The sequence below is a fragment of the Halichoeres trimaculatus genome, unplaced genomic scaffold, assembly GCF_033239565.1.
Source record: "Halichoeres trimaculatus isolate MK-OKI-2021-1 unplaced genomic scaffold, fHalTri1.1 fHalTri1_scaffold_16, whole genome shotgun sequence".
Classification (NCBI taxonomy): Eukaryota; Metazoa; Chordata; class Actinopteri; order Labriformes; family Labridae; genus Halichoeres; species Halichoeres trimaculatus.
In genome coordinates this window covers 5,312,300-5,374,624 of record NW_027437194.1, presented here as the reverse complement: position 1 = coordinate 5,374,624, position 62,325 = coordinate 5,312,300, and the positions used below count along the sequence as shown (strand labels likewise).

At 38.9% G+C, this 62,325-nt stretch overlaps 2 protein-coding genes across 3 annotated transcripts; one reads left to right on the top strand and one right to left on the bottom strand.

Moving 5' to 3' along the window:
* The first annotated feature begins 10,999 nt into the window (after window positions 1-10,999).
* egfl7 (EGF-like-domain, multiple 7) lies at window positions 11,000-30,138 on the top strand. 2 transcript variants are annotated; one of them, XM_074690863.1, is made up of 9 exons: window positions 11,000-11,434; window positions 15,743-16,009; window positions 16,564-16,686; window positions 19,528-19,640; window positions 21,257-21,352; window positions 21,448-21,651; window positions 26,824-26,900; window positions 28,308-28,470; window positions 29,719-30,138. In XM_074690863.1, exons 2-9 carry the CDS (start codon window positions 15,930-15,932, stop codon window positions 29,736-29,738), a joined length of 876 nt encoding a protein of 291 aa, XP_074546964.1. In that variant the 5' UTR covers window positions 11,000-11,434; window positions 15,743-15,929; the 3' UTR covers window positions 29,739-30,138. The 2 variants fall into 2 exon arrangements, with proteins under 2 accessions (XP_074546964.1, XP_074546965.1); XM_074690864.1 differs by lacking the exon at window positions 11,000-11,434 and adding an exon at window positions 13,186-13,506.
* A 5,043-nt stretch (window positions 30,139-35,181) lies between these two features.
* Window positions 35,182-61,952, bottom strand: agpat2 (1-acylglycerol-3-phosphate O-acyltransferase 2 (lysophosphatidic acid acyltransferase, beta)). The gene is made up of 6 exons (XM_074691204.1): window positions 61,526-61,952; window positions 49,788-49,921; window positions 42,371-42,546; window positions 41,593-41,688; window positions 37,771-37,843; window positions 35,182-37,671 (listed from the first exon to the last, which is right to left on the bottom strand). The coding sequence occupies exons 1-6, from the start codon at window positions 61,699-61,701 to the stop codon at window positions 37,514-37,516; spliced, it is 813 nt and encodes a 270-aa protein (XP_074547305.1). The 5' UTR covers window positions 61,702-61,952; the 3' UTR covers window positions 35,182-37,513.
* Between the last annotated feature and the right edge of the window lie 373 nt (window positions 61,953-62,325).

The window sequence follows — 62,325 nt, the reverse complement described above, 5'->3', positions numbered from 1 at the left end:
TTTGTGTGGACTTTTTTTCAGGTAGCTGATTTGTAGAAATTCTTCAAATCACAGGGTTTCGACAAATGTGTGAATGCAGCTGGAAATGGGACCAAAATATTCCTGCTTTTCCCGCCATTCTGCTGAAAACATCACATAGTCCCATTTTTTTAATTCTTGATGTTAGTTTCTTTTGTTTATATGTTTTGAAATTTGTTTCTCTTTCACATTTAATTGTTGTAAAACAAAATTTCCAACAATGTGGAATCAATTAAAGAATATCCTATTCTATTTTATATTCTGTGTTATTTCCCATTCTCTGGTGTCATTCCTCTAAATTTTCTAGTCTCAAGAGAATCTTCTGATGGCATCTGAATTTGATTGAGTGTGCACACTTTGGAAGACGACTGTTGGGCCTCTGAGTTGAGTTTGTTCATGTCTTTTTTATTTTCATGCTCACCCTTGTTTCTTATTGCAGATCCCTTTACCCTCAGTCTTCTGTGATCGTTCCTCACTGACTGACCTGATGCGTCTCGACTGTGTTTTGTTTGCTGTATTTAATCCCTGTGTTACCTCCCTTCTGTGCCAGCTCGTCTTGTCCTTGTGTCAGCATTCCTGCGTCCAGTATATCATTTCCTGGTGTATGACCTGTTTCCAGTGTTTTTTGACTCAGCCTTTTGGACACCGCTGCCTGTATTTGTGGATCTCCTGTGAACCAACCTTAGATTTTGATTAAACGAGCTGGGAGAGTTTTGCATTTTGGGTTCATTCCTGTGGTTCAGTCTGACAGAGACGAATGATTGATTCACTGAAAAACTTTACATTGAGGTCATTTTCTGTAATGCCTACTCTTGTATGAGGATTATGTTGGTCATTTTGAAAATGAAGGAAACTTTTACTGCTGATATCACTTTCAGTCTTACCTCCTGACAAGAAGCTGTCACTGCTTTGGTGGTCTTGGTCTTAATGGACCAGCACTGTCTCCCTGAGGACAGCTCTGGAGCAGATGGCTCCCCAGCTGAACCTCCCCTCTGTCTGCTCCTCCCTGATGTCACTCAGTCTCTTTTGAAGTTGTATCCCTCTTTTCAACAGCGTGGACATCATACTTCAGCCCAGACTGGGACGATGCAGCAGCGATCCATAAAATCGACCGGTCAGGCTTCTTCGGTTGCACCTCAGTCGAGCCGTGGAGCTGAAGCACTTTAACAATAACACAGACGGTGCAGCAGAGACAGTGAAGAGGTCAGTTTTTGAAGAACGAGGCGATGAGTGAGTGGGTAAAAGGGTCATATGAGGATCTCTGAGCAGGGAATAGTTTGGTTAAGAGCTAAGAGGCGTCATCTTGTTGAAGGGAAATCATTTGGTGTAATTGTCTCCAGACTGTGTTCAAACACAGAGTGAAAAGAAGAAAACAGAACAAGAGTGGTTTAAAGAATCACTTCAATCAGCAGCGCGTATTATCCTCACAATAAGTCAATTTATTGAACACTTAAATACAAGAAAAAGTTTCTTCTGAAGAAAAATACTTGTTTAAAAGCCAACTCTTTCTTTAAATAACTGCTTTAAAGTTGCTGGAGACCAAAATAAGTTTCCAAATAATTAAATCAAAGCTCTGTTGGTGGCCTTTTCCAAACTACAGCAGCCTCCAAGGAGAAACACCGCGATCATTCTCAAGGTTAAAGGTAGAGTCTGCAGGATTTTCTTAAAAAATAAAATGTCAACTTTTGCAGGAATAATCCTGCTCCTTTGGGCCTCTTCACATGTGTATCAGTGTCTGTGTGTGCCTTAAACCCCCTCCTCAGCCTGTTTGTTGGTTGTTTTAGGAAGTTTCTGGGTGGAGAGTGAGCATGGTGCCCAGTGTGCAAGTGACATAGAGTGTTGACTTGCAAGTAGAAGAAGCTAACCCAAGCGGCTACAAAAGCTAACGCAGCGGAGAAAAAGAAAATCACAACCAAAGCAGAACGAAATGCCAAACTGATAAAGCTTTTTTCTTAACCAGGGTGAAGCTTGACTTGATTTTCACTTTCAGGAACTCATAGAGGAGTACGGGACGAAGAGCGACGCCAGGTATCAGTTAAATACCCGTGATTAGCTTGTGCTAACATGCCAAGTCCGGTGCATGGCTCTGGAGTCTGTTTCATGTAGAAACGCGATGTTACAGATGGTTGCTGACCCTACCTTTAAAGTATTGATGATGACATAGTTAAGGTTAGATATTAACGTCTTTTTCAAATTTCATACTATTTTGTCGCTTCCAGCACACCGTAGTTTAGCCATAGCTTTGGTTTTCAGTTTTCTACTGGACAGCTTATTAGACAAGTCAAAATGGTTATACACTTTGTGTCAAACTGAAGTAAAACATCATCAGTTTCTATTAATTTGAGCTAACAATCTGACCACTATTTTAAACTCTGTTCTATGTTATTGTTATAAATCATGAGCGTTTTTGATGGGTTTTTGAGCTCTTCAGCCTCATTTTTCTTTTCTAGGACAGTTCTGTGTTTGGGATCTAATTTTTCATTGATTGTTTGTAAACCAATGTTTTTAAATGTGTGCTTTAAATAAATTCATTATTGTTTGGAGTGTGTGAATCACTACAGCTCTCAGACTCAAAACCAAAGAAGTTAGCTACTGTTCTTGTAAGATGGAGAACCAGTGACTGCACTCAGTAAATGTTGAGAAACCCTTCAGATCCCTGAATCGAGAAGTTGTAGAGAATTGCACCCTTATTATGTTGAATTCATGTATTTAATTTTTTTTTCAATATTTTGATTTTTTTTAGCTTCCATGCTTTTAGTAATCTAGCCAGTTTTTATTTTTTTATTTTTTTATATTTTTTAAAATGTTTTAAATAATTTTTGGCTTCCATACTTTTAATCATTTAACTATCTTAATCTAACTAGCTTCTATTTATCTATATTTTAAAATATTTTTTGCCTTCCATGCTTTTATTAATTTAACTATCTTAATCTAGCTAGCTTTTATTTATCTATTTTTTTTACATATCTGTTTTTTTGTTTTTTTTTATAATAATAATATATAATCATTTTTGGCTTTCATGCTTTTATTAAAAGGGTCTGACAATTGTTAAGTAGGGAACTAGGAGAGAAAGCAGGGGAGTGACAAATTGGTACTATGCCAAACCAGGACACAATTTATTGATAATTATTTTAATGTGGAATTAAAGGCAGTTTTGAAATGTGAGATGATTGAAATTTGATTTGAAATTGATCAATTTCTATGATATATTAGAATTAAGTGTTAAATAAAAATATATAACAGCCTTAAACTAAACACACACCCTTAAAAGAGACTGACATTACACCTTGTGGCATAATTTTAAAACCTCAAACGAGCCTTTGTTTATTGTTTTCCAGACATTAGATGAGAAATATGAACTCCACCTTCATGCTTCCTAGATGAGACACTTTAATGACAAAGGTGGATTTCCTGTAACATTGCCTGATCTCTTTTAAACTCTTTCAACTTCATCCAGCATACCATTAACACATCAAAGATATCTGATTGCATGCTAGCACATTTGTTGTAGCTATAGTTATGAAATGTACATTTGTTTTGTGTCTTTCTAACTGTTTTTGAAAGGACTTGTGATCCCATGATAGTATCACTTCCTTGGTTAGTCTAGTCTTAGTCTTTCTGCAAAAATTTAGGTGATAAACCTCTGCAAAAATTTAAGACTAGCCCTCAAAACAGTAGAAAGTAAAATACCTCTGCTGACAAGCCATGCGCAAACTTGGCAACACAGTGACGAGTTTCACTGCCAAGAAATATAACTTTTCTCTACATGAAACAATATTCCTCGCGGTGACACATCGCCCCGTCTAGGGGAAGCCTATTTTTATTCAGAAACAGAACATTAAATCATTCTGGGACAGTCTGGGGAAAACATTCAAGGATTAGTGTGGCAGTGTGATGAGTGTCCACACTTAACACTCAGAGAACAAACGTCGGGGAGACGGCGAGCCACAGTCGACACGACCGCAGCTCCAAACATCAGCCTCAGAGCAAGGGGATTTGATTACTTTGGTAAATAAGCCAATCAGACTCACATGTGTTCAGAAACGTCCTAATCTCTCTGAAATGTTGATGACAGGCTGACGAGTGCTGGCAGGAGGGGGACGGATGGAAAACTGAATGACAGAACGGCGATTAGAGAGTGACGTTACGAAATATATTTGCCTCATAAATTTGACAAAGGAGAAAAATTAGTCGGGGATTTTTTTGGTTTTAAGGGTTATGAAGCATCAGGTTTGGATTATGGATTCTGAAACAAGCTGTGGCTGCTCAGTGGAGCCTGAGACCATCAGGATAAAGTCTTTTTATTTCCAGGAGGGTCAGAAGAGGAAGTGATGGCCTTGGTGGCTCGGCTTTGACAGCAGGATGTCCTGTATGAATGCTCAGCATGGAAATGACTGCACACAGTGCGTCTACACGTCTGTGATAAACCAAGTCACAGTTTCAGCATTCGTTGAGATGTTCGAACTGAAAAAGTGAGGGAAATGTATGGGAAAACCTGATATTTTGCTTTCCAACTGCAGTGACTTTCCATGACTCATGGAATGACTCTGGCGGCGGCGGCGCAGCAAACCACAAACACCAACATACAGCAATAGGTTTGGCTTCACTTCTAGAGAATTCAATGCAAGTTACAACCATACTGAAGTATCAAATCTCAAGGAGCTGTAAGTCTGTCACAAAAAACCCAGTTCATTCTGTTTCTGACAAACAGTCTTTGATCAGTCAAATGTAGAAAGATGGTTAAAATTAGTCACAGTGAAAATTTAAAAACAGCACATTTCTACATTTTTAAAAAAGTGTCATCTTTTTTTTTCTCAATTGTCAAAGCATTGTCAAAGAGTCAAGTCTGTGATGTATAATCTAAAAGCCCTTTTGTGGTCAGCGTTTAACACAGATCTGGATACAGACGGAGGGGAATCATGGGGGCAGTGTTGCTGTTACCAACTAATAGGTAGTTTAAGTGAGACACGAAGAAGAAACAACAATGGTGGAACTTTCGCGATGCATTTAACAGCCTTACCAACCACCGCCTCATAGAGCGCTACCTTTGTTTTTTGTCTTTTATATCAGTGGTACATTAGCCAAACTCCTCCACTGTCACTGTCACGGTGTTAGTTTTTGAGTTTGACTCTGGGCTGCCCCCCCCGGTGGATGAACTGGTTAACAGCAAAAAAAGTGAAGCCTAAAGGCCGCCAATACCAGCAGCCGACACTCAAATAAAAAAAATCTTACATCAATCAAGTCCTCCTGTCAGTAGTTGGCGCTACATTGCTGCTGTCTGACACCACGTTTAGACAATATCAATGAACCAGGGAGAGTTAACAATTAAACTGTTTTTTTTTTTATTATTAATTTTTTTAAGTAACTAAACTCTGACTGTTGTTGGTTTTTTAGCACTTTTTAAATAATAGATATAAAATAATATAATAAATAAAATAATAATAAAATACAATTTTAATAAATAAAAAATCATAAACCCAAAGAGAAATTTGTGTTTTATTTTGAACTTAATGTCAGCGTGACTGTGCTGTCTTGTTTAGACATTGTTTCTGTTAACTAAAACTTCATGTATTAAAAGTAATATTGGTATCAGTGAGTACTCAAGAAGGGGTACTCATATTGGTATTGGTCTGTAAAATGTGGTATCCAACATCCCTACATCATTTGAAAAGGATGTTTACATTTTTGTAGGAAAAGGGAGGAAAAATGGGCCTTAAAGGTCGATTCTGCAGGATTTTCCTAAAAAAAAAAAAAAAAAGTCATCTTTTACAGGGAACTTTTGCGGGCCTCTATATATGTGTGTCAGTGTCTGTGTCTGCCTCAAACCCCCTCCTCTGCCTGTATCTGTTCTGTGACTTTGCATAAAGTAAGCGTGGTTACATCAACCAATTACAGCATGCCCAGTGCACATGTGACTTTGTGTGTCCATGATTGTGAGTGGAAGAAGCCAATCAGAGATAGTGGAAGAAAGACACAACCAAAGTGAGCTGTAAAAGAGGGTGAGCTGACTGTTCTAGTTATTTTGGCCACCACATTATGTAAGCTAGCTAAAACGTTCGGTTAGTCCATACTACGGATGGACAATGATTTTCGAACTAAACAGTTCATGTGGCGATCGCTTTATCCTGTCTGCAGCAGATCGCAGTTTTATGCAGGATGCCAGAGCTGTTAGGCGTTTCAAAAAGCAGGTGGAGCGGGACAGGAAGTTGTGCACAGAAACCATTTAAAACGCCCAATGACTTTCAAAATAAAACAAACAGTGCCCAAACTAGACTGAATTTTACTTGACCGCGTCAACAAACTGGCATAATGACCAGATCCAGACCAGAAATGAAAAGGGTGGAGGATTTAGAACCAATACAAGAACGAGGAGACATTCTTCAAATGATCTTTGAACAGTTATGAGCAGATGTCGAAGAGCTCTTTTGCTTGAAATGCCTGTCGTATGTTGAAACTGACCTTCTTCTCTATCCCTAATATGAGCTGCATGTCCCTTTGAAGTTTCCTGAGGGAGTTCTTCCTTTTCTGAACAATGGCCTGATTGAAGTTTGTGTAAAATGTGGCGTAAACTCTGAAACCCTTTGCAGATTTGTGCAAAAGCGGTTAAATTTGTCTGACATTGTTCAACCCTACATGGTGCAGAGGGTAAACTGTAAATGACAGAACGAAAAAATGCAGGTCTTATCACCCAGTGGTTTAATGATAAAGACTTATATCAATGGTCTTTTTTGGTCAATAAATAAGAAAGATGTGAACCACAGCGCTCATCATTTTTTCTTTTTACGAGTCGTGGGGCACATTCAGCTGCCCTCTTGTTCATGCCACATTCAGGGTCACTGCGACTGCCCTTTAGCAGAATCTGTCAGGCCCTGGTTGACGCAGATCCGTTTCCTGTCAAAGTGAGATTTTTATTGTTCCAAGGGAGCGGGCTCCTGAATCTCTCTCCTCCAGCCTTTTCCTGTTTCCTCACAAAGAGGAAGTGCTGCTCTGCTTCAGTTTTTTTCCTCCCTCTGCATCTTCACCGGGACAAATCTGGAACATCAACTGCAAAACTTTGCTCGTGTGGGCCAAGTTTTGATTTCAAAGAATGAAAAGAGCCAACACTCCCACGTCGGGGAGCTTGTACACAAGCACAAACAGGTTCTCACTGATTTTGCATCCTATAGTCTAACAGATGTTGGTGTGTGCTCACCTGCGACCCCGAAGTGAAGTGTTCCCATGGTGCCTCAGCACGTAGTCTCTTTGTTATCGCAGAAAAAATAGGTCTTTGTATGCAGGGAGGGTCCGATTATTCATATGGAGAGTATCACCCCATAAATGAAGAATGACACGACAACAAACATGATTTCCGATTCAGCAGTTTCATTTCAGAAGAAACCTGAGCCTGAAAAAGAAACAAAGACAGATTAGTCCAAATCCACAACAACCCTCTGAACCATACATGTTTCAGCCTCTCCTTTAATCAACAGCAAACAAAGAAAGTTTCACTTTTTCAGGAAATATCAAAAACTGTCATTAAAGTTTTTGAAAACTTTCTTTTTTCTGGTTGAAATTGGGCAACATCAGGCCAATTCATGAGAAAAATACTCTTAAATTTCATATTGCAGCTATTTTTTGTGTACTCTAGTGTTGCATGATGTGGGAAATTGTGTGACTGGGATTACAGCAGAAAATATTGTGGTTTGCAAACTGCTACAAAATAAATATTACCATGAGTCTACTGGTTCGGTAATCCCCCCCCCCCCCAAAAAAAAAAAAAAAATTGCAGGGATTATTGAAAGTTTCTTGATTCAAATATATATTAACATTTGAGCTGTGCTGTTTCCAAAATAACTAAACAGTTTATAAATGAAACTGATTTTGATAACTAAATGCAAGGTGGGGTGTGGCACTAAACTTTCAGAGTTTCTGTTTGTACAGGAACTATTAAAAATCAAAGGCTTTTCTGCAAAGCGCTAAAAAAAATAGAAAGTGTTCGTCTGCAAACTTACCGAAGGCGTTTCTCCGGGCAGTGGAACTTCTCAAGTGGGAACAGAAATTAAGTTGTGTTGAAGACCGGACTCAAAATATCCGAGGAGAGGTTGTGAAGTTTACAGTTCCTCACATTCATGGACATTTGTTTCACTCGCATTTCAATCAACGTTTTCTGATGGTCGATTTGGCTAATTAGCCTTTAGCTTGTGCTGCATCACTCTATAACACAGGTGCTAAACTGTTTATGCTAATGTTCAGAAGACGTTAAAAGACGTTAGAAGACCCTATGATGACACGCCAGTCGATAAAGTTTACAAGTGAGAAGATAGATCTGTTTTTCTCTGCTGAAAATGATTTCTGTGATTAATTTTGTAGTGATGGTGGACACAGAAGCCTAACTGTCAGACAGAAAAAGGACAGAAGAGTAGAAGAAAGATAAACAGGAGAGTCATAGTGCACGAGCTAAAGGCTAAAAGGGCTAAACTGTTAGTGCTAATGTTCATTCTAACCCACAGTCAGTAGTTATTCTGCAGTGGTCTGTTCAAACTTGAGAGTCTATCAATAAAATGAAGAGTGAGGTTACGTTAGCTCTGATTGGTAGATGAGTGGCAGGACATAGTGAACCAGGATTCACTAACGTTACACATTACAGACATGTCTCACAGCACCGGGCTGCAGATAGCGCTACATATGGACGGCGACTAAACTACTTACAAACTGACAGTGTTTACTTGTTGTCACATTAGTTTACAGATATGTTGGAGCACCGGGCTGCCGATAGCACTACATATAGCTGGCTGCTACAACATTTGTTTGATGTCACTTTACAAACCGTAGCGCTACCTAACTGTCCTGATAAATACCTTAACTTGGCGCGTTGTATCCAGTAAAAAGTTGTCTTGAACAAAGAAAATTTGTCTTGATTCGATCACCATTTAACTCCAAAACAAACACGCATCGCTAAAAGTAATTTACGACAGTGTGTGTGAGACTCTGGGCCACAAGGCAGAGTCCTGCACTGGGTCGGGTACCCGCAAAAACAACTGATTTGCGGGTGGTTTTTAAAAACTTTTTCCCGGGTTTAGATCTGGGTGGAAAAAATAACATAAAATAATAATAAATACAATTAAATAAAAACATAAGTTGTAAGCTGGTTGTAAGGCTGTGACCATATAGCCACGCTATCCAGTTCTTATAATACATCCATGGTTGTGACATGACCACGGCTCGTACCTGTTGAGCGTCGCTTACGTCTGGACAGGAAGTAAGTCTACTATTACACATGTAAAGGTCCTTTTAGGGGATTAAAAGTTTAAAAGCATTAAACGTAAAAAACGAGAGATTTTACAGTTGTATGTGAGAAGATCACAGAGGGTTGATGATGGAGCTGAAGTCAGGCTTTTATTGGAAGAGTTGCTTCATTCAGGTGCGTTGTTTACTCACTGGCATCTGAACTTTGGCGATATACAGTTCAATTTTCAGACAATATGACCCAAAATGATTACTTTAAATAAGGTTAAGGGTCAGGCTGCGGGTCGTGTTTCAATGGGTCGGATCGGGTTGCGGTACTACTCAGGCTGATGCGCGGGTTTGCGGTTTGGACGTCCCTGGGTCGGGGCGGGGCAGATCTTGAAAATTGGACCCGTGCAGGACTCTGCCACAAGGTGGCAAGGGAGTGCAATCAAAACAGATCCTCCTCATAGCAGCTTTCAAATCATTTAACAAAAAATACCAATACTACAACAAAATGGCACTGGCAATCGTCTGTTGCACCACTTTGCATTGAAACTCACTGAAAATAACTTTTTGTTTAAATTAGTCAGCTACAAATGAATAAAACAGTTAAATATTAAAATTAGCATCAACTTACTCACGTCTTCAGTTGCTGAGCTAAGACAAGACTCGTCTGCTTTGCATCTTCTCGATCACCTTGTCAGTATTTTAATTTGCTTTGTCAACAGAATCTTGTTTTCCACATCTGACTCTAACATCTCCATTTCTTCCTCAAACTCAGCAAAATTAGCCGTTTGTTTTCATCCAGATCTCTCAGCACGCTTCATTTGACTCACTCAGAGATTTTTATGCATGTTCACAGTTTTTATCTATATTTTTAAAGGCCTAGCTTTTCTTATAATGACTGCACAGAGAAGCAGCCCGTGCTCTGTTTCATGTCAGTTTTGTTTTGGTTTAAAGCCCCAGAAGCTCTGCCATGAAACCCTCAAACACACACAAACACACACATGAATATTTGTTTTTCTGTGTGTTTGTGTGTGTTGCACTCGTGCATCCAGCCCTGCATGTACAGTATGCGGTTTTGCTTTCCACATGTTTGGATGAAAACTGATCAAAACATGAAAATGTCGAAATCCTGCACGAGGTCACGGCTTTCTGAGGAGGAAAATTGCCATGACCTCAAGTTTTAGGTTTTGTGAGTAAGGAAATGGTGTTTGAAAGCACAATCATCCTCCGAAGGCTCATTCAGCAGCTTTTCTGCTCTGTTAGGAAGCCCAACAACAAAACATAATTGTTTTGTTTTCCTTTATAGACTTGGATTTGATGCTTTTTTGGATTATCACGTTTTTGGTAAAGTCAATCAAACCGCAGCACAAAAAGGAAATGAATCATCCAGTTTCAGTTTTACCACCACAATCATTGCTGTGAGAGTGACAAAATGTGTATTAGAGTTAGTTTTTTCGGGGGGAAAGTGCACAGCAGTTATCATTCCTCCAACCAAGCTAAAGGGAAAAGGAGGGAAAAGAAATATCTTCCTTATCGTGCAACACTTTAGCAGAACAAGCTGTAATTTCACAGATTTAATCTCGCAGTGACCTTAAACGCTGTAAACATCTCCTATATGTGCTCTCTCTGTGCTGTAAGCTAAATGACTTAACTACCACTAAGTGTTGTTACTTTTTTAAGGTTTAGGAAATGCAAATAAACCACAAGTACTGATGAGTCCTGCGTTTTCTTCAGGACTGCAAAGGCAGCAGAGGGCCCTGAGGTGAAAAAGTCGAAGCCTCCTTTCAAGATGTCTGCACTCCGCGACACAATGAGGGGGGACAGAAAAATGCTTCAAAATCTGATTCGTGAAGCGGTTTGAGCAGGATGGAGAGTGTTTGTGCAGGAGAGGGGTTTTATCAGCGCCAAACACTCACAGGAAGTCCGGTTTGGGATTGTCCGTCCAATTCCTGCGTTCCTCAGGAAGCCCTGCATAAAAAGCAACTGAAAAACGCCCGCAGACATTTCATTTGTCGACGGTCCACTCACGGGGAGCACCTCAAATCAACCGCGAGGGTTTTTATTCAAGAGCATCAGACCCCGAGCTTTAAAAGAAACCAACCGCCATGGAGGAGTCCTCTTATCCACTGCGGCAGCGGCTCGTGCCCATGGCTGCCGCTCAGCCTGCGCGCGCACACGGAGCTGGTGACCCCATACAGCGAGGGTGAGACTTTTTTTTTTTTTTCAATCCAGAGGCCTGTGTTCACGATTATTACTGTAAGACGTTACGTTTTTATGATTTAACTGTGTTTTTACTAATTTAGCGTCATTTCTACGTGCTTGAAAATGAAAAATAGGCCTCGTTAACTCTACATTTACAGGATACAGATGCAGATAGTCCCACTTAAGCTAAAGTAAAACAAGCTAACGTACATTTACCACGTACTATTAGACCTATCCCAGTCATACAGTGGCTAGACCTGAAAAGCAAACTGTCTTTATAGTTTACTGTCTACATGTTGGAAGAAATATTGGCAACTAGATATATATGAATAGAAAGTTTTATGCAGTAACTACAATAGATCATGGTATTGTAACTTTTGTACTTTTTGTGTAGTTTTTAAAATAACTACTTTTACTTTATTAAAGTGTTTCTTTTTAGAAAGTATACCATTTAGCTATACCATGAGTAACATGCATAATTTAAAAAACAAAAACAAAAAAAACGTAACTTAGCTTAACATTAACTTTATTACAGCTAGCTGATAAGATGTCTATACTCTAAAAAAAAAAAAAAAAAAAAAGACAGTCATACCAGACTGTAATAGATGATGTCTACATTCAAAAAAAAAAAAAAAAAAAAAGATAAAAGAAAAATAAGACAGTCATACTAATTAAATACAGTAAAAATATTAAGTTTCATTCAAAATTAACAACATTGTTTTGATTGGTCCAATTATAAATCTAAGAATATAGATATAATATATTGAAAGCAAACAAACAAACAAAAAAAAAAACCTACAGTATCTTCCCAATACTTCAAATCTTATTGCTGCATTGGTACCTTTTTTGCTAGTTATAATCAAACATTTCCTCATATTTTAGCCTTTGATAACAAGCTTCTCTGCACCATCAGCTATAGTGTGAGTATGTTGGGACAATCTAAAAAAAGCCAATAATGACAAGAGATGTTGCAAAAATATTAAGTAACCTCACCCTGCATAGACATAGTGTTAAATTTACTTCATACATCAACAGTAGTGGGAATATTATGACATTTAGTTTGGTAAAATATGCTTTTATAGATATTACTATCCCATCCTCACTGTTATGGGTTAAAATTAAATTAAAGGATGCATTTGAACTTAAGTATTCTAGATTTACAGATCTACTAAAGTAAAATAATCTGCATTTTATTCTTGTATTCTTGTATTCTTGTTTTCGGACTCATCCACCCCTGGTTATAGGGATTACATGTTGTCAGACCAAGACTGGGTTAACTTAAACAGTGAGACTTTTATAATGTTCATACAAGAGTGTTACACAATAGCATAAAAAGATTTAACATTTTATTGTTGTAACTGATGCTGTATATGGTTGCTGCTAATGTAATTCATGATATGACATAACTATGGTATTATTATAATTATTTAATTAATTTGTTTTGGTCAGTTACTTAATATTGAGGGGGTAAAAAAAAAATCACATATATTTATAAAGAATTTTCTAGTTTTAAATAAATTTAAAGTTTATTTCTCAAATAAGAAAAACAAAAACCTTTTTTTTTTTTTTTTTTTAAATTTTTAACATGATAAGTTATCACTTGTTAATGTCCCTTATTATGTTTAATGTGGAGTTTTAGAGGACGGTCTTAAAAAATCTGTGAATCCTCCCTTTAACTCGTCTCCCGCCTTGAGACGAGCCTGCAGCCTTTTCTTTCCCGTGAGTCAGCGCGTCTCTGTCCGTTATGAATGAAAATCTCAAGTTTCTGTAGTCAGCGCAGCCGGTGAGGTGACGTCATCCGCGGTAACCACGCAGTGCAGGCAGTGTGAGCGCGTGGACCCCCAGCTGGAGGAGAGGGAGGAGGTCCTACATCACCCCCCACGCGCCGTGACAGTGTGAGCTGCAGGGGAACCTGACTGTTAGCGGAGTTTTATCACTCTTTGGACTTTGTACACGGAATATAACGGGACTACTCCACTTTCCTCCTACCGCAAGATTTTCTCTACGCCCTGTTGCGTGGGAGCGTTTCTTTGTGTGGGACTTATAACGGGAAAGCTGCGTGTTCAATCCACGGTTTGTGATTATTCGTATGCGTGCATGCGCCTTTGATATCGTCTTGTTATGGATTGTGCGTGCGTAACCCTGCGTGCATGCTACTCTTATTTCACGGCTTATCTTTAAACGGTTTTATTTCTTAACTCGTGAAGTCATTGTTTTCTCCTGCGTGTGTGTGTGTGTGTGTGTGTGTGTGTGTTACTGTCCGGGTGTATTTAGGAGATGCTGCTCTAACTAAGAGAAGGATGTTGCTTCTTAAACAGTGATCTTCACATTTGTGCAGAGCTGTAAAACAGCGCCCTCAAGCGGCACATGCTGGAAACTCCTCTGCTCATCTGCTCTGAATGTGTCAATAGGTCAAAACTGGCCGTGCATCATTTTCCCAGCATAAGAACACTTCATCTTTTATTGAAATAAATTAGATTCACTGTAAAACTTAAAGCCAACCTGTCATGTGCACACACACACACACACACACACACACACACACGTTGCTTTCAGAGTCCCCCCCTGCTGCTTGCTCGCTTGCTGCTGGGATTTGTGAATGAACTCAGGCTGTAGACGTGCTCGTCCCGTCTCTGGGCGTCCAGCCAGCAGGGGATCAGGAAGACATGCAAACCTGTCAACCGAAGCTTAGCATCACATCAGGATGAATGAGGAGTCTCTTGCAGGCTCGAGTTTGTGACCCGTGTTCAGGATCGCAGAGATTTCCCAAAGGGGTTTGTCTGGTCTGTTAAAACACGTGTGTTAAGGAAAGCTTCACAGCAGGAGCAGCTTCTACCGTCACACTTTTATCTCTTACAAACAGAAGATTCCTCTCATTTGCTGCAGAATGTCATTAACCCAAATTAGTTTAAAGGGATAAGGAGCATTTTTTGTTTCTCTCCTCTGGCTTTTGTTGCACCGTCTCAGGGTCAGCGCTTCTTCAGGTCAGAAAGAGTTCAGCCTGCGTTTCCACAGCACTCAGCACATCTGTGGTACATACATGCAACCATGTATGTCTGCTTTAAGGCCCATGGATTCCTTCCAACGTTTACCTGGCTATAAGTTTCAGATCATATCTAGAGAGGATTTTCAAAACTTAGTGCTGAAGAAGTCCACCTATATGCGCTGCCTCTGCTTTGTTTTTTATTTTCTTTACACGTTAATGCTTGTGCATTGAGTGCACAAGGGCATATAGGACATGATTGTTCAAAGGGCAATTATTTACTTGCAAAAGTTCTCACTTTAACTATTTTGATATTACCCAGTCTGGACAAGTGACCAAAACAGTAACAAACTACAGGAATGGTGACAACAGTTAAAATAAGAGAAGTGAACAATATCTATGCTAAATTAAGGAAAAACGACTGTTAAATTTTGGTACAATATGTTAAAATCGATAAAAAAGTTACTTCCAAAAAAATTTAAATGACATTTAAAAAAAATAGAATTTTAATGTTGAATGTGTAAAAATGATCTGGTCCATAAACACAAAAAATATTTTATTTCAGAAAATGATTTAAAAAAATATTCTCGTGAAAATTCAGCAAAAAAAAAAAAAAAATTGACAAGAACGTAATTCATGGAAAAAAATCATGAAAAAAATAGTTCAAATTTTTTTAAAATACATTTTTTAAGAGAAAAAAAAATCAAAGATTTAAGTCAGAATTCTGATTTTTTTTTCTAATTAAAAAAGTTGTAAAAAAAAATTTGGACCTATTATGTTTTTTTCCAAAAAAAAAAAAAAAAGATCATCTTCCATACAAATTGGAGCAGTTGAAACAAATGATTTGAAAAATATAAGAAAGAAAAATAACACCTTAAGTCTTGCTTTTTATAGGTGAAATCTTTCAATACAATTGTTTAACTCTAAAAAATATGAAAATAATAATAAAGTCTTTTATTATTTGAATGACCGAAACAAATTTCTTGAAGAAGTTTTTTAGAATTTTTTTTTTTTAAAGATAGAATTAATTTTTTAATTAAAATCATAGAACCTGAGATATGTATGCATACTGATAGAGTGGAAACAGGCAATGAAAACATAAAAATTTCAAAATCTTAGAAATGATAAACTTGACAAACGATTCAATGTTTTTATAAAATGTAAAGTGTAAGTCTTTTTATAAAATGATAAACTGAAGAAAAGTGTGAAAATCAGTGACATGAGTCCGTCTTGTTCATGCTTCATGTTCACACCAAGCGTTGTTTTCTTCCCGGCGCTGAATCTAAATTTAAATCCCTAATGATCTCTAATTTCCTCGCCCTACAGGTAGCGGGAGTCATCCTCCTGCAGGAGAACACACACATTCAGCGTGAGGAGACTTTGGCCACTTTCCACAAACCCCCCACCCCTCCCTCCTCCTCCCTCCTCTCCTCCTCCTCCTCCTGCCCCTTCATCCTCCTCTCTTCCTCTCCCCTCCTCCTGGCACAGAGAGAACGTGGGAAAGAGGAAGACGATGTACCAAACGCTGCTCCTCTCGTCCTCCCTCTTCATCCTCCATGTGATGGGCACCGCGCAGTTCTTCGCTCACCACGGGTAACAGCTCACTTCACGCTAATCCTATGTTTATTATGGGATGTCATATAGTAGTTTTTGCCCCTTACGCTGTTTGTTTTAACAACCTCTTCCACCTCGAATGTAAACAAATTGCTCAGATAACATTTAAACATAAGAGTTCACTTTCTCAGGAACCAAAACCTACTCTCCTCCTGTTCAATGAGGAGACGCAAGGCATTCTGGGAAGATCTCTGGCCTGATCTTGTCATTTTTAGTTCATCTGAAACCAGACAGAAATAAACCAAAGTGCAAGAGGTCAGCTCCAAACTCTGACACCTTCAGAGATGACTCCACAGGTCAGGGAGGAGTTACACAAACCTTAGGTGACAAACCTAACCTCATGACCCTAATGTGGAGTTTTTCAGGATTCTGATCCACATTTCTCTCCGGAAATTACTTTCTCAAAAACTTTTTTTTTCCAAATCTAAAACGAGCACAGCTTCAGGCACTGATGCTCTTTGAAAGTCTCTATTTCAAGGCAGTGTTAATGTTTGATCTCAATTCTCCCTCTTCTTCTTTTTTTCTTTCTCCAGGAGGCGGGTGTGCGGCCGAGACCTCCGTCACAGTGTTGTCATGGCGACGGAGTCCTACGTCCAGCAAGTGCACAAGCCCTACATCACCCTGTGTCAGGGGCATCGCCTCTGCAGCACGTACAAGTGAGACCAGCAGCAACACAACAAACAAATGAACGAACATCCCTGCCTCTTCTTAATTTAACCACAGAGAAACAAAACATCGCATCCTGACTTTTTCACACTGCTCTAACCTCTGAGTGTGTGAGATTAACAATTAGAGCAGCTCTAAACAAAGTCATCTGTTGTTTGCACACATTTATCTGGAGGCTTTCGTTGCACCTGAGCTCCACAGCTCAGCACTCCAAGCTACATTTTAAGTTTGTGCTTATTTTACCTTAAGCACAAACTTAAAATGAAGCACTTTCTTATTCTGGTCTATGGCACACAGTCCCAATAACACCTTCTGTAATCTGCACTTGTAACTAAAAATAATTTGAATAGTTTCAGGCACGACCCTTTACATATGAATGTAAAGAATAAGACACATCATTGAAGCAGAATTATTATTTAAAAATTGTTTTTTATACATAGTACTGAAATAATATACCATCCAAGCTACAACCTGGAAAATATAGCCAATGCTAAAAACTGCAGTTTCTCTTGTGACCACTTGAGGCTGGCCCCCAAAATACCAGAAACCACATACACACTCACCAAAAAATACAATCTTTAGAGTGTATGTAAACATGATTATAGCCTGGTACAATTTTGGTCTGAACAGCTCATTTTTCTTTAAAAAAAAAAGAAAAAAAAAAAGAAATTTTTCGACATCTCTATAGTTGTACATGGTAACAGTTAGCTAGGATGCTAAAGGCTCATCTTGGTGTCTCTTATTGCCTAATGCTAGGTCAACCAAAAGTTATGTTGAGTCAATATTTCCAATTTGGTGCCCACTAGGGGTGAGTATTGGCAAGAACCTCTTGATACGATAGTCTCACAATGTATCACAACATTGTGGTATAATGTGATATTTTACACAGTTATGCTTCTGTAAATCAAAATATTAGTCAAACTTAAAAGGACCAAGGAAAACACTGAAATATTTAAATATACTTTTAGATGATATATATTATACAATCTATCAGGAGCATACAGGGTAGTTGCTCTTCAGTGCTATCTACTGCAGTGGAAGTCGTATTTTACCTCCAACTCGGCTAAAATGTACATTTTCATATTTACAAAAATATCAATATTAAGAGTTGAAATATCATTGGAGGTCAAAGTATCATGATATTTTGCTGTATCAAATTTTTTACCCACCTCTAGTGCCCACAGATGACAGGTTTTAAAACTCTGCTCAGCAACAAAAGCGTAAAACAAAGTTAAAGCCCCTGTAAGAATCTATTATTAAGATGTTTACATTATTGTTGGTGCCCCCCTGTGGACATGGCAGTACATCTCTCTTTGTGACTCATGTTGTGTATGCATAAAAAGTACTTTTTGAAATCTAAAATTTTGCTCTGCTTCATTGTTAAAAATAAAATAAAATAAGATAAAATAAAGTTTAACATCAGACCCTTGGAAATTGAATGAACTTAAAGAAAATATTTAGTTATTCTATCTCAATTTCCTTTTTTAAACCAAATCAAAGCAATAATATAAATTTTAGTCCATTTCACAACTTAAAAAAAACATACATAGGAGCTTTAATTCTTTTTATTTTATTGCACACCACTACACATTTTTTTTCATATGGATAAAAGTTTTTTTTTAATAATTGTATGAAAGTGAACAACCTCTAGAAGCTAACAAGGAAAAATTTGGTAAGTTTACTTGGTGCAAATTTTTTTCCCTCGCTTCTTGAATTTTTCCAAAACTCTGAAGAAACACAAACCTGGACTATGGTTTATAAAAATATTAATTTAGCTATCATCTCTAGCCTTCACAATCCCTCAGTTTAACATTGGTTCATCATCATCTTGTTTTTCAATTTTTGCAAAAAGTCATTATAATTACAGTAGAGTCGCCCCCTACCGGTCATCAGAAATAATGCAGGTTTAAAGCACTTTTTTTGAGGCCTTACATCTGAAAACAAACCATACAGAACAATATTTATATATAACTAAATAAAAAGACTTAAAAAACTTTAACATGAAGAATCTGCTCATTGCTTTGTTGAAGCCGTGCTCTAATTAAACAGTCACTTGAGATCGGACATGTTTAGGAGCGGAAAGAGCTCATGAGCGCGGTCATAAATAGATCAAGACTTTCTCCCACACACACAAATACACACAAATACACACAAATATGAGTTTTTTGGACAGAAGTGGGTCACGGTGGCACATATTTGGGTGGAATCTAAGTATCGAGTACTTGTGTGTAACTACGGGAAATGAACTGCCTGCCCGCAGAGACCACGGTCATGTTTATTTTGGACCACGTCTCCCTCCTTACTCCCTCCATCTCTCTCCAGCTCTGATGCTTTCGAGTCCCCCCTCTTACATTCCCTCCATTTTAATCTCCTATTTTTTTAACTCTTAGCTCGCCAGAGGAAGACGGTTTCACTTTAATATGAATGATTTCTTATTATTTTAAGGATCATTGGAGAGTCGTCTGTTGGTGATCTTGTGGTGCTTTGCTGTTTGATCCCTCTGTTTGCCTTCAACAGTTTTATCCTCTTTAATGTCATTTTTCATGTTAACATCAGTTTTATCTTGTTTCCCTCCTTGTAAACTAAACATACCAGAGCTTCAGTTTTCAGATTTGACTTTACATCCCTTTTCCTCGTCCCTCCCTCCATCCCTTCCTCCTTTTCTCTTTCCTGATAAACGCTCTTGGACGTCAGTAGTCTGTGGTTTCAGTGTTCCACCGCTTTTCTCATCAGTGGTTCGACAGAAAATGAAAAAAGCCTCGACCACACATGAGTGATGACAGCATTATGAATAACTGGGAATCACTAACTGTCTGTGTTTGTCTCCACAGGACTGTGTACTCGGTGGCGTACCGACAGGTGAGCAGATCAGCACCTCCATCACGTTTCTACCCAGAATGCTGCCCGGGCTGGAGGAGGCTTCACTCTCACAACTGTAACCAAGGTAACCTGTCGCAACACGTGCAAACTTAATCCATTAATCTGTTACTTTAGGGGTTAAATGTAAAATATTTTAAAAGAGTTGAGAAAAACTGACAATTGTCTTCCATTTATAGTTAGCTTTTATAGCTAGCTTAGCAAAAGGTTGTAAACTGCTGAGTCAGGGTGGCTGGCTAAGCTTTTTCTGAAGTGATAAAAAGATTTGAATAGAATAAAAGTTACATTCACCCCAGGAAGTCAGCCGCTAGCTAGCTTTTTTCAACAATTAGCTAATGTTCTTTAAGCCCTTTGCACACCAGATGCGTATTTTTCGCGCAAATATTCTGCACATTATTTTTTCATTTCAAACCTACTGTTTTTAAATGCTAGCTTTCACACCAGCAACGTTCTTTCTCTGAGTACACGTCCGACTAATCAAAACATTCAACATTGATTGTGTTTGTGTCCCAGCGCTTGGTTCTTTACGACAAAAGACATAAAACTACAAAGACAACGATAACGAAGACATCGTTTGGAGGAGAATAGCTACAGAAATTGAACATCACGCCTCCAAATTTTTTGCAGTTTCGTGCCGTTTATTCGCGTCACCGTTGGTGCGCAAGGGCCTTGAAATTGCAAAATTATCCTCCAAAAAAATAAAGACATAATCTAGCAAATACATTTAAAAAATATCCATCATGTAGTGTTTACACAATGTTTACAGCAAACTGAATTCATAGCATGAAATCAAGAGGCTGATACCCAGTGGTTTTTAGTCTCCAAGCTAAGCTAACAGTCTTCTTGCTTTAGCCTGACATACTAACTGACAGTGAATGGAAGCATCTAAACTATCATAATGTAAAACAAAAACAAAGTACAAGTAATAAAAAAATTGAAAGAAAGTGACATTTTGATTGTAAATAGGCTGTACTATTTGCTATTAGCTAACTAGCATAAACGTTTAGCAAACAAACAGTCACAAACTACTCTATTAGAAAGTCCAAAATGCCTTTTTTACACTTTATTTTTTTACATTTTGAATAAATAAGCCTCGAAATATGAGTTATGTTTATAAAGAGGTCTAGAAAGATGTTTTTGTTTTCTAATTTGTATAACTTAGCAAGTTTATTCATGCTAGCCTGAGCTAACTAATCACTGTAGCTTAATATTCTATTCTATTCTATTCTATTCTATTCTATTCTTGATAGTTCTAATCTCATCAAGTGTTTTGTCTTATTTTAAGTAAAACTTGTCTTTTTATACTTGATATGAGCCACATTCAACAAGTCTGTCCAGAAAATTGTCTTGTTTTAAGTTGTCAAAGGACAAAAATTAGGTCTGACTTTCTTGTAACAACTTGAAAGAAGACATTTTTCTGGACTGGTCAGGTGAATGTGGCTCATATTGAGTCTAAAAAGACATTTTCTACTCCAAATGAGACAAAAACACTTGATAAGATTTCAGTTTTTGCAGTGCACTTATTTAGTGTATTAAAGAAAACGTTTTAGCTAACGTTTTAGCTAACCTAGTGGACTCCTCTCCTCTGCCTTTCCACACAAGTGGTCTCAGTTTTTTCTTTTTAGGCTCTTAAAGATAGTAAATAAGATATTTTCCTGAATCATTTCTGTGATTCTCTTCCAGCTGTGTGTGGACAACCCTGTATGAATGGAGGTACCTGCTTAAGACCCAACCAGTGTGCGTGTCCACTGGGCTGGACCGGACACCAATGCCAAACAGGTGCGTGACACAGACACATTTACCTGCAGCACCTCTCAGGTCTCAGTGAGCACACCCTCACACACACACTTCTTCTTCTTCTTTTTGCTTTTTAGATGTTGACGAGTGTAGGAAGCAGCATCTGTGCACCCAGGACTGTGTGAACACAGCTGGCAGCTATCGATGTGCGTGCAGAGACGGCTTCAAGCTCACAGGAGATGGCCATTCCTGTGAGAGCCTTCCTCCTCCTCCTCCTCCTCCTCCTCGTGCCACTCCTCTGTCTCCAAACCAGGCAACAGTGGGTGGCCACACAGACGCGGGTAAATGAGCAGCACAGGAGTGTGTGTGTGTGTTTTCACGTAGCATAGTTTTGTGTCTTGCAGCAGCAGGAGAGAAAGAACATAGCCAGCTTCGCGGTCCATTATTACTTTTGGTACGCGCTATGCCACTCTCAACTCGTACCGTGAGTAATAATGCACTGCGACTGGTGTCGACTCCAGACAGATGTGTTGTGGTCGGGCCTGGTGTGGTGAGAATGGGACTGATTCCTCTTTGATAATGACTCCATTTACTCCTACGAGTCCTGTGAGCGGAGCAGACATCTGATTTTAATCCAGCTCCCGTGCTAATACAGACATATTTTTATCCCACACACTCCATTAGTTCCCTTAAGTATGCTGCAATGTTTCTTCTTACCTTATAAGTGTGTGTTTCCTGTGTCTTAGCAACTAAATAATACAGCCTCCCTCTTGTCTACACAAGTGATCGTTGACCTCAGGATATTCTTTTTAATATGTCAGAGTTATTGCTTTCTGGGGAATTTACGCAACATGAAACTTCAGCAAAAAAACACACTTTTTCCTGACTCACCAAACTGTAAATCTACTATCTTTTACACTGTCAGATAAAGAGAAATATACACTTGTGGTCAAAGTAAGTAACATAAAGTCATGGCTCTCTTGAGTTTCCAGTTATTTCTACATCTCTGATTTTTCTCTGATAGAGTGATTGGAAAAGATACTTCTTTGTCACAAAAAACATAAATGAAGTTTGGTTTCTTTATGACTTTATAACAGATTAACAGAAAAACTGACCAAATCTGCTTGGTCAAAAATATACATACAGTTACATGAATTAGCAATTTTGATGACTTACAAAGATGTGTCAATGAAATGAGCTTCATAGCATGGCCTCTTAACTTCTTGTGAGTGATTATGAGTGATTACAGCTGGTGATTCCTCCGAGTTCATTTAAATAGAGCTCAATGGATACAGATGCCCACAAATGCTACTATGGGAAAGTCATTGGGAGCTATTTCAAAGCAGCTGCAGGTCCCAAGAGCAAGTGTTTGTAAGTATAAAGTACATGGCACGGTTTTGTCAAGCTGTCACCTGCTTCTGAGAAAAAATTGGTCAGGAGGGTGAGAAGTCGACTAAAAAGAAGAATCACCAAAAAGCAGATCTGCCAAGTATCAGAAGCTGTTGGAACACAGGTGTCAGTGTCCACAGTCCAGAGAGCTTTGCACAGCCATGGACTGAGAGGCTGCCGTGCAATGTGCTCCAAAAGCGGCACATTAAAGTGATACTCCGGGATGGAACAAGTTGGGTCCGATCACAAGGTTTAGGGCAGAAATTACCCCTACAGCAGTGTTTTTGTGCAGCAGAAGCCCAGAGCGCACGCACCAAACACCCCCTCCCTGCTCCTCTGCCGGTTTCCTCTGCACTCAGACGGGGCCATATTTTACTTGACCAAAAACACAAATAAACGGACTCCCTCCGAAAAAATCTGATATCGGTCTGCATTCACGCTTTATTTAGAGAATTTTCAGCGCGTTACTTTCACACAAAAACACTAAATAAGGCTCTAGTTCTCATCGTGTCTCTTCGTCCTGGCAGACTACCTGCGTTTGTTTATATCTGGCACGCCGTAGCTGCAACCTCCGGTCTGAGAATGTGAGACAATGCTGAAGTGCTAAATCTGCTGTTTCTGGAGTGTTCGCTTGAGGCTGGCTCCAGAAGTGGCGGAAGTCACATACACACCAAGCCAAAAAAAGCCGTTTTCAAAGCAGAAATTAACCTATTTACAGCCTGGTTCAAAAAAACGTCTCCTGTCTGAGTCGCTAATTGTACTGATAGCACTCACTGTACGGGGGGTGAATATTTTTCGAACGCAGCCGTTCAGAGGATATTAAGATCGCGAGGCGACGGGTGACGTCGGCGAGACTACGTCCATGTTTTATACAGTCTATGGGCACGCCGCGGACTGACACACTAAGCGGCGAGCATCTCGTAGCTAGCTGTGGCTCTGCTGCGAAGGTAGCGCCGTTTTACAACACAATGAGAACTAGAGCCTTATTTAGAAGTGTTTCTGTGTGAAAGTAACGCGCTGAAAATTCTCTAAATAAAGCCTGAATGCAGACCCATATTGGATTTTTTTGGTGGGAGTCTGTTTATTTGTGTTTTTGGTCAAGTAAAATATGGCCCCGTCTGAGTGCAGAGGAAACCGGCAGAGGAGCAGGGAGGGGGTGTTTGGTGCGTGCGCTCTGGGCTTCTGCTGCACAAAAACACTGCTGTAGGGGTAATTTCTGCCCTAAACCTTGTGATAGGACCCAACTTGTTCCATCCCGGAGTATCACTTTAAGGCTCATCTGAAGTTTGCTGCTGATCACATAGACAAAAATAAGACCTTCTGGAGGAAAGTTCTGGGGTCAGACGAAACAAAAATCGAGCTGTTTGGCCACAATTCCCAGCAATATGTTTGGAGGAGAAAATGTGAGGCCTTTAACCCCAAGACCCCAAACACTCATCAAAAGTGGTAATGAAATGGCTAAATCAGGCTAGAATTAAGATTTTAGAGTGGCCCTCTCAAAGTCCTGACTTAAATCCCATTGAAAACATGTGGACAATGCTGGAGAAACAAGTTCATGTCAGAAAGCCGACAAATTTAACTGTACTGCACCAATTCTGTAAAGAGGAGAGGTCAAAGATTCAACCAGAAGTTTGTGGATGGCTCCCAAAAGCGCCTAATAGAAGTGAAAATGGCATCATAAAAGCACCAAACTTCATGATTGTTTTGTGAGTTGTAGAAATAATTGGAAACTCAAGAAAGCCACGACATTATGTTACTTACAAGTGTATGAAAACTTTTGACCACAACTGTATTTATCATGTGATGTTGCCAAATTTCTCAGGCTCTGTTCAAAACTCCCTCTGATTTATCCGTGTTTTCGTAGAGGATCAAAGACGAAATCTGTCTGTTTAATCCAGTGACAACACATGAATCATGCAGATGGTGCTGAGTCAGCGAAAAACAGAAGACAAAAAACACAAGAAAAGAGGGGAAAAGTTGAAATATGACAGGTCTTTTTAACTCGTCGAAAGTGACGATGGGGTTATTTCTGGAAGCTCAACCCTCGAGGTGCCAAAAAGCAAGGCCAGCAGGGATGTTTGGCTCCACGCTGCATTCTTTTACGTGCTCAAACACAGCCGTAAGAGGGATGGTCATGGAGATTACAAACATAAACACTGGCTCAAAGAGTCGAGCCGGGCTGCGGGGGAGTGTCAGGCTCCATTTCTGTGTCTCCATCTTCCTTTTTACCCGTTTTCTTGGCCTACACTTGTGTTCCCATTCCTGCTCCATCAACCCTGTCTGCTGGGGGTCATCGCCAGCTCCTCCTCCCCCTCCTCTTCCTCCTCCTCCTCGCCCTGTTTCTCAACTCTCCTGTCTCAGTAATGGACCACATCTGGGAGAGATTGAGCCGCTCTCTCGATGTCTGTCTGCGAAAGTACAGCCGAGCCTGAAAGCAGGGGGTCCCTCATTTTTGCATCCTAGTCCTGGTCTCAGGCTGCTCCAGGGACAGCCTCCTCTCTAGGGTGGAGTTGTGGCAGAAAAGTCCTCCAAATAATTTATGTTCTGCTTGTTTGGCTGATTTTCAGCAACTGATGGGTCATCTTTTTTGCTCTAAAGTCCCACTGTTAGTGTTTTATTTCATAATTTTCACAAGTAATCTGTCACACAAATTGTTTCTGCATACAAGAGTAGCTTAAGGAGGAGAGTCAAAAAAAAGCTTTTCTTGTCCCAAATTTCAATTATGGATCGCAATATCAGGGTTCCCGCGGATCCTTGAAAAGTCTTAAAAGGCATTGAATTCATGATTCTAAAAATAAGGCCTTACTTGGCATTAAAAAGTCTTAAATCCAATTTTCAAAAGTCTTAAAAATTTAACCACATCAATAAGATTTATGTTAGATTGAACTAAAAACATATTTAGCAAAATGTATATATTTTTCAAAAAGAATTCACTGATTCATTGTCATGGCAACATCGTGTAATCACAAAAGCAGAAAAAACAAAGCAGTGATGTGGCTGCACCAGGATCTTTCAGAGCAGACGCATGTCTTGGTTTTAACTACAGTGCCTGGAGAGGGAAAAAAAGGTGTAAAATTGGCAAAAAAAAAAAAAAAAAAATCCAAAAGTGGCTTAGGAAAATTGATTATGGCAGCAAAATTGGAAATTAAATTTGAAATTAAATGCCAAAAAACATGTAAAAATTCCAAAAATGTTTCTGACAGTGGTCAAAAAAAAATAAATGGGGGCAAAATAGGTATAAAGTTATAAAAGCGGGCTTAAAAATATAAAAATGGTCCAGAAGTGGGGCAAAGTGTATGAATAAAGGTAAAAAAAAACGAGAAGAAATTGCAAAAACTGGGCAAAAATGGTACGAAAGTGGAAAAAGGATAATGAATAGGTGCAAAATAGGTATTAAATTGCAAAAAGAAAAAAAAGGGAAAAATGTGCTGCAGCTTAGGAAAATAGTCTTTGGCAGCAAAATTGGGAATTAAAAATTTGATATTAAATTTCAAAAAACATGTAAAAATTACAAAAATGTTTCTGACAGTGGCCAAAAAATGATGAATTGGGGGCAAAATAAGCATAAAGCTGTAAAAATGGGGTTAAAAAGAAGACAAAAAGTGATGTTTTATTTAAAATAAATATTGGGTTAAAATGGCTTCTCACCCAGGTACATCATGTGGTGTTTTTATTTTGTTGTTTTGTTTGTTTCAGTTGTGGTTCGTTGTCGACTTGGTCTTAAATTTGGTTTCAAACGGCCTGAGAAAAGTCTTAAATAGTCTTAAATTTAACTTGGCTTGAGCTGTAGGAACCCTGAATATGCAAACTTTATCATTTGACTTCATCATATTTTGCAGTTTTCATCTTTTGGGGAGTTTGGGAGGTATACGTAAATTATAATTATGTCGAAGTCTTGACTCTGCTCCTTAGTTTTTGATTTAGAAAAATGACGTTGTCCATGAATCATTTCAGGAGGGTGGGAATCTTCAGACATGTCAACTCAAGATGCTAGATGCAGGATTAAAAAACGCATTAATTATTCTTTTGATCTCACATTCTGTTTCTACTCTTCTTATTTCATTTCCACATTCTCAGCCCCCGATCCTACGGTTTATATCCTCTCATTTGTGCGGTTTCTACAGGTGGAGGGTTCAACCTCCCGGAGAACGTGACGGAGGAAGTGCAGAGCCTGAGGAACAGAGTGGAGCTCCTGGAAAAGGTACAGATGTTCACATAAAAACTCCCCCTACCCTGATACCCTGATACCTCCCAGAACTTCTCTCCAGGAACACCTCTGGTTCCCATATGATGTTATGGTGTGAAATCTTAGCGGCTGTTTAATCCCTGAAGCAAAGATTTGGTCATGAATCTGGAAGAAGTGTAACAGAAAAGGTTTTTATTTAAACTGAACTCAAAAATCCAAAACCAAAGAACCATAAACTAGAAACTAAGAGGAGAGTCAACAGGAGGGAAACTGATTTTTAAATGGTTTAGAGACGGTGTTAAACAAAGAGGAAGAAAGCTGTTGATGTAATGAACAAAAGTTGTTTTTATGAGGGTTGTTGTTGTTTCATTTTTTGATGTCCCACTGTGTTTGAGGTTATAAGTCAGATGAACAACATTTTGGGGGTACACAATTTAAAAGATCACAGATGGTGAAAACCTAGAGCAGGGCTCTGCAACCTTTACTTTCAGAGGAGCCATTCTGCCTCAGGTCACCTGGATTAAAGTTATTCCAGAGCCACAAAATGGACTTAAACTTCACAATAAAGACAGTAAAGTGTATATATTATTCTTAAAATAGTAAAAATATAGTGATAAAATTCTGAACAAGAAGATTCTTGCATTAATAAAATTGTACATGTGATATCTTCCTTTTTATTTTTAATAAAATTATGCAAAACATATTGAAATTTGAAAAAAAAATGCAAAAAATTCAAAACATTTTGAAAAATTAAAAAATAAAAAGTTGCAAAATATTTACAAAAAAATTGAAACAAAAATGCAAAAATTATATTTTTATTAAAATAATAATAATAATAATAAATTAGAATATCTCTAAATTTTGAAACAATTTTGAAATACAAAAATCCCAAAATTAAAAAAAGAGAAATTTCCAAAAAAAATTGAAATTTATGACAGTTTTAAAATAATAAATAAATAATAAATAAAAACAAATGGAAAAAAAGAACTTCCAAAATTATGGCAAAAATTCTAGGAAAAACGAAAAAATGTCATAAATTTGTGAAAATTTAAAATTTTTGAAAGAAAACCTAAATTTTATTACATAATATCACTGAAATCGTCATTTTTGTGGTTTGCTAATGTCTTGACACATTTTAAGCATGGTTATTAAATAGCAATACTTTATTTAGCGTCATTATCTTGAATCAGCAGAACCCTCTGTCAGAAAAAAAGGAATAATATTTTTTTAAAGCCACAAGTTTAAGGAGTCAAAGAGCTGCAGGTTGAAGACCCTTTGCCTAGAGAGATATGGCTATTTTAAATTAAAATACTATTAATGACTAGAGCCAGTGTTAGCTAGCATTCAAGCTAAAAACATGTTATGCTACAGTAAAGTCTTCTTTTCTTTTCGTCTCTAAATGTTTTTCCGTCCTCTTTGCAGAAACTGCAGTTGGTGTTGGCCCCCTTCAGCAGCTTCTTCCCCCTGTCCCTGGACGAGGGCTTGTCAGAGAAAACCACCTTACTGTCCCACTCCTTCCAGCAGCTGGACCGCATCGACTCCCTCAGCGAGCAGATCGGCTTTCTGGAGGAGCGCCTCGGCACATGTAAGCGACCGCGGGCTGACCTTCAGTTGGTCATGGTTGAAATGAAAGCTCTTGAAGGAGGGGAAGTCCGGTCTGTATTTGAACACCACTTGAAGTTTGTGTCTCTGGAAAGCAGGAATATTTCTTCAGATGGACGAGAGATGGAACAGTTTCTCTTTAATGTAATAAAACAGCCAATATAAAAAAAATCTAATAACATAATAAAATCTGTTGTAATATAATAAACTTCTTTAACTGTAAGTGATACAACAAATTTCCTCATAGCTTATTTACTTAAAACATGTCAAGAGTCTGATGATGTTCTTTCACTGCTTTGAGCTTTATGCTAACGTTTAGACGCTGAGAAGCCCACTATGCTATCGCTAACTGCTAATCCAAAACATCAGTCTCAGCTCTGTTATTGCGACAAATATGAGTTTGGATGGATTTTTGGGGCCTTCTCCAAATCTCTGTGAATGCTGTCTGCAGCTCATCTGTGTAGCATTTTCCCAAAACAGTGATTAGAAGTGTTGAAAAGTACTTTATGGAAACAATCTGTCCAGTTTTTGAGGATCTCATTTGCTTTTCTGTGTCATAAAGGGGCATGAGTATTCATTTCAGTCTGCTTCATAACCATAAAACTCCTCATATTAGCTTTAAAAAGTGATATTTCAGCCATAATAATAAAAAATGTATTACAGATTCAACGACCAAATTGTTATCCCAAAGGGGCGCTAAGAAAAACATAAAAAAAATAATCTCCCACTCATATTTTCTGTTTTTTCATGTTTGGTATCATTGGAAGACTGTCAATAGTTTTGTTTCAGGACTTCAGATCTGGACCATTTCTAAATTTAGAAATAAATTGCAAAAAAATTTAAACAAAAATGCTAAAATTTCCAAAAATTTAAATTTCAAAATTTTGCAAGAGAAATCAGATTTTTTTTATTAAATTTTAAAAAAAGTACAATATTAAAAAAAAATCTCAACATTTGAATTTTTTGATTTAAAACAATTTTGGATTAAAAAAAAAAATTCCATTTAAAAAAAAGGAATTTCAAAAATCTTTAAAGTTGAAAACAATTTTGAAAAAAAAAAAAAAATCCCAAAATAAAAAAAGAGAAATTTTAAAGATTTTCGACATTTATGACAGTTTTGAAATTAAAAAAAAATACAAGACTTCAGATCTGGACCAACTATTTAATCAATCTCAGATCTTCATCGTTGATGTGATATTGCTCTCACTTCTTCTCCTCCTCTCCCTTGTAGGTTCCTGCCAGGAAAACTAATAACACAGCATCTCCCATCAATCTGACCATGACACAAACCCACCACAGATCATCCGTACCAACGTGTCAGGAAGTGAAATTATCCCCACTTCCTGTTTGATCATGCTGCAATCATCGCACAAATCATCTGTTATTTTCTTTTTCCCAACGGTTCTATTTACCTTTCGTTTTAAATCACTGTCAAACTCTTGATTTAGAAACTGTACCAACGACAGGGTCAGTTTCAACATGACATCATCCCTGTTACATCTGAATTACAGCCCCTCTGAGGGTCAAAGGTCAAACTCACCACCTTGTTTCTGTGTTTATTTTGCATCAGTGCAGCTGTGTCCTCTGTCCCGAGCCAGACCCGGACATCTGTATTTATCTATTTAAGTTATGGTTACTTTAGGTATTTCTCCAGTACACATTTTTTACTAGTTGTGATACGTTTTGTAATAAAAGTCTTAATCAAAGTCGTGTGCTCACTTCAGTCACATTTGTTGAATTGTTTTCAAACACAAACACTTCTACTTCTTTTTCTTTAAAGTGCAAGACAAGACTTTTAAGAAGCTAAAACAATACTTTGACTCTTCTCCTGTGAATGTGCCATGGGCTTATACTTTAACAGACTAATGTTACTAGTAATCATGGAGTATAGTATGGTGAAAGTACCAAGTGAAACATCAAAGTACTGGTTTTAAATTTTCACTAAGGTTATAATTTGTTGGGAAATTTTAAAATTAGGTAAGAAAACAGTCAAAGTTGTGAAAAATTTCCACAGTCTGTGGGTAAACAGTTTGCTGAGTGTGCCGAACATTAGCAGAGCTAGCACCACCGCCCATTAGCCTGTCTCAAAGGTTAATGGTGACATCACTGTGCTGGTCACTCATTACTTTAATCCAGTAATTTGATGCCATCTTTCATTTGTGCTTGTTTACTTCCAGCACAGCATTATAGTATTATGGTAGGACCTTTAGCAAGAGCTCCAACTCGTGGTTGGTGTCTGTGCTACAGCTGACAACTGACATGCCATACTGGTGTTTCTGGCTTATAATGATAAAAATATTAATAACTAGTTCCATTCATGTTTTTTTTATTTATTTTTTTAAATCAGATTAGATAAATTAAAGTGCATAAAAAAGAAGATATGTCATGAACAAGTTTTGTGGCTTTGAAGGTTAATGACCAAGAAACATCACCTTGGTTTAAAAAGTGTAATCAACTCAAGCTCGACCATGTTGGAGGCATAGGCCTGAACCACACGTATATGGATGTATTCCTAAACGCGCATTTTTCTGTCCGGTGGGCCTCTCAACCACACGAACACGGAGATTCCACCCACGTAAACGGAGATTTTTAAAAACAGATTAAAAAGTGAAGAAATAAAAAAATATCCGGTTGAGTGGATCCGTGTAGCGGTGTTAAACGGAGCTGGTGTTGACATGATGTCGTCAAGCGCCTAGCAACAAGTCACTGTGTTTGACTGCGCATGCTCATAACATTCTTCTTCTATGGCTTTCACATTTTGCTAACCTGCCTCTTATCGGCCAGGTTTGGCATTGCAGGCTTCAGAGGCGATCGTTTTCAGTTTGGCCTCTTCGTATGGACAGAGATATTTCTGTGGTGTGGACTGAGATTTTTTTTTTAAACGAGGGAAAAGATATCCGATCAAAAAAATATCCATATACATGTGGTTCAGGTCATAAACTGTCCATTTCCGAGACAGATTTTTGAAGCAGATCGGCTATTGCAGCCATATTGGAAGTGACAGGGGCTTCGGGTACAACTATAGGGAGCCTGTCGGTCACGTGACCTGAGCTGTGCCTCTGATTGGGCGAGCTCATGATCTTAATATCCTCTGAACGGCAGAGTTAGAAAAAAATTAATCCCCAGTGTGTGCCAATAGTGAAATTAGCGACTCAGACAGGAGACGTTTTTGAACCAGGCTGTAAATAGATTAATTTATGCTGTGAAATCATCTTTTTTTTTGGCTTGGTGTGTATGTGACTTCCGGTACTTCGGGAGCTAGCCTCAAGCAGATACGTGACAAAAATTTCTTGCAGATCGGGCTGCGGAGTGTAAACGATGATCCAAAGAATTAAGAGGATTGTGGCTAGCTAAACTACACTGGGATTTCCAAGGCAATAATCTGTCATTAATCTCAACATTCGAGACTATAGCATCTTAAAATCTCTTTTTAGTAAAAGAAAACACATTATGATAGGGTACAACATTCATTGAGACTGATCATGACAGTAAAGTGTACATAAGTCAAACTCAGTGTCTTTCAGGGGCTTTTTAAGTGCCAGAAAGTGAGCCTCTCCCTAAAAACATCATTTATTCGGTGGATCTCCTCTCCCATGAAAATTACAGTAGTAACATCTGTTTTCATACCTTAGGGTAGATGATGATAAAGATGCTAACTCCTCATATGGGTCTCTTCCGCTTAGTAAGATGTAACTTTCAAAATATCTCTCTTTTTTTGCAGGCTGAGTCCTTTGCTACAGGTTTTAGTGTTCTCCATGCTTTTTTCAACATTTGTTGTGGAATAAGACGACTTAAAATCATATTTTACCGCACACTCCTATCTCCACCCATTCAATGATTAGGTTTGTGTGCCTCTAATGTGGCCGCACATCTTGGTAACTACCCAAATCATGACAAACACTCCATTAGAAAATAGGATTATGTTTTGGAAAAAAAAAACTTTTTTAAAGAGCTTTTGATGGCAACGAATAGGCAAAGAAGGAGCTTAAAAAACACTCATGGTATGATTAAATTTTATGTCTTCTGGCCTGGCTGCAGAGTGCAAAGAGGCTGCTTATCACCTGCCCTGTGGAAGTGGGGTGCCTTTGTTGTCTCATCACGCCTGCTCTGCAAAAGCGCTGAGTGGGACATAGGAAAGCTGTCAAAGAGCTGGCAGAGGAAGCGAGAAAACGCAGCTTCTAAGAGAGATCACTGCCAACGCTCTGCTACCAGGCCACAGTCTGGGGTTAAAGATACGAAGCAGGACTCTGGGTCCCAGGCTGATGACTTCTTCTTGGGGCTAAATCTGTGTACAGAGACACTTTTAGTGATGGGTGTCTACAGGTAGACCACCAACCTGTGTTTTGAACAGTCCAAGCTGTAAACAGAATATGAGCTTTTCACTAAGGTAAGGTCAGATCAACACAGTAGTCTCTGTTTACATCAACAACTAGTGCTGCCTGAATGCTGGCATCCAGCCCAACATCCTGCTAGTTGTCTAGCAACAGGTAGGTAACTAGCTAATAAGGCTAATTACCTGGCATCACCAACATTTCTAAAATAGTCTCAGGATTAATTTGTTTGTTTTTATTTATAACATTTGTACTGCTCTTTATAGTGTAAAAACCATAGACTGTTTAAAGAGTGTTCAGCGTGGCTCCGCATTTTACCATTGTACAGTTTTGAGGCCAAAATAACCCTATCAGAGGCACAGCCATTGGCAGCCAGAGTTTTTAAAGGGGACATATCATGCTTGTTTCTCCTTTTCAATATCTCAATATCCTCATTTTAGGCCATTCTGAAGATCTCGTTGAAACGCTCCGTTTCGAGAATGACCTCCAGTAACCTCGCAACGTCACAGCCCTTTGTGCTCTGATTGGTCAGTTCTATCAGAGGGGCGGAGGGGGTAGAGCCAGGGGGCAGTTTTTGCAGTATGGCAGTATTTACAAAATCGCCACATTGGATGGAGCAGACCGAGCGAGTTTGCTGTTTGCCAAAACTTCACCATAAGGCATTGATAGCACTAATAAAATGGCAGAGTGTAGGATACGTCCTTTTGTATTGGACCCTGAGTCAGACCCGGACAGTTCTGCAGCTCAGGAGGAAGAAAATCCACCTGGACACAGATCATCTCAGGACGCTTCAGTGTGGTGAGTCAAACCGGTACTGTAACATGTATAGTTTCTGCGTGGAAATATAGGCAGACTTCACCAATAAACTATTTCTATAACAGGGCTCCATCCTGCTCCTTCACTTTTCTCTGTCTGTTTTATCCATCATGCTGAAAGTGTAGTCTAAAGATCGCCTCTACCCTCAGTTCCTCACTAGGTTAGCACTCAGTCAAGTTAGCCAGAGCTAGTAGGGAGCTTTATTTATACTCGGCTCTTGGTGGGTGTATCCCTCGGTGGCGGTTGTGTGACTGACATCACAGAGGAGGAGCTGCTTTATCAGATTACTCCAATAAGAAGAAAAGATCCTTGTGTCGACACGAAGGTCGAAATCTCGAAGCCAACTGGCAATGACCTATTTTCAGAGGCATCAAATCTCGTTCTAGGATATCAGAAAAAATACAATATCAAATTTTTTGAAAGTTCAGGGGGTGAAAGGTCTTGTTTTCAAATTTATTATATTATATGTAAGTATTAAATCAGGGATCAGCATGATATGTCCCCTTTAAAGAACTTTTATTTCTTTCTCTCAAGAGTCTCATCTTTTCTTGGCTCTCCTTGGCGACAAATCTTACTCATCCTGAAAAAACCTAGGCAAGAACCGCAGCTGACAATCATCGCGAAACTTGACGTGAAACCCTGTTTAACGTCTAATAACTACTGAAAAAGTAACTTTTCTGAAAAAAAGAGAACTCTTCATTTCAACAAAGGATGTAATATTTTCCATAGACTGTAAAAAAATGGACGTCATTTTGCTCAGTTCGAAGTGAGGTTGCCGGAAAAACTGCTCCCCCTGGTGACTGGCTGCAATATAGGTTAAAAAAAAAAAATCCATCTCCCCAGTCATTCCAGATTGGCTGTGGTCAAACTTTAAAAAATTAATACACCTTGTAGAAATGTTTCTCCACGTCCGATTGTTGTGGTGATTTGAAGATATTATTTGGCTGCCTTGTGTTCAAGTTTTCTGAAAAGTTTCGATTTCATTTCTTTTTAGAGGTGAAAAACAAGGCTTTATGTCAAGTTTAACAATGATTGACAGCTGCTATTTTTTGTGTATTTTTTTTTTGGAGGGATTGTAAAATATGTCGGGAGGTAGAGTCAAGAAGAGATTAGACTCGCAAAAGAAATTTTAAAAATGCTATTTATAGACTCTGGCTGCACAATGGCTGCGCCTGTGGCAGGGGTTGTTTTGGCTTCAAAACCGTACAAAGATGAAAGGTGGAGCCACACTGTCCACTCAATATACAGTCTTGGAGTTGAAACGAAAATAATATGCAGCTGGTCAAGGAAGGTCTTATTTGTCGGCCATATTTGGAGAAGCCGTCGACGTACCGCCGTGATGCATTTGTTTTTTAAAAGGCAGATTCTGAAGACTGGAGCCAGGAATGGCACAACAGCTCTCAGAGATGTAGGAAAGATGTAAACAGTATCCCCAAAAAGGAACTATTAATGCACAAGAACATCTACTTAAATTGAGGAAAATGTCCTGAAGGTGACAGTAACAGTTCAACAACGTAGAAAAAAAGAATGAGTTTTATTTATTCTTTCGCAAGGCATTCACGTTTACCCAGAATAGATGAAATCAAAACACATCTTCAACATTAACCAGATACTATAATGAGTGTCTACACCATGTGTGTCCGTTCAAACTCTCATACATCACACACACTCTCACAGTCGTACAGTAAGGGACCACACACACACACACACACAGGGCTCTGCAGGATGTCAGCTGTTTCTCATATCCATCTAAAGCTACCACCAGGTACACTTTAAAAGCTTTGGTGAAAATCAGAGAAAACGTCAAAGTCCTTTGTTGTTTCCATTTTTCCACCTAAACTCAGCATGAAAAGTGCTTTATTAAGGTTCAGAATACTTTTCCATTGTTTGACATATTCGACCGTAAACCAGTGCTCGTTACAGCTCGACCAGCAGGGTTTGTTGCAGAGCCACAGAGTTCAAGCTGATGACACGAAGCTCACAAATCACACGTCTGTATCACAAAATAACCAAGAACTCAGCAGGAAGTCAGTGGGTAGCAAAACTTGAATGGTGTAGCTCAAAGTTTGGGAGAAATCAATTTGGTAGAGTACTTTTTAACATTCAAAACCACTTTCTGCAAAAGTAAAATCTACTCTTTAACACAGAAAAGCTCAACAGATAAACTCAAGAGGAAACAGAAATTTGTCGATAAGTGTTTCTTGGGTTTTTCATTTTCAAATCAGATTTTGAATCAAATGACCATCACATGTATTAAACTCTAACTTTAACATTTAATGGTCATATAAATATAAATACATTTCCTTTGTTCAATTCCAACACAACATCCCACTTTAAAAGTGTTAAAAATAATACACAATTAGAACAATTAGTACACAAATGTCCTGAATGCTAAAATACATTCTCAGTTGGGGTTTCGATTGGCGAAAGTGGTGCAGAAATCAAATCCTTAAAGGCAGTGAGTAATGTGAAACGTAAGACCAGCATGTAAAACTAAACAGTTCAGTCGATTTCTACCCGCTCAGCAGTTATTGTCACATTGTACAAAAAAATTAATTCATTATCAGCGAACGAGTCGAACAATCCAGAGTGCAATGACAGCAAAAGGAGAAAATTTAAGGCCAAGAATTACCACAATTTTAAATAATCTGATGAAGATTTAATCTGAACAGCACAAATAAAGAAGTGTTGTTTGCGTATGTGATAAAAGAATAAACTAACAGGGGTTGTTAGTTAATTAGTAAAATTTGTCAGATAAATAAAATCAGATAAAGTCAGAAAAAAAATGCAAATCATTTTCATATTTTCATCATATTTGAAGGGAAAAACTACCCTAAATCACCTTGAACCAGTCAGTGGATTAATAAACAGGCGACGTATTAAAGAGCGTTTTATCTGACATTTCCCCAAAAAAACACGGCGTCATGGCACAGCAGGTAGCTTGCACTTTGGAGCAGTAATTTGACATTGCACAGAATGAAATCACCTTTTTTTGACACGTCTTTTCTTCAGTCTGAGGAAAAATAAAAATCCCTTCTGAGAGGATGTAAAAAAAAAAGAAACAAGAGTGAGAAATAAATAAAAAACTGAAGCAGCGAGAGGACGCCTGCTGCTGGAAGCTGCGCGCAAATTGTTTATGTTTTGTAGAGAAAAACGCACAACGACACACCAACAATGCACAACATTGAAATCTGATCTGTCCGCTTGAGTCCAGTACATCAGTACAGATGGGTGCTATTGTTACGCGTTGTATCCCACAACTCTCCAACGTCTTATTTTATACTCAAAACAGGGTTTATGGAGTTGGTTTGAAAGCGACATAACAAGTTTGTAGTCGACAATTCACTTCCCTGCCTCCACAGCTGGTGGAGACCCCGCTCGGTTTCTCTTCTCTGGAATGCAGAAAAGGGGGAAAAGACACTAAAAGGATAGAAAGGTGTGTGTGCTATTAAAGATTATCAAAATAAAGGAAGCATGAGAGAAGAAAATAAAATCTGTTTGCATTTCAGCACAAAATTGAGAAAAATTCTTCAGCTAAAAAGACGGAAAAAAGGCGTAAAATTCAAGTACAAAAATGGTTAAGTAAGACAAAATAAAGCTGAGACGAAGGCAGACAGAGCCTCCCCAAAAGAAGAAACACAAAAAAAAAAGGCATGCATGAAGAACAACACACATCCATACTGCTTGGCTTGCAGTCCGTCACTCCGCTCCGCTGCAGACTCAGGGAGGGTCGGGACTGGCTGTGCTGTGTGGTCGGGCCAGACCAGAAGAGAAATCACGACGAAGTGACTCGTCATGTTCCTGGCCGGGTAATGGGGGACAGGAAGATTGAGGGGGTAGGGTGGAAGAAAGAGGAAGTGGGAGTTAAATGGTAAATGTTCAGTGCCGCGATGGCCCGTTGCTCTGGGGTACGGGAGCAGAGATGTCCAAGAAGGCAGAGCGCATCACGTTGAAGGATTTATCGGAGAGGGATGAGACGTCGTCTGATGTCATCCCCTTCGTGTCGATCTTTGGGAGGATCTTCAATCTGATGGTGCCTGCGGAGAGACAACACTTCAGCGTCAGAGGCTTCTTGCATACTGATAAAGACATCAAACAGAATGAGGCAAAGGAGTGAAAGAATCAGGGTGTGTTACCCGATTTGAACTCTTTTTCTTTCCGTAGGTAGAAGTTGCTGTAGGAGGAGAACACCACAGGGATGATAGGCACCTGAAGAAAGAGATGAAGGGAAGAATTAATAAAAAGATAAAAACTGTAGTTTAACTGGAGGCAGGAAAAGTGTTTGGGGCATTAGGGGGCGCTATTACAAACAATAACTGCTCTCCAAAACAAGACTACTTCCTTTTGCTTTCGCTTTCACTTTCACCCACAAACACTAAATCTTATTGTATACAGACGACATCCTGCTATTTATAACCCAGCCCTAGAGTATTCATCTTCAATGGACGTCATCTTGCTTGGCTTTAAGTGAGGTCTCCAAAAAAACTGCTCCCCCTGGTGGCTGGCTGTAGTATAGGTAAAAAAAATCTATCTCCCCAGTCATTCCAGATTGGCTGTGGTCAAACTTTAAAAAAATTAACACACCTGGTTGAAATGTTTTTCACGTCCGATTGTTGTGGTGATTTGAAGATATTGTTGAGCTGCTGGTTTTCAAGTCCTATTTTTTTTTCGAAAAGTTTTGTTTTTATTAGTTATAAGAGGTTAAAAACGAGGCTTTACGTCAAGTTTAGCAATGATTGGCAGCTGACATTCTTGTAAAGTTTTTTTGGAGATTGTAAAATATGTCAGGAGGGAGAGCCAAGAAGTGATAAGACTCTCAAAAGACAAAAAAAATATTAATTTTGTCACAGATTCAACAATGGTAAAAGGTGGAGCCATGCTGTCCACTGTATATACAGTCTATCAAACAGACTCTGAAAGATTGGCCTTTTTATTAACCGTCTTGATGTTGAGTAATACAACAGTAATAGTAATACAATACAGACAGCAGTTACCACAAGAAGGAGAAGCCACAACAATACAATGAACAGTAGATCGAGAAGGGACAGCCATCCTTGATCCTTGATATCAACTTACTAACTTACTTCTCAGTGTTGGTATTCAGTCAATTGTATACACAGCGGTCCAGATTCTGGTCACTTGTCAATCCCCACAAATCACAAACCTTCAGAGACGGCAGATGATACATTTAATCTACTCTAAAGGTGTGGGATCTGATTCAAAAAGCGGGAAAACAGAACAGTCGTCTGATCATACATTTAACACAGTGGATGTTCTTCTAGGGATGACGCGTGACATTCTATTTCTATAAGAAAATGTAGGTATTACCATTTTAAAGGACTTATTTAAAGGGGATAAAATGATGTAATTTGACCAACTCAAATTGACATATAAACTGCCTGAAACACATTTAAAGGTTTACTTAAGTGACTTTGGGATTTATTTAGAATCAAACAGAATCTATGACATGTCAGAAATATCATCGGTTAGTTTCAAAATACATAGCAGAAGGTTAAAAATGGGAGGGTTTTTTTAAGTCCCATAATGTAAACAACATAAACTTGCCAAGAGAGAAAACTACAACATAGATCAAGACAGGTGCTGCCAGTTCCAGTTACTGCCACACAGATTGGACTGTTAACTGGATGACATCCCATGGAATGTCTACTTTTATTGTCTACACTTGCTGCACACACAGTGAAGTATAGTGTGAGATGCTGTTGTCTCTAGGGAAGGGTACCTTTCACATTTGAAACGATGCGGCATCAATCCCTACCACCTAGTACCTGGCAATCAGTATCGGTAGGCATTGGTAGCAGTTTTTGGTACTTTTTTGTGTTCATGTGGTAAAAAATAATAATTTGATAATAAAATCTAATTTTTTCCATTTAAAATATTTATTCTTCAATATATGAACTTGCAATGCTGTATTTATGTCCCGCATGGAAAATCGCCCACTCTACCACTCCCTCACAGTCACAAGGATGCCTTTAGGGAACATAACATGGTACCTTTTGATTTTACCTGGATCGTTACCCGGAACTTTTGACTGAATTCAGTCAGTGCCCATAAAAGTACCTAATTCGGTACCCATCCCTGGTTGTCTCTACGTCCCGTCAGTCCTGATGTCTAAGGGCTGGACCTATAAAAATTGGACTCCTCTTGAAAACTAAAATCATAAACATTTTTAATTTATGCTCAATTGATAAACAAACCTGTTCCAACCTCTCCACTTTCCAAAAACTCACCAAAACCACCTTTTTAAAAACGCTTTTAATGTTGAGTGGCTTCTGAATGAACTTTGTTGTTTTTCTTGATGTGTTGTTTTCTATGAGAAGTTTTTAACCTATTTAAAGTGTCTTTTGAGTGTCTAGAAAATGTATTATTATTTAAAAATGTATTATAAAATCACAATACATGCACCCCCCAGTACTTACTTCTGTATTGATAAATAGAGCAATAAAATATAATATCTGTTTTAATTAGTTTTGTTAAGCCCAAGTGTGAACATGGGATATGATGCCATCTACATCATATTATATAATGTAATGTTTTCATCTCTTTCTTGATAGATTTGTGATCATTTTTGCAAAGAAGAATCACGTTTTTTATTCTCTAACGTCAGTTTGATTTGAGTGAAAAAAACTAATTATTTTGAACTACTTCTCAACCACTGCTGACCTCTGAAAAAAACTCACCACTCTCCTTTAAAAAACTTTAATCAGTAAATCAAAAGCGTTAAAGATCAACACTTGTTTTTTTTCTGTTTTGATTTTGGAGAAACAAAACGAGCAGAAAGACAAACAAACACACACTTCTTCACTGAACCTCACTCTCATTTACACACACATATTAAATTAGCACGGCACCAGATTCTCCATCTCCTCCTCTGCAGTTAATAGAGGCTGAGCTGCTCTCTAGGGGCCCCCCTCTCTCCAAGTGGCCCTCCAACAGGACTGGCTGAGCCATACGTGGCCCCCCCTGGGGGCTGTCCTGCTTCCACTCAATCTGGGTACAAATGAACGGGCTGAGCTATAACTCAGCCGAGGCAACGCTGAGAGATGGAAATGGTCTCTGATCGCTCAGAATCAGTCTCGAGTGTGAAGTGGGAAAACCAAAACAAAACCGGGTCCTAAAGACCTGTAATGAAGTTTATTTCTGCCAAAATACACAGTTTAAACCCAGTCTGTGTTAATGTCTGAACATTGTTTTTACAGTGTAGACGCAGCCTGTGAGTGTAGAAAACTCGTGTTTGCTAATTAGGAGCAGCAGGTTTTATTTTTGTAGCCGTGCAGCCTCTGAACCGAGCTGATACCGATCTTTGGAAGTAAGGAACAAAGATTTGGCTCAAAAACACGAACCAGCATTTTAGCCTGGGGTTGAACCACGCTGGGCTTTCTGCCTAGAAGCATTCAGCGAAGTTTTTTAAATTCCTTCCACCTGTCTGACCCCTGAGTTTGTGCTGCGAAACATCAGCACAAACAGAGACCCCCCAGCTGCAGGCACGCAGAGGCAGCGCTCATAAACAATCACAGCTGAGCTGCCAGTTACTCCAGTGACGTTTGGAGCTGCGTCTGTGCTCCATCCTACCCCCAAACTCCCAATAAAAGAGCTCAAGATGACTGAGAACAGAGCAAACTTTGCTGGATGTTTGAGACTGATGCTGACTTGGTGCTTTTAACTCGTGCCCTAATCCAGATATTGGATGTAGTTCAATCCTAATGTTGCTTTGTGTCATGTAAGGTTGCTGGCTCCCCCATGTGTCAAGACTCAGCACTTTGCTTTTGGACCTCTCTGTATACATCTATATCTATTTTAAGGAGACAAAGCTGGCACATCTCTGGGAAAACAGCCAGAATAATCACAGAACAAACAGAAGGAGGGAGTCTCTTACAGAAGAAGACGTGCGCTTGATTCACTTGTTTAAAGAGGAAGTAGAAAGGAGAGAAAGTGCTCACTTGTGCCTGCACAGCCAGGTGGAAAGCTCCTTTTTTGAAGGGCAGCAGGTCGCCTCTCTGGTTTCGCGTTCCCTCCGGAAAAACCCACAAACGAATCTGTGGAGGTCAGAGGACGGCAGGGAGAAGGAACGGCAATTTAGTAGTCATATGTCATCGCAGATGTGCCAGAAACAAAAGCAATTAGGCCAAATGAGAAAAAAAGGCAAACAAATCAACAAAATCAGATGTACAAGTGATTGTTTAATTAGGGAAACATATCAGGTTTACAAAAAAGTGAAAAGATTTACTCTTTTTGCTTCATATCTTATTTTTTTGCAAAGCATACATATAGAATGTACTAAATTCATTAATTGGCAAGCTTAAACCCTAATAAATTCTTCAAAATTTAAAGAAATCAAAATACATTTGGAGCCTCACTTTGGTGGGAGAGAAAAACAGAAAATCGATATATCAGGATTTTTTGTTTGACAATATCAAAATCGTGATTCTTTGTCCAAAAACTTTTTCTTTTTTTTTTCGAATTAAAATTCTTCATTTCAGTCTTCTGGATTTCTTCGGTAAACTACTGTCTGAAAAAGTTGCTTGTAATTTTTTTTTGATTATAACAGCAAATTACTATAAATTACAAAAACTGTATTTTTTACAGTGAGGATTGTGTGACATTAGGAGACTGTAAGGTTACAGGAAATGACAGTTTCATCAGTTTTTTTGCTGGGATTTCACAGTAAAAAGTCTGAAAAAGTTTAAATCAGTTTGATGCCAACAGGCGTCACTTCACCTGCTCGTCCAGCATTGTTTTCGCAGCCTCAGCCATGACGCTCTTGGCATCGCTCGTCTTCTTGCGGTTGATGAAGACAATACCTCCCAGCCAGCAGATGAGACCCACGGTGCCGGCGTAGATCAGCTCCTTCTTGGCAATCATGGTGCAGCGGTCTGGTAGGATCTCCATCAGACCTGAGCGACAGAGGAAAAAAAATGATGCCACGAAAGAAGCATGACAAATCCCTTCATCACTCATCCTGGACGCTATTATGAATAAATTCACATGAATGAAAAAAACGTTTTCAGCTCATAGAGTGACAGTGACAGCAAAAAGAAGACACAGAAGAAAGTCAGCCTCTTTCACATATCTGCTTCTGAAAAATTTGGGGATGGAGCTCCTGAAAATTCTCCAAGTTTACAGATATGGACCAAACGAAGCAGTACCACTGGAAACCTCGGGGGCAGTGTTGCTGTTACTACTCGATACGTAGCTTAAGTGAGACACAAAGAAGAAACAACAATGGTGAAACTTTCCTCACCGACCACCGCCTGCTACAACGCTGCCTCCGTTTCTGTCTTTTATGCAAGTTAAACCTCCACAGCCACCATGTTTATTTTTGATTTTGTGGTTGTCATAAACTTTGACTCTGGGCTGCCCCCTCCTGGTGGATGTATTGAACAACAATGCCAACATAAAAGACGCATGGAAGTATGAGCGTAGTGACGGCAACAATGTTTGAAAAGGATGGATACATTTTTGTACGTGAGAGAGGGGGAAAAATTCTGGATAAATTCAGGGTAAAAAGAAAAGTCCTTTTGTGTTCACACACTGCCAAGCCTAAGACAAGACTTTGGGACAGTTTTGCAGGTCTGACCACAGCTCATCACTCCTTTGTAAATGGGTATTAACAAAGGCAATAGTGCACGTAGAATGTAAAATAAAACTGGATTCACTTGATGGAAATGTTTACCCTTAATAATTTTTTTTATTATTTGAACCCTTTTCTTCAAAAAAACAAACTTTAAAAAATCTATTTGTCCTAACGTAGTCTTTTAAAGAACTCAAACTATGAAATTTCCATTGAGGATCTCAGCTTTTCCGACCAGCCAGTCACAGACATTGACTGTAAAAAAAATGGACATCATCTTGCTCAGCTTGAAGTCAGGTCGCCACGAAAACTGCTCCCCCTGGTGGCTGGCTGCAGTATAAGTAAAAAAATCCATCTCCCCAGTCATTCCAGATGGGCTGTGGTCAAACTTTAAAAAAGTAATATACTTTGTAGAAAGTTTTCTCATGTCTGATTGTTGTAGTGATTTGAAGATATTATTGGGCTGCCTTGGATTCAACTCCTCTTTTTTCTGAAAAGTTTTATTTTCATTGGTTATAAGAGGTTAAAAACAAGGCTTTATGTCACGTTTAATGATGACTGACAGCTGCTGTTCTTGTGTATTTTTGGGGGGATTGTAAAATATGTCGGGACGGAGAGCCAAGAAGAGATTAGACTCTCCAAAAAAAATCAGCAAGCTACTTCAGTGTACTTAAGTTAGATATTAAGAGTAAACAAACCAACATATGTTAGTGTGTGATATTTTCTTCATGGCATCTGTAGCTCCAGCTGAGCCACTGCTGGCTTTTTTTGTCCTGGGTTACATAAGAAAATGTACCTTTGAGCACTTCCTTTTCTGTTTGATACATTTTGTACTGAAATAAACAAAAGAACATTAGCTTTGGTTAATGCATCACAGACTAAACTAAGACAAAGTGTCTCTGCGAAAAAGCAGATAAAATCTAATGAGATGAGCTTTGGCCCTTCCGTCTTATCTCTGACCTTGTTGAAACCAGATACAACATCAGGTATAAAGTCAACAAATGGATGTGCGTGATGCTAGAGAGGGTGTTTTATCTTATTGATGGGAGTTATCTTCATGATTATGATAGAATCAGACGTGCCTGATAAACCTTTGTGCAAGGCCAGATGGTGCAGGAGACAGAGTCATTTATACTTGTGCAAACCAGCACTAAAGATCAGAGAGAGGAAGTGAGAAAGTAGCCTGTGATAGCAACAGCAGAATAAGTAGGCGTGTGCTGGTATTCAGGCGATGAAGAGAGAGCTAACAGATCCAAAATGTCATCAGACAGAGTGCCTGAAACCCAGCTCCAGCAGCGGAGGTGAAGGATCCCTCTCAGTTCCTCTTGGCTGCATCCCATCAGCACCAGGATGAGCAGCTATTAATGTCTGGGTGTAGCTGTTGGCATGGCAACTTGGATGCCAAATCAGACTCCTGCTGAGTTTCCTCAGCTCTAATTAGATGTCCAGCTCTCACACTGCTGTCAGTGGCCTGGCCTGCAGCCTGCCCCCATCACTCAGCAGCTCTGAAACACAGCTTTGAGGAGACACTGATGGAGAAAAAACACAAACCTCTGCTGAGTTAGTGTCCTTCAAGAAACAGATTTAGCATTGCCAAGAATGAGGCGATACAACACGACACGCTTCGTACATGAAGTGTAACAGCTGGAAACGGCATCAGAAGATCAGGTCCACAAAAAAAAAAAACAGGAATTATGATCAGCGTATTGACTCCGTGTGTCATTTGTGCAAAGCTAAGCTACAAATGGATGATTTTCAGACATTTTTATGCAAAAATGTGGAAATATTTACAGTACAAGCATTTTTAATACAAGGACTTGAAATGTTTTCGCTGGTCATCATAGTTAAAAGACTGTCTGGGGTTTTAGCTTTTAACAAAAAATAAAAGAAACTGCAAAGAGAGATCTGCTTCATTCCTACGAATTTATATTGCCTGGACTGATGAGAAAAGTCAGTAAACATATTCAGATTAAAGCTCCAATAAGTAACTTCTTGTTTATTTCATTTTGGCACAACCGAACACGATTGAGGCCGCTGAAAAACTGTTTTCGTGAGATTGGACCAATATGCCAAAAACAAAAGAGGAACAGTTTCAAAATTTCATTTTTTCCTTTTCTGACATATATCTCAAAATTCTGACTTAACAAGTTTTCTGAATTATTTATCAGAAATTCCAGGAAAAAAAACGATGGGGGGTGGAGGAAAAAACTTCAAATTCTCACACTTTTCTTACGATTTTGACTTTTTTTCACTACCTTGATTAAATTTAGAATTCTAAGAAAAAAAAGTTGATGTCTAAGGTTTTTTTCCACATAATTCTGATTTCAATCTCAGGATACTGGCTCCTTATCTAAGAATAAAAAAAATCTTGTGAATTATTTTTAGAAAAAGATCTTGAAAGTCTAACTTCTAAATATAAAATTTAAAATGAGATTATCAGTGCCATGAAATGAAATTTCTAAATGCTATTTCTCACTTTTCCTGACAGGTCGTCTAGGACCAGATAGATTTACGGCACGTAGAAGTCCCTATAATGACTCTAGCCGACAAAGTTTAGCAGTGAGAAGATGGATCTGTGTTTTTCTCTGCCGAAAATGATTGTTTAGATTATTTTTGTCGCATGGGTGGACACAGGAGCTAAACTGTCCAAAAAATTAGGACAGAAGAGCAGAAGAAAGATAAACAGGAGAGATAGAGCACGAGCTAAAGGCTAAAAGGGCTAAAGGCTAAAAGGGCTCAACTGCAGGAAAAGACTGTGGCTAAATGAAGGGTGAGGTTACGTTAGCTCTGATTGGTAGATGAGTGGCAGGACATAACCAGGATTCACTAACGTTGCACATTACAGACGCGTCTCAGAGCACCAAGCTGTGAGGAGCGCTTAATTTAGCTGGCTACTAAACTACGGTACAAACTGAGTTGACAAAGTTTTCTTGTAGTCCCGTTTCAAACATTAGCGCTAAATAACTGTTGATAAAAAACATTAGCTTGTCACTTTGAGCCAGTAAAACTTCATTTCATTCTTATTCTTTTTTCATGTTTTTTTTATATACGAAAAGGTTAAAAGAAAAATAATTTAGATGTAAAATGTATTTTGGCAGATAAATGAAACATCTAAAAAGGCAACTCTGTACAGGAGGTCTTCAACTTAGAAAAACAAAACAGACGTCATCTTGAACAAAGAAAAGAAGGGTTAAATAAAGGATCTTCTCGCCATTCATGTCCTTCAGAAACACACGCATGCTTTGATGGCAGTGGGTGCTAGTGCTCATGGGAAACTGAGTCTTTCTCTAGGAAAAACACTAGCTTTCCTGGATGGTCCTTACAGCCCCTTTAAATAATCTCATCCTGCTTTCGTTTAACACTCAAACAGTGTGTGAGTATCTCTCAGTGTGAATCTTGGCTGCAGGAAAAATCGAATCATCTGACACCGCACCATAAAAGGCATTAAATGTCAAAGAAGAAGCTATTAATTCTATGAATGCTGGTGTTTGTTTCTAGGTCACAAAGAGGAATCAGTGTAGTTTTATCATTAATGCCTTTAAGGATAAGACTTTGAAGACGAAGGTTCAACACAATGCGCTGGTTCTATCAACTTTTGTCCACCGTTGATTCAAAGAAGGGAGGATTGAACAAGAGAGCAAAGGTGTCTTTATTTTTCCCAACACCAAGTCACCATTGAGCAGATGCTACAGTAGCAACCAAAACTAGCAAAAGCTCTTTTCTAGAGAAGCAGAAAGTTTGGATGTGAGGCATTCAGACTTAAGCGAACTTAAGAACTTGTAAAAACCAATGAACTCTTCATCAGTCCAGATTTTTCGTGTATCGTTTGGTGTCTGATCCAAGCGGACTGGGACGGACGGCCAACGTACACAGACTGTGTCTCCAGCTGTCAGAGAAAACCCTGCTCTCTGTGATCACTGCAACACAGCCAAAGTCTTCAAATAGATTTTCTTCCTTTGTTCTGCTTCTGTTTTTTTTTCAAGCAGGGGATTATTGTTCATTGAGATCGTCATGAACAGCCCGACACATTTACCAAGAAGAAGACGAGGGGTACCAAGATCTGTAGGTGTGTTATACATCCAGGTCAATGCAGTTGATGATTCTCTATGACTGGGGGGGATGGTTTCATGTGTCACTGAGCCCATTCAGGTCAGATCGCTCTGAGCAGGCCAAGTATTTCAGCAGTTCAAAGCTTTCTCCTGTAAAGTCTTTAAAGCAGGGCGAGTAGACGGCTCTGTAATCTGGTCGAGGTGGTGGGGTGTCTGGACACTGACCAGAACAACAGCGTATTTACTAACTGACCTAATTTTGTGAAATCCATCAGGATGAGTTTTCATACTGGCAGGAGAAATGCACACTGTCCAGGAAAGTTTCACCTGACCAGGATTTTTCGCAGCAGAAGTCAACAGAGATGGAATAATCCTTCTTGGTTCCATTGAGTGGTACAAGCTTGTCGAATGTATTAGCCCAGGAGTGCAGATTTACCATTTATATAAATATATAAAAATACACTCCAGAGCAGAGTCAGAAATCCCCGCAGTCAGAGCTTAACCGCCGCAACAGCTCACTTCTTTCATCTCCTACTTCTGAACCCACTGCAGAGGAGTGCTGCTCCTTCAACTAAAGCGTCCACAAATTTCCCAGAGTGCATCAAATCTGGTGTCAAATTACTCAGGGTGAACTGCTGAAAGTACAACCAGTACTTCCTGGGTAAATCGGATTTGTTGGAGTTGCAGAGACCTGAGATGTACAAAAACTAACAGAATCAAGGGCTGCTGAAGAGCTGCTATTTGAAAAACAATCTTGCATCACTTTCTCTCCCAATGATACAGAGAAATTTAGCACAATATAGACTTAGATGCATCAAAAGTAAAGAGCGAGAGGGAAAAAGACCCCTGTAGTTAAGAGGGTACTGTTATTTATGGGTTTAGGATAATATCACAGCATCATCAGCATATACATTGATTTTTTAATGGCTGATATGTCATTTTTTTACTTCTTTATTGTATTTAATACAAAATAATTGTACGCACATTTCAAATCGGGTTTGTGTGGTTATCAATAGCGATTCATAGGATTATTCTGGTATCGGATCAGATCAGATCAGTATTGTTATCAGCTGATTTCACCAGGTAACACAGGTATCAAGGACATAGAATTGCATAAGGACCGTATGGACATGCCCACACCAATCTCAAACTGTAACTATTTGTTTATTTTTTGTATTTTGTGGTTTGTCTAATTTAGGATTTGATGAGTAATATTAGACTTATCCACATTTTCCTTTTTTATCAGTTTAAGTTAGATTTTTTGGGCACACTATATGTATATTTGTTATTTGGTTAGTATAATTTAATTTTTTGTATATTTATTATTTTTTTTGTTTGTTTGATAATGATTACTAGGCACGTGAGATTCGGGCACATGGTTTTTTACCAGTACAAGAGAGGTAGTAGAAACCACGCTGTTTTGTTCCTTTTGTTTTCGAGCAATAAAAAAAATAAACTATGGGAAACCACAATACCTTCACATGGACATTGGACTTCTTTTGCCTGTGGAAATCACATCCCTAGGGTGCATCAGTGATCTTTTGATTAAGTTAAAAGTTTAAGTTTGATATTTTGAGTTTTCTTTTTTTTTGTAAGACAAACGGTCACTGCAAAGGTTGAAGGAATCAAAACGCACCTCATGCGGCACACAAAGTGTTAAATCCTTCCCCGTTTCGTTGACATTTCTCAGGTGAAAGAGGAAGTAGAGGTAGTAGTTTTGATTTAGTGATCCTGACGTAAAAGTTTTGTCTTGAGCAAATAACTTTGTACTTTGAGAAACTTTTCAGCCTGGTGGATTGATTTTGTTAACACCAAGTGATCTTCCTCAATGCTCCAAAGCCACCGTCGAGCTAATACGTGAGCAGTCAATTTGCTGGTGTTTTGTTTATTTATCTATGTGTAATGCAGTTATTTACACTATAATGTAGTTTCTGTCATAACATAATTAAAAAAAAGTGGTGTCAGTATTAGAATCTAGACTTGAAAGGTTGGATTGGTGCATTCTCAGTTATTGTAGCCGTTAATATGTTTTTGATAGATTTTAATCATTGTAATAGAAAAATATGTGATACAAAGCAACAAATTTCAGAACATGACTAGACACCATATTAAACCATGTTACCTTTAATGAGTAACCGGATGAGATGATTGGCTCAACTTTAATTTTAACTTGTGATCTCATAATAGTGACTTTTTCCTCTAATATTTAAGACTTAACATTGGGATTTTTTTGTCATCAACAGCAAGTCTCCCACTGTTTTTTTGTCTCCTGGCAGAAACTGCTATTCAAAAATAACCCTCAGGTCTTTGTGTGGTGGAAACTGGATGTAGGCCATGATCCACTCATCCTAATTCAGGCATGTAAAAATACAGAGTTGATGGGTTTTGAATAAGTGAAAAAAAAAGTGTTAATGCATCCAGCCAAAAGCAAACTGACATACACTGGCATACTGATACCAGCGAATGCTTAATTTAACTCCTCATCTTCTTACAAACATGTAGCTACAACACCCACCCAAGACATCCAGGGAGCTCTGGTGGTTGGAGATGATGACGTAGGGTCCCTCCGTCTGCAGATGCTCCCAGCCGCTCACTTCGAACCGGAGACCGAGTAAATACTTCACATGACGGACCAGAGAGCGGATAATCCTGAGGGCAGAGAGATTAAGAACAGTCCAGTTAGAAAATGTAAACTTCTCTGAGAACACAAGAGGTGAAAATGGAAAGTAAAAAAGCTTGTGTTGTAAGAATGTTGGCTCAGATTTTAAAGATGTGACCCAAATAAAACAGTATAATCTCTTTTTTTTAAAACAGAAGGCATCTGGTAGGTTATGTACAGCATGCAGATTAGAGCTGTTTGTTTCTTGGTTGGCTAAATAACTGCCTGAAGTTAAATGCAACGCTCCAATAAGCTTTGACAAAGATTGTCCAACCATCTGTCTGCCTCAAACAAAACAACACATTTACGAAAAGGTACGCAGGAACAATCATTCAAGAGGTGATTTATTCTCTATATAATGATGTCATTTGTTTACATTTATTGTCCAAAAGGTAAAACATCTCCCATCATTAAGGCTAAAACGTTAGCTTACATTGTCCTTAAATTGTTTGTCTGCTCAGGGGTCATCTCCTATGATACAACCTTTGTGAAGACAGAAATGATAACACTTTGGATTGCACCCTTTTACGACATATCCAGGGTGACCTTACCTCGACTTGGAAATCTATCAATAAAATCTTTAACAACCAGCTTCAGGATGAGACTCGTGTCACAATCTGATTATGCAAGCTCACATGCTGACAGATCGTCTTCTCTCTCATGTCATCTTCACAGTATACCCACGACATTTTCACTTTAAGCAATCATTCAATTCCTCTCCCTTAGTACAAAATGAAACACAGAACCAATCTTCAGGTGATTTTAGATCAGTCGGTGATGAGTAAGGCTGCAGAGGGAGCCTTGGGATTTTCAGTTCAAACTACAAGCAGCTACTTATCTCTCCTTTCCTCACATTACCAAGTCATCACAAAATCAGAAGAGGACTCGACTCTTTCCACTTGCTGGGTTTACCCACAGGGAGCCTGCAGACCCATGATGCACCCACTAATAGTGCCAAAACTCAGCGGCTTTCTGACAGCAAAGAAAAATCTCTGAAACACTGACTAACCTTATTTCAAAAGTCTGAAGTATCTCTTTAATTTCAGATCCCTGTAACTATCAAAGATTATAGAGCTGACTGGAGATGTTTTGAAGTGATTACTTTCCAAACACATAGAAATTCAAATTCAGAATAACTAGTTGGTCTTAAAAACAAAGGCATTGCTTTTTCTCTGTTTTTTTTAGCTGTTGTTTCTTTAAGTCTTCCCGCTCCACAAACCCTCCTTTCCTCTAATTGGTCTGTCTAAAGGCAGAGCTATTGACAGACCTTGGTGTTTGAGGCCCTCCCCATCGAATGTGTCTTGAATCAGTAAGGAGATCTTTATGTACTGATGTTGACTCGTGTCAACAAATCTCATTAATGAATGAATCACACCTGACCTCAACAACATGCTTTAAACCGGGGGGAAGAGAGTGATTTTTGTGAGACTGCCAGCCACATCTCGTTTATTCACACGTCCTTTTTGAAAATCTGCAGAAAATCAACCATATGCTTTAGCTCAATTCTGTCAAAAACAGATAATTCTACACTCTTTACTGCATTAAATAAGCCCTGATTGATCAATATACATCATGTATTTAAACCTAAAGAATTATTTGAAAATTGCCTTACATCTTCCTGGTGTCATGTTTCAGCTAGGGGGTGCTCCAATGAGCAACAGTTTGTGTGTTCAGAGCTAGAAAAACTGAAACTACTTCCCTCTTTTTTGATCCAAGACTTGAATAATGTGTTTTGTACAAAGTTCTTCACAGTTTTTACTGTTGTAGAGCAAACATTCAATTTCCGCCTTTCTTTATGAATAGTTTCATGCGTTCTGGTTCAGTTTTGTTGCAGAGACATTGTTGAGTTACATCTGCCTTTAGCCCTGGTTCTCCTGACCTCATAGAGGTGTAGAACTTCATATTGCAGTAAAAAGTGAGTCCACAGTGAGTAAAAATGTGAGAGAAGCAAAAACCGGCCTGAAATTTAAATTTACAACCATTTTTTGAAAGTCCTAGAATTCAAATTCTTTATTTTGGGACCTTAAGCAGATATGAGATTAAAATGCGATTAATTAGATTAATTAATTACAAATCCTGTAATTAATTAGATTAATTTCTTTAATCGCCTGACAGCACTACTTCCAGTGTTTATTCTGCGTAATTTCTGATGAATTTGAGTTCATGCGTCGCAAAAACTGAAATCAAAGCAAGTGATTATGTCTTACTTTAAGTAAAAACTTATTTTTTTCTAAAATTATGTGCATTCCTTTATTTTATATGGAAAAAATAGCAATGCAATACCCCTTTTTCAAGAAACATTTGTTGAAAATGGCTTATTGTAGGAACCAAAAAATCTGCAAGCTTGCATTAGCAGGGCCCGCACCGCTAGCATGCTATCCTCCTTGCACGTTAATGTCCTTATGCCCGTGCTTGTTACAAATTGCTTAAGTCAAGTATTCATATGCCAGTTTATAATACTTAACTTTATCCTTATTAGATTTAAATACAGCAAAAGAGAGCCATAGTAAATGACGAGATACCATCAGTCATCTGTGCTTGTTTACATCCAGGTGGTTAAGCATTATAGCACCATAGCACTGCCATGGCTTGTGGTTGCGCTACACTTTAGATGCAACATTTGAGTGGCGTTTTTGGTACTACAATTTAGATAAATTTATAACTATCATAATATTTTTTTTACTTTAGTTTTGGAAAGTAATACTGGAGATTAAAGTGAGGGTAGTCATTAAGCAGACAAAACGTTAACATCGCTAGAGCACAGTTTCAGGAAGGATGGCTTCAATAAACTTGCACCAGTCATGACTGAGCCAAAATGATACCTTTAATGGTTTAAATTTTCCACATTTGGACAAAAAATAGAACAATCAGATATGTTTAATGGGAAAAAAAAGAATTTTGATTAAAATTGGAATTTTCTCAACCATGACTTCCTTCTCGTTAGTTTGATCATAGTTTTTACAAGATCAGAAAACTCCATCAAAAGCTCAGATGAAGTGAACATGCTTCTTCTTTTTCCTCCATCCTGTTTCCTCTCTGCCTCTTCACTAGTTATCAAGCAGAAAAGGCTCAAATTAAACATAAAAAAGGATGAAATAATTTGTAACTCCTGGCATGTTTGTAAGTGACCACATGAGAAATGTTAAAAGCAAAACCACACAAAGGCGTACTGACTACAACAATCTCATTTATCACCCGGTACAGCACCAACTCACTGTCCCAATCTGCATCTGCCTTTTTCCGGGTCCAGAGTTTTCCTCTGCAAAAAACGCAGCTAGAATTTTGGATGACAAATGAGCTATTTCCCTCTGTGTGACACATCAAAACTAGCTTCTGTTGCACCACAAAATCAAACGACCTTCTCTGTCAGGGAAAACAACCAGGTCACTCCTGAGCTTGTGTGTCAGCCGGCGAAATCATCAGTTCAAAAAAAAAAAATAAATAAATAAAAAAAACCCTCCTCACTTCTCTTCCTCTTCAGTGACTCACATCGCCTCTACAACACCGCTCTAGTCCTGTCGTCCTCGTGTGCCCTCTTAAAAAACACCCAGTACCCAAATAAGAGGCCCTGTGTTTTATTGACTGTGTACAGCAGTAAACTACTCCTGAGAAATCTCGATTCATCTTGTCACGTTAAATGTTCCAGAGGGGAAGGAAGCATAATGATCACTGGTCTTGATGTGGCCTATTAGCAGGTTTAATAGCCATCATAACAGGCTGATTATTTTATCACCACTTCACTGAGGAACTAGACACCAAAGAGAGCTTTTACTAGACACAAATACTCTTCTTGGCTCAAGTGCTGTAAAGAGTAAGCAAGGGCAGCAGAGGATTGTAGTTGTATCTGAGACTGTTCAACCACATAAGGATACGATGCAACCTCATAGATCTGACTTTCATGAGGCTGAAGTAGGACTGTGTAGTAAAAAAAAAACAGAATAAACCAAAAAAAGCAGAATAAAAACCAGATCATAAACACAGAAAAGTGAAGATACAGTCTGTGATCTGTGGCTTGTTCAAAAAGTCAGTGACAACAATGCGGGATTCACTCAACCTGTGACATCACAAGTTGGTGAATCTTCTTACTAAGGCATTTTTATCAATTCATAATGAGAAATAGAACTTTGTTGCATTGGCAACAATGAAGGAGGCTTCTAGAATGCTGGGTTTTGGAGTGGGGGCTTAAAGAGACCATAGCTGAAATAAGAAGTTTCAGGCAGAAAAAAAACAGCATTTTGACTTTTGCTGGTTTTAAGGGAGCACAAATACAAGTTACTGTACTTCCTCCAGGTCTGTGTACATGAAACTTTTTTTTTTTTTTAATCGCAGCCTTTGTGATTTGAAAATTGCATCCTATTATATTTCGATGTCAGTTTAAAATTGATTTATTGTTCAGCCCTACTCAAAATGGCACAGTACTTTTGTGTGTGTTTGTATGGTAAAAAATTGGGTACGCACAGATATGAAAATTTTGACCGATACTGATAGTCGATATAAATATTGCTGTAATGGCTGATTAACCAATACTTACCGATATCAATATGAGTACAAAAAAACAAACAAAAAACAAACAAAAAAAACCAATCTGAGATGATGTTTCGAGGTAGTTCACAGAGAAAGAGTGGCGCGATTGTGAGAAAAGACGACCACGGAGAGGATCAAAGGCCCGAGATAAACGCGATCAAAAAAGTATGATTTGTCCATCCACTCTTCTTAGGTAGTTTGGTGTTAACATAGTCATAGAAAACAATATTATTTGGGTCTTGAAAGATAGTTTGAGATGCTCTGAAAATGGACGGTAGCTAATGAGTAAATATCGAGCCACTTTTACACATCAGCTGATGTTGATATGTCAAAAAAATGACCAACATCAGCCGATACCAATATTCATACCGATATATAAAAAATGTTTGTTTAAAAATATAATTTCAAAGTGTTTTTATTTAACATATTTACTTCTCCATGTATAAACTCGCAGTGCTGTGTTCATGTCCAGCATGGAAAATCGCCTACTCTTCCACTCCCTCACAGTTATAAAGATGCGTTTAGGTACCTAATCATGGTATCATTTGATTTTACAAGAATCGGTTCTCGGAAGAGACGGAATTCAGTTGGTACCTATAAAAGTATTTAATTAAGAGCCCATCCCTAGTGAGACATGAAGACGATACATAGAGGAACTGCAGTTCACTGAGTAACGACATAAACAGCGATTCAGGAGGTTAACGGTTAATACAACATATTTGTAAGGGCGGGTAGTATGGCAATAACAGAGGGCCACTTATTTGTTACAGAGTCTGAAAAAGTCTCCTGACTTATTCTGAAGCCGTCTTCTCTCACTGCAGACTTATTTCAAACTACACCGGCCTTTTTTTGCCCTCATAGTACACCACAGTGATTGGACTTTAACCTTTAAACCTAAATACAGTCTTTAGGTCATCTTGCATCACAGCAGCACAGTGATAGCACACTCAGTCCTGTGCAAGAGCAGCTAGTTATGCAATGACTCAGTCAGTGTTACAGCACTTGTTAGACTGTTAAAGGCAAACGAAAGAGCGGCCTTGGATGATTCTTTTTATGGCTGATTGACTGATCTTTCCATATGTCATTACACATCTGCAGAGATATTTAGAGTCATTCAACAAAAGCACAGATTTAACCCAACCTGGCTGCTCGTGAATAAAGTCAGCTTGACTTATCCTTGCTCATTTTGAATCAGCAAACACAGACGGGGTCACATGATCAGAGTGACACAGCAGAGGGTTCCTCCATTCAGGATAAGTCCCCCCACTGGTCTGAGTGACAACATTACCGCTGACAGCTGCATTTGTTGTCTCCCACTGATGTTAAACTCCATTACATTTTAATCAACCTGAGCTAACACCATTGTTTCTGGGGAAACCATCCCGCTTCCTTTTTCTGTTGTCATGAGATCCTTCCTGATAATTAAAGCTGGAGCCTCAGACAGAAGTAGACTTTCACATCCGTGACAGGTGAAACTATGTGTCTGAACACTAACAATGAGTTACATCACCTGTGGCGGCCTGTTTGGAAAAGCAGTACACTTAGAGATGCAGATATCTTATCCTATTGAGTGAGTGTTTAGCTAAACCCGTTTTGAAAAATCTCCACCCCAGTAGACTTTCGGGTAAAAATACATATTGGGTTATAGAAGCTGGAGATTGGTCTCTGCTAGGCTTCCTGGTAAATCATCTGCTTGAGATATTTCTGTCATGCTCCTCTCCTTGTAAGTTTGATTTTGGTAGTTTTACCAAAAAAGTTTGTGGTAACCTTTGACGGTGACAAAAGAAGCCCTGAAGAGCTGAAAACAGATGTTCTTTGAGATTCCGCCTCAAACACCAAGACAAAAAGATGGTTTTTACAGCATTAGAAGTACGTTTACAGCCAGGTACAAAAACAGCTTGGGTCTTTTTTTTTCTTAACTCGATACTTCAGAATCTAACAACCTCGTCAAACATACAAGACAGGATGCACCAATCCAGCTTTTCTGGTTCTGATACCAATACCGATACTGGGCTTTGGGTATCGACCAATACCAATACCAGAAATATTAACCCTCATGTCCTACTGTGGGAAAAGACTGGTAATGTTTTGGGTAAAAGGCATAAAATTCGTAGATGGAATTACTCAAGTTAATATCTATTTAAACTATAAAATATTGAAATATTTAGCAGCATTTTGGTAGAAACAAAGCTTCATTCAATTGTTAACTTTTCTACCCTGTAGACTGGTATTGCAGCAAAAAAAGTAGGTAACATTAAAGGTAACATTTAACACCAAGTAGCCAAAGTCGCCAATAAAAAAAGGCATAGAGCTCTTTGCCCGGATAGACACCATGGATCAACCCCTTCCCACCAATACCCAATACAGGGATCTGTATCAGTGCATCCCTACTTACAAGTTTTGCCCGTATAAGAGCATACCTGACTTAACTGACAGGCAGAAATCATAAAAAGGCTAAAAGTCCACCTCTTTACCTCATCTGATCCCATACACATGCCTGCGCGAATCGAAGCATGACGTGTAAACGTGAGGCCGAAACACAACAATACTTTTGTGTTTCACCCTAAAACCGCTGTCGTGCAAACAGCCCGGGTGAATTCAATGTTTCTGATACAGCCCCTGTTGATGACTGACTTCAAAACCTCGTATCAGAAACAATTGGGGGATGTTACAGAGACTATGCCTATACGTTACACACTCATTATAAAATGGTCCCCTGTTTCTGACATCTGTATACTTGTTTACTTTCCTTACTTCCCTGTAGTTTGTCATGTCTCCTTCTTTAGTGACCTTCCTTCCTGATTAGCTATCATTTAGCTGCACATGACAACCTACAGAGTAGACCCTGAGCTGTCCTTGGGGTTCCCCAAGCGCAGGATTTCTGAACAATTCAATACCAGACGGCCCTGATTGTTTCCCGCACAGATTAGACAAACAGAAATCACCCAAAGCACACCTCACACCACCGGTTAATCTTAAGAAACATCCGATAACCAGGCTTCTCCTGACTTTTGTTAAAAGAGGGATCCAAAGTAGTCCGGATTTATTTTGTTGGGTGAAAATAAACCCGCTAAAGAGCGCAAAAGAAAGACATGTAAAGAACCTTCTTGTCTAATGATACATAAATTTGTCTCTGTGGCTAAGTTTGTATTGGCCTTCATTATTTTTTTTACTTTTACAATCATTTGTCCTGAATATACAAGATGTAAAGTCCCATAATCATTGGATTCTCAAGTTTCTGATTGTACCTAACCGCAACTTGTGTGACAGCCACATCTTCAGCATAATGATGTCACGATTTGTGTTGACCTGGAGGTTTGCGGCTGTTATAAAACTAGCTAAAAAAACTACACTGAACTTTGAGGCTCTTTCCTGTCTAACTACTGGACAAGAAAGGAGTGTCCCACTTTGGCTGACAGAGCCCTGAAATGCCTTCTCCCTTTTGCAACAACCGACTTTTATGAGTCTGGCTTTTGTTTTTTAATAATTTCCTGTCGTAAACAAATGTAATAATTATTGAAAAGTGAATAAAAGTTAGAAAATATAATCTTAAAGTTGTATTAACCAATGAATCAGACATATACATGCTGACACATCGAGGGCAGGAGGACACAAGTGAACAAAACTCTTGTCTGATTTTCACAGCAGCTCATTTCTCCAGTACATCCTTGCCCTTTTACATCCTCTGAGTCTGTCATGTACATGCTTGCGTCATATTCCCTGGAGGAAGACCTCCTACTGCTTCTATAAACTTCCTAGCATACTAATCACTTGGAAACCATGCCAGGGAAAAATGTAAACAATAGCTCTTCAGTCTGCGTACCGCACATTGAGCTCCAGCCTCAGAATCAATAACAGTGCTGACAGTACTTATAATAGATGCAGAGGAAGTCTGTCCTCCGTCTGGTGTTCTCGTTTGTTTTTATCGCTCGTAAAGAGACATCAACGTTAATTTGAAACAATCTCACAGCCACTTTAAATCCCCTCACACAGGGCTGGATTGCTAATGAGTGTTTCAGGAGTAAAGATGAAGAAAGTATGGGTGAATCTATATTTAGTTTTAACTGTTGAGGCCTGGTTTGTGTACATAGTTCCACTGAGTTACATTCCAGTCTGTGTCAGCAGTGAGGCAAGCAGTCAGCCCCAGAATTGAGTCCTTTGTGCAGCAAGTCTGACAGCAAATGTCTGTGACAGACTGCCCTGTCCTTGATGAATCACAGGGCTCTTTCTGCCAGAGCTAGCTAGTGTGTAAAACGCTATTCACCCCCTCATTCACAAGGTCTGACCCCTGCTTGAGCCGCTTTGTCACAGTCAACAGGTCCAGATAACCTTTGAGCTGACAGAACGGTACACCGGTGCAACATGACACCACCATCACGGCTAACATAACTGCAAAAGAGTTATTCCGAGTGCAGTGAGGCAGAGCTGTCCGCTGTTGTAAGTGACAAGGCTGCCGTCAGCACATCAAGGCCATGAGTTAGCATTGAGGATTGGCCCCTTGACTAACCAGGGGGGCGCTTCTTGCCATCTGGCATCAGCCTCTTCAAGGTAATTACTGGAATGCAGTCGTTTGTGTCAAGCAATCTGTCCTCACTGGGCAGGTTTAACCACAACAGCAAAGATCGTCTTCTGCTACACAGAGACCAAAGGCGGTGTACTACATTTCTATCCTGACAGGTATCAGTTGACCTGGTCAGTGTGTGTGTGTGTGTGTGTGTGTGTGTGTGTGTGTGTGTGTGTGTGTGTGTGTGTGTGTGTGTGTGTGTGTGTATAAAATAACACATTTCCTCTAGAGGTAAGGGGTAAGGTCAACGGGTCATTCCTGCACACTGCACAGTCACATGCACAACATTCAAGGGCTGTTGTCATCACTTTAGACCAGCGCTGCTCAACCTTGTAACACTCAGGAGCCACAATGGCAAAAAATATTTCTGCTGGAGCCAATTTTCCAAAAACAAAAAACAATTTCTTCCCTGAAAACAATTTGCATGTGAGAGCAGGTATGAAAGTAAGTTAAGGAATGAAAAGTATGATGCATTGTGCAATAACTGACATGGATTATTATACTTACGCAACCTGAGTTTATCTAAGTGATGATAGTTAAATCGGACGCTCTGTTACAGAGCGGTTCGGCTCTGTTTAGGCTTTCCTGGCTTGTCAGCTCTTAGAAAGTTGGGTTGACTGAACCTTGAGTGTTTTGTTTTTTGATGGTGCTGCAAATAAGACCTTTAAAATTGTGACATAATGTTACCCATAGAAAAACTTGAGTCCCAGTCCACTTCAAATGTTCTACTTCCTCTTCAAACTTAAGCTTCTGTTGCTGCTTTCCCCATTTCAGATTTACGCTTTGTCAGTTATCCCTTGTCAGTTTGCACTCATCTCTCACACCTGCTAACCAAGCACAAGACCTGGACAAAACTGTTTTTTGTTGGTTGATAATATTGCAATAAGTTGAGGGGTGGGGATAATAGATTGAATTAACTTGCAATGTATCAGTTCTGCTGGTAATGGCTCCCTTTTTTATGTAATTTTATTGTTGTTGTTGTTGTTGTTTTTCCGAGCAGGACTTAAAGGAGCCACAAGTAGTCATAAAAAGCCAGGAGTTGATTACTGCTGCGTTAGACAGTTTTCAATCTCATATTTAACCCCTTAAGAAACTTAGAAATGAACGTAAACTTTAGAAGTTACAAGCTTAACTTTACAACATACTAAATTTCTTGACATAAAATCAACCACCTTTCAGTTTCTTAACTTTTTATGTGAATTCAAAACTTGCTACAACATAGCTGTAGGTTCAGACAATTAATTTGTGATATAAACAAGTTTGTGCTGCTTCTTTCTAGTAGTTGCCAGTAGACAAGAAAATTCTGTCCCCATAAACATACTTTAATGCAAATAATGTATGAGTAATCAAAATGAGTCTTATTGCTATTTTGATAGTTTCAGGATTAAAGGCATCATAAAGATAGGATTTATTGCAGGGCTGTACTTTAAACCAGCTCACTTACGACTCACATTCATCAGTAGTATTACAAAAATATTCTCCCACAAATAGTTCTTTCAACCAAAAAGAGAAAAAAAATCTTGCCAAACAATAGCAGATTTGTGAGATTTAATTGGCAGACGTGTGCTAAAGTCATGTAACTTTGCTAACCTCAGGAATTTCACTGAGGGAAGTTAGCAGACATTCTTACTCCATGAATGTTTAACACAGTAACCGCTATCTAAAGCTTGAACTGTTGTACTGTGTATAATCTCAAGCATAACATGACATGATCTGCTTAGCACTAAGCAAAGACGTTACGCTTATGTTGATGCAATACTCTCGTTTTCAGCTAGCGATAATGTGTTCCCTCTGCCAAAGTGTCAAGGGGGCTAATGTTAGCATATGTATCATTAAATATGTATAATGTATTAATTCATTTTTTTCCCATTTACATTTTAATGTCAGTCAAACTGATAGGCTAGAGGCCCAGTATCACTTCAATTTAATTCTGTGTACGTATTCTGAAGGTACAAAAAAAGACCAGTCAACATGCTAAGAAGCAGAATCTGCTTAATGTAAACTAACGGCTGCTGCTAACCAGCCAGCTAGCATGCTAACGTGGGCTAGCTGTCAGATGGTGTTCTGGCGAGTTTTGCTGCCTTGTTGAACAAGTGCTACCGTAACGCGCATCAGCAGCAGCGGTTGTACATCCTCAGTTTGTTTTGTTAGGAAATTGCTAATTATTGCTAATAATATAATAGCGTGCGGTTAATAAACCTTAAGACTTTGAGCAGACTTGTATCCTGTTCAAAGCTACGCTCCCAGTGCTTAACAACTTTATTTTAGAGCAGCACTCATTCAAATTACATTGACAGATTAAAGAGATCATAGTTTAATACTCTGTCTTGAAGACATTTCAGAATAATCTTCTCTGTTCACTCAAATATTGCTCCCAGTGATATGGAGCGCCCAGGATGAGGGCTCTGCGCACGCACACAGCCGCTCAGAAGCACATATTCAAAGGTAGCATTCCGCGTCAGAACACCGGCGCTGCAAGCGACATTTACTATGCCAACAAACTCACCTCATGTTCTCAACGTCTCTGCCACCGCTTTTCAGTATGCACAAGGGGATCGCCATCAGCGCCAAGCACATCATCCAGGCGACGTAAAAGCACTTTTTGAAATAAAAAACAAACGTGCTGCTCGACCACATCAGGAGCGGAATCAGCAGCAGCGGTACCATCCAGAGCACCTCCATGGTGATCCACCACCACAGAAACTCACCACCAGCGACAAACACACCCGGGTATAGGTTGAGGAAGCCGCTGTAAAAACCGTCCGACTACGTTGCAAGACAGGGGAAGGGCACCGCGGCCCTGTCAAACATTACACGGCCAGAGGTGTTCCTTTACGGCGGACCTGGCGGTGGAAATGCGTGTGTCTGGCTGCCCAAAATGAGCATGAAGCCTTGCTCATCTGTTGCTAAATGGCATCATGAGGTGGAGTCAAGACGTCATCGGTTGTATGTTTTTTTTTCCTCCTTCCGCTTGTCACTGTTGTGGTTGGTGTTAGGAGCTACAGGCGTATAAATCAGAGTAGACTCCACGCTTCTCAGTGCATGTTATTAGGTGTTTTATCTTTAGCTGTGGTATCCAAGACGTTAAGGTTTTCAACATGTCTAACTTTAATTCTTTACAAAGTTTTGCAATTGAAAGTTTTTACACAAAGATCCTGTTTGTTAGAGGGTCAAGTGTAGAAGATGAGAAGTAAAAGTCATATCAGAGCAGGGGCGTAGCTACAATTAAGCAAACACAGGCAGTTGCCTGGGGCCCCAAGATTCCCAGGGGCCCCCAAAGCATCTCTTAAAAACTGATTTATGAAG

What these genes read in the sequence shown, in the direction of transcription:
- egfl7 (XM_074690863.1), top strand. Translation starts at nt 15,930, where the DNA reads ATGTACCAAACGCTGCTCCTCTCGTCCTCCCTCTTCATCCTCCATGTG. An exon ending in CGGACACCAATGCCAAACAG is followed by an intron (nt 21,353 to 21,447) that starts GTGCGTGACACA and finishes TTTGCTTTTTAG; the next exon opens with ATGTTGACGAGTGTAGGAAG. An exon ending in GGGTGGCCACACAGACGCGG is followed by an intron (nt 21,652 to 26,823) that starts GTAAATGAGCAG and finishes CGGTTTCTACAG; the next exon opens with GTGGAGGGTTCAACCTCCCG.
- agpat2 (XM_074691204.1), bottom strand. Translation starts at nt 61,701, where the DNA reads ATGGAGGTGCTCTGGATGGTACCGCTGCTGCTGATTCCGCTCCTGATG. An exon ending in GAGCTCCCTGGATGTCTTGG is followed by an intron (nt 42,547 to 49,787) that starts GTGGGTGTTGTA and finishes TCTGTCGCTCAG; the next exon opens with GTCTGATGGAGATCCTACCA. An exon ending in AGAAAAAGAGTTCAAATCGG is followed by an intron (nt 37,672 to 37,770) that starts GTAACACACCCT and finishes GTCTCTCCGCAG; the next exon opens with GCACCATCAGATTGAAGATC.